The sequence below is a fragment of the Vicia villosa genome, linkage group LG2, assembly GCF_029867415.1.
Source record: "Vicia villosa cultivar HV-30 ecotype Madison, WI linkage group LG2, Vvil1.0, whole genome shotgun sequence".
Lineage (NCBI taxonomy): Eukaryota > Viridiplantae > Streptophyta > Magnoliopsida > Fabales > Fabaceae > Vicia > Vicia villosa.
The window spans coordinates 171,213,685-171,277,284 of NC_081181.1; the positions used below are offsets into that span (position 1 = coordinate 171,213,685).

The window sequence follows — 63,600 nt, forward strand, 5'->3', positions numbered from 1 at the left end:
CATTGATTCGGCCTAATTTTGCTTCTATGCTGAAACCCTAAATCGGAGCTTCAAGAAACCTAACAATGGTGTTTCACTATTCCGGCACTAAAACTTAAATCGAATAATCCAGAAACATTCGTTATACCATCACAAACATAAATATATAGTCAAGTCATGTTTATAATGCGTAAAATATTGAATTCGAGTTTGAGTTTGAAAAGTGCAAAACCGTGAATTACAGGGGGCGTTTCTGGAAGCCTGGAACGTTAGTGATGATGGGGATAGCTTCAAGGCTCGTCCGGGAACGTGTTGAGAAGCTTTAAATTGTTTGAATCGACTCCTAACTCTCAAACCGATTCCCACAATTCCTTGAGATTTTTTGAGTTTTTTACGTTTCCATTTGTCTGCCAATCCTTGTAATTTCGTCCCTGACCATCTGAGGAGTTTGTATATATATACTAGATGCAATTAGGTCACTAAATTTGGATCAAATCTCCTTGAATCCGAAATTGGCAATTGTTGGAAATTTGATTTGTAAACTTTCTAAAATATGCCAATTTCAATCCAATCTCCTTTAATTCTATTTTGCACGAAAATATATAATTTAGGAGATACTATTGATAATTGGATTGATTCAAATTGATCTTATAAACCAAATCTTTGATTTTCTATTGATTTACCTATTTTTAATCATTTTTAAATGAATAAAAATTTATAGTAAATCAAATAAATCACATAATTTCGTGGGCATTGGTTTATGGGCTCTCCATGTCATGAGGAACAAGTTTGGATCTTAAAAATATAGGCCCATTAGCAAGAAATTCAAAACTCCTTCACATTTTCCCCTCCAAAATAGTCCAACTTTGACAAGGTCTATCTCTCTCAATTTTTGAGGTCTGAATGTGTTCTAAGACATTTTGGAAACCTTCGAGAGTCCTCTAACCAGTGTCTTTGGTCTCATATCAAAATTATTTTCCATGCTTATTTTATACTCTTTTGAAAAAAGTGTCTTCTTGTTGTCTTTTGAAAGGGACCTATAATGTATGAAGCCATATCTCTTGAACCATTGATCTATGGGCTCTAATTCTTGGACCATTGGATAGAGGAATGAATTCTCTTCAAAATGAGCTTTGGTGGGAATTTTTCTGATGAAGTATGAATATTTGGTGAATTTTCAAAGTTTGGTTGACTTTTTCAGTTCATGCCCAAAATAGTAACTCTTGACTTTTGACTTTTCTGATCTTTCCTTGCATCATCATGATCAACCCTTGATCAAATGATGGTTTTAGGGTTATGAGGATGTTGTTGACCAAATATCTTGAGTTTTGACTGTATTTTGACTTGAAATGACTGTTTTGCCCTTGAGGGTTGACTGTTGACCTAATCAGGATTTGAGGGACCCAATTTGCTCTGTTTGACTTGAAACTTTGCATAGAGATTCTTTGGGATGTTGGTGACCCTATGGAGCCACCTTGAGCCATTGATTCCGTGATTTTCCTTTGAATGACCCAAACCCTAGTTCAGAGCCTTGTATAGGAGAATTTGTATAGGAGCTTTGTCTTTTGATTTGATTTTGTGTATGGAAAATGGCATGGGCAAATTTTGGGGTATGACAGCTGCCCCTGTTCAATTATCTTAAACCTGAAGATGTAGAGTGGTCTGCGCGCCAGTCGGTATCTGAAAGTGGAAGATGATTGAACATAAGAATACCAAGAAATTTGCCCTAGTTGAAGTAGGGACTTTTGTCGGAGATGGGCTTGTGGATGCCATCTGGTAGTTGAATTTTGAGAAGATGTTGTTTGCGCGTTGACCGTGTCATTACCGTTCGTGGTAGATGAATTAGATCCTTGGGAATTGATCGTGTCAGTATCGTTCGTGATACTTGAATTAGACCTTGGAAAGATGATCGTGTCTTCATCGTTCGTGATGATAGAATTAGATCTGAGGAGATAATCGTGTCTTCATCGTTCGTGATGATAGAATTAGATTCTCTTGTCGTGTCAGCACCGTTCGTAGTGACTGAATTAGACTGGGAAGGCCAGTGATCATGTCCACACCGTTCGTGATGATAGACTTAGACCTCTGAAATTTGATCGTGTCAGTACCGTTCGTAGTATCTGAATTAGATCTTCTGTCGTGTCAGTACCGTTCGTAGTAGCTGAATTAGACTTTGAAAGTGATCGTGTCATTACCGTTCGTGGTAAATGAATTAGATCTTCGAGCGTTGATCGTGTCAGTACCGTTCGTAGTAGCTGAATTAGATCTTGAAAATGATCGTGTCATTACCGTTCGTGGTAGATGAATTAGACCTCGGAAAGTTGGAGTTTTCGTTCGTTTGTCTGTACCTGTATTCTGCAAAAGGTAAGATTAAATTTATGCAATGTCATGATGCATGGATTACATAATGAGTCTCTCAAAATAAATGAGGAGCTTTGCATGTTATGTATGAATTTTATGAGGTAATGCATGCAATGTATGAATATGTTTATGACATATGATATGTGAATATGATTTATGTTGTCTTGATTAAGAAAGTAGATCTTTATGTCCTTGTAATTGTACTGTCTGATCTTGTCTTGAAGATGATCAGCTGGGAATTTATGATTTCTGCTTGGAGATGATCAGTGACTTGATGTTCCCTGATTGGCGATAAAGATAATGATAAATCATGTTGGAGGAGAGCGACAGTGTTGAAGATGTAAACTCTGTTGGGCAGCCATGTCTCTATCGGGAGCGTTTGAAGATATCTTCTTAATGATTACTCTGTGGGGATATGATCTTGTGAACCCGGCTTTGTGGGGAGACATGGGTGAAAGTTGCCCCCAGTATTATAGTAACTACTACTTGATTTAGGACACGTCACTTAAAATGTCAAACTGGACTTGTATAGATTTGCCCCCAGTTAGCAGGAACTTTGGAAAGATTCGCCTTGCGAGGCCTTTATAAGATGCGCACTTTAGGAGACATGCCCCTAGTAATCATATGCCCAATATGATGTCCTATGTTGGTTGAGAAGTAGCTTCAGATTTTCTTGGATGCGTGCCCCTGATTATTTTGGTATCCTTGAGAGGTTCTCGGAATCTTGACTTGATTGCCCCAGATTGTTTGGACAAATAGTTTGAAACCCACTTGAGGTGTATGCCTTTGATTGTTTGGCTTTTGAGAGATTCTTATAATCTTGACTGGATTGCCCCAGATTGGTTGAGCAAAGCATGCCATGCCCCTTGTATACGTAGGATACATTGCTTCTCGGCGTAATCTTGTCTGTCGGGATAACCTTCAGTCATTAGTTGTACCCTGTGCAAGTTCTTTCTGATGCTAACATTTGAAATTATGTAGCAGAATATGTTTAATAATGAATTCATGAGATGCAATGCATACGTTTGTCTTGAGTTTTTGAAAAACGTTAAAACAGGAGATGTGAAGGCGTGATATTTGTAAAAACATGATATTTGTAACAATGTGATGTTTGTAAAAACGTGATATCAACTCGGCATTTGTGGTAAACCTTAAGGAGTCAGGATACCTTTGTCGTGACAGTATGCTTTCGAACTAACCATGCTTCAGTTAGGACTTTCAAGGGTTGTAACGCGGCTTGGTTCACGGTTTAAGAAACAAAGGATAAAGGCTCAAAATTTGATTGTACCCACCCCTCTTCGTGATGATCTTCAGTCCTAAGCTCAGTTAATTCAACTTACGCATTCAGGTTCCAAGAGACTTTTGGATTTGCACCTTTGATAATGATGATGGTTCACAAGCAGAGAGAACTTTTGAGATGGCAGTCACTTCTTCCTTTTGGTAGTCATAACTTTGAGTTGTTCAAGAATTTATTGACTTCTTTTTTCATCTTTTTGATATCCCTAACTTTTGCCTGAACTGTCTCTTTTGAGCTTACAGTCAGTGGGACGCCTTGATTTTTGCCTAAGTCTTTTTTGACTTAGCAGGCTTTTCTTTGTATATATGTTTCTTCCATTTTTTTTTTTGAAAGATATTGACTGCCTTGCTTAATGATTGATGAACCATCATTGGCTTTTGATTGACATCTCCAACACTTCTTTGATGTGTACGGATGAACGCTTGTGATTGAAACCTTTGTTGAAAGGTGTACAGAGTGATTCTCTTAAAATAGAATGCACAGCCAAAATAACTGAGAACTACCCTGCCCCAGGTTATGATCAAGGTTTTTAATTAGTACCAGAAAGAAACTTCTACTTCTTAGGCTCAAAGGGGTTGACGAGGGATTAACATCCTTATATCTCCACTGTTTAGGAATTGAAACAATGCCTGTACATCGTCAGCATAGTCCGCTTAAAAGCATACTGTATGAGGTTGCGGTATCGTTTTCGTCATCCTCCCTCAAAAGGTATACAGCTTAGCAGGAGTTGAATAAACACAAAACATATGCAAAGTAAATACGTGATTTGAAATGAGTGGTAACGAAATAATTTATTCAAGACAAACATATGCAATGCACTGATGATGATTATTAAAACAAATAATGTCTATCATGATTCGAATGTTTGAACAAACAAAATAGAATTTGCGCATGAAAGTAAATCTAATGATTAAAAGTTCATCCATTTAGACATTAATCAGTCTTGTCGTGACTAGGCATAGGAGCGGTGATCACCACAGGAGTTCTCGGATGGTTGAATTCAATTTCTCCAGCATCGATCATGTCTTGAATCTTGTTTTTCAATGACCAACAGCTATTTGTATCATGACCAGGACTACCAGAGTGATATGCACACCTCACATTAGGATTATAGCTACGAGCAGAAGTACTAGGATTCTTAGGGGGGTCCTTTAAAGTGATCAATTCCGACTTCAGTAGGTGTTGTAATGCTTGAGCCAATGATATATTGATCTTTGTGAATTGGCACTTAGGTACATCTGGCTTGCGTCGTTGTTGTGGAACTGGTGTAGAGATCAAAATTGTCCCCACAGATTGGTTTTGTTCATTGCGACCTTTCCGGTTGTGCTCAGCATTAGTCAGGTGAGGTTCGATCATACATTTAGACCATATGTGATAGAGGAAGTCAGAGCAAATAGACCATATATATTGAGGGACATCAGAACTAGTCGTACATTTAGACCTTGTCTGTTGAAGGATGTCAGAACGAGTTACTCATTAAACCATATCTGCAGAGGAATGTCAGAACGAGTCATACATTGGACCATATCTGAGGAGGAATATCAGAATGATCCATACATTAGACCATATCTGAAGAGGATTAGCAGAACGAGTCGTACATTAGACCATATCTGTTGAGGAATAGCAGAACGAGTCATACATTAGACCATATCTGTTGGAATGTCAGAACGAGTCATACATTGGACCATATCTGAGGACGGATATCAGAACGAGTTTATTCATTAAACCATATCTGAAGGAGAATACCAGAACGAGTCATACATTAAACCATATCTGATGAATAATGCCAGAACGAGTCATACATTTAGACCATATCTGACTGGAAATACCGGAACGGGTCGTACATTAGACCATATCTGATAGATAATGCTTGCTTGTTAGAGTCGATGAGTTTTTTGACGAAGTTTTGGAATGTAGAAGGGCTTGTCAGAATGAATCTCCAGCTCGATTATATCTGAGAGGAATGATTGTCGAGACGGAACATTGGAAAGTGATTTGGTCGCATCTTTGTCTGAAGAAATCTGAACTTTGTCTTTGAACGTCTTTCTTTGAGAATCAAGCTCACCATATCGAGTGGGTCATCGCCTCTGATTCGAGATACTTCTGAATTTGAAAGTATATGGCTAGAGGAAAATAAATCCTCTTGCCCCTTGATAGGTAATGTGTCTCTGAATTGGAAGGTATGCGGCCAGAGGAAAATAAATCCTCTTGCCCCTTGATTTGAAATTCGGTCGTTGATAAGAGTACCTAAAATTGTGCGCCCTAAATCTCTAAGATCCTTGAAAGGGTTAGTTAAATCGTGTTATGCTTATGATGTCATGAATGTTATGCGGATGCAATTCATTAGGCATAGTGTGAGATAGTAAGGGCAAACACGTCCTTTTAACAAAACCTGCCAAGAACGAAGGTTAGTAGCAAACACAAACAAGTCACACAAGTCACACAATTTTTGGCTTAAGGCTTGCATGGAGTCTGATCAGGTGTCCTTCCCAAGGGTATTTCTATGGATAAGGAGATTTCAGCAACGGGTTCTACCAAGTGACTCAGAATTGTCAGCCCCCTCTAAAGCACCCTCGAACATGGTACATGCATACCACGCAATGATACTTTAGGAAGAAACCTATCTGAGCTGTAGTATCGGGTAGCGACCATAACTTGGCATGCACCAAGAATAGCCCCCCCACTACGTTCCTAAAAGTTAAGATGGGTTAAGGGTTACTAAAGGTCCTTGAGCTCCGACGCACCCAAAGATACATGCGTAAACCTCTCTCATGCAAAAGAGGTACACAATAACCAGTGGAGGCCTAACTCAAGTGCGAACTTCATTTTGACCAACCCCAAGCATGCACAAGGGGGGTCTCCATGACTATGCCGCTCCTAATCTTAAGTGTTCTTGAATCCGGGAATAGGATTCGTCCTTCAGTTTTCCCAAAACGCCCCTGAAAAATAAAACAAACAAAGCAAACAATAGAAAACATTTTATTGATTCCTAAACTTTTAAGGTAACCCCTCTTTTATCGAAAATCCCCAGCAGAGTCGCCAGTTCTGTAATACGGTGAACTGACTTTTATTTTAGTAAGCAACAATGTTGCGGTGAGCAAGAGTCGCCACCGACTTTTATTTTATCCAAACAGATTCGGAAAGGCAAAAAGAAACAGAAAAAAACCTTTTAAAAGAAATCTAAGTTCGGGGGGTAATTTATGCAAAGGGAAGGTGTAAGGCACCCTTTGCATCCATGGTTTTTCATGGGCTCTTAATTGCTTTGCTTGCTCGTTTGTTCAGAAAATGTAGATGAAAGAGATAGGGACTTTAGCTTGTGAATAAGCGTTGCCCTTTTGAAAAATTATGAGAAAGAATATAATAAAAAGGTTTGAGCATTGCAAGGCAATTAGGGGCAATTACCTTAAACTCAGATGATAGGTCTCTTTTTTGCCTTTCAGAATGAAAGGGTCTATCCTTGCCATAAGAGGGCAGGAAGCCTTTCGTTTGGAGGTTGAAGGGTCATCGAAGCATCCTTTGCCATAAGACTGTCCCATGCCATAGAAGGGCAGGTAGTCTGAGGCAAGGATCAGAATAAGCCATTTCGTAGGCAGCCAGAAGATACCTCAGCCTTTTCGTAGGCAACATCCGAGGGTCGAGGTCATTTGCGTATCGAAGGCAGCATCATTAGGGTCGTGACCTTTTTATCGAGGCAACATGGCTGAGGTATCCTCGAATTCGAGGGACGAGGCTTATTCTGCAAAAACACAAAGGCAACAGGCAACAAGGCAACAGGCAACAAGGCAACAGAGAGGGTTACCCAAAAAGCGTGCGTGTGTGCATCAATCACGTGATTCAATTCGGATATTTATCTTTTAATTAATTATTCTAAGTCAGTTTAAGGTTGCCACTCCCTATTTTACTAACCACGCAGTACATAATAATATAAAGCAATAAAGGGGGAGGGGACAATGAAACCAGCGGATCCCTAATAGGGTTTGACACAAGTAATAATAAAGCAGGAAAATATAAGGTTAGGGTTTAGGGTTACCAAACTCGTAGCTTTGGCGATCAACAACCCTGAAAATGCAAACCAAATAACAAATAGTGAGTGTATGGCTAATTCAAAGGCAAACAGGATTGACCCTAAAATAAAGAATAAACAAATATATAAAAAATATAATTAAATAGGTAAGGGTACTTAGCTCGGATTTGATCTGATATGGTTGATAGGGCGCCTTTAAGGTTAACCTTCGTATTTCGGATCAGGCGCGTAGTCGGGATTAATCATATTGCTAACCCTGAAAAGGCACAGAAGAAGAAGATTTTAGTGTAGAAAGATCCTCGTAAACCCTGATTAGGGCACAAGTTACTCATGGTTAATAGAATAAAAATCCAAATTAATTAATCATTGGTTTTCAACCTAATTAATAAAATCGATAAAATTAGGATTTGATTAAATTAGCTAGCCCTAATACGTATTTTAATTAAATAAAAAAAAACTTGATGATTATCAAATAATCAAACAATTAACTTATTTAAGCATTTAATCATTTAAATCGAATAAAAATTATTAATGATAACTAGAATAAATATTTTTATTTTTAATATTTTTTGTGAGAAAGAAAAAGGAAAAGAAATTAGAAAAAAAGGTTTTATGAAAAAAGAAAGTTTTAAAAGATTGTGAAAACAAAAATAAGATATAAATAAACAAAATCAAAAACAAAGAAAATTAGGAAAACTCAGCTTGGGTCCAGTGTGGGTGTCTTCTGCATGCCTATGATAGACCATCGGTTTATAGGGCGTAGATCTGAAGCTGTGAACATCCGATGGCTACTGGTCAGCGTCACATGGTGGTCCTCTTGGGATGTGGCACACACGATCAAGAGACATTGTATGTTAAAAAAACAATAGCTTGGGCGCCGGGTATCGAACCCTGGTTGTTGGTCTTGCAACACGCGCCCCTAACCACATATGCTGTGAAGGCTCCTTGATATTAATAGACAGCCAATATGTTATAAAAGAAAAGAAACCGAGGAAATTTAAATTAAAGAACCCTTCGCGCCGAGTCTTCTTCTTCTTCACGAAATACCCTGGGCTATAGCCACGGTTTTCAGTTGTAGCAACATCCTATACCCACGGTCCAACCGTAGCCATATCTCCTGCATACTCAAATCTCGTATGACAAGCAATATAAATCACTGAGAAAATCATAAATCACACAGAAAACACTATCCGAACATGAAGGTGCCATTGATTCGGCCTAATTTTGCTTCTATGCTGAAACCCTAAATCGGAGCTTCAAGAAACCTAACAATGGTGTTTCACTATTCCGGCACTAAAACTTAAATCGAATAATCCAGAAACATTCGTTATACCATCACAAACATAAATATATAGTCAAGTCATGTTTATAATGCGTAAAATATTGAATTCGAGTTTGAGTTTGAAAAGTGCAAAACCGTGAATTACAGGGGGCGTTTCTGGAAGCCTGGAACGTTAGTGATGATGGGGATAGCTTCAAGGCTCGTCCGGGAACGTGTTGAGAAGCTTTAAATTGTTTGAATCGACTCCTAACTCTCAAACCGATTCCCACAATTCCTTGAGATTTTTTGAGTTTTTTACGTTTCCATTTGTCTGCCAATCCTTGTAATTTCGTCCCTGACCATCTGAGGAGTTTGTATATATATACTAGATGCAATTAGGTCACTAAATTTGGATCAAATCTCCTTGAATCCGAAATTGGCAATTGTTGGAAATTTGATTTGTAAACTTTCTAAAATATGCCAATTTCAATCCAATCTCCTTTAATTCTATTTTGCACGAAAATATATAATTTAGGAGATACTATTGATAATTGGATTGATTCAAATTGATCTTATAAACCAAATCTTTGATTTTCTATTGATTTACCTATTTTTAATCATTTTTAAATGAATAAAAATTTATAGTAAATCAAATAAATCACATAATTTCGTGGGCATTGGTTTATGGGCTCTCCATGTCATGAGGAACAAGTTTGGATCTTAAAAATATAGGCCCATTAGCAAGAAATTCAAAACTCCTTCACATTTTCCCCTCCAAAATAGTCCAACTTTGACAAGGTCTATCTCTCTCAATTTTTGAGGTCTGAATGTGTTCTAAGACATTTTGGAAACCTTCGAGAGTCCTCTAACCAGTGTCTTTGGTCTCATATCAAAATTATTTTCCATGCTTATTTTATACTCTTTTGAAAAAAGTGTCTTCTTGTTGTCTTTTGAAAGGGACCTATAATGTATGAAGCCATATCTCTTGAACCATTGATCTATGGGCTCTAATTCTTGGACCATTGGATAGAGGAATGAATTCTCTTCAAAATGAGCTTTGGTGGGAATTTTTCTGATGAAGTATGAATATTTGGTGAATTTTCAAAGTTTGGTTGACTTTTTCAGTTCATGCCCAAAATAGTAACTCTTGACTTTTGACTTTTCTGATCTTTCCTTGCATCATCATGATCAACCCTTGATCAAATGATGGTTTTAGGGTTATGAGGATGTTGTTGACCAAATATCTTGAGTTTTGACTGTATTTTGACTTGAAATGACTGTTTTGCCCTTGAGGGTTGACTGTTGACCTAATCAGGATTTGAGGGACCCAATTTGCTCTGTTTGACTTGAAACTTTGCATAGAGATTCTTTGGGATGTTGGTGACCCTATGGAGCCACCTTGAGCCATTGATTCCGTGATTTTCCTTTGAATGACCCAAACCCTAGTTCAGAGCCTTGTATAGGAGAATTTGTATAGGAGCTTTGTCTTTTGATTTGATTTTGTGTATGGAAAATGGCATGGGCAAATTTTGGGGTATGACAGCATCCAACAGGCATTGGTTCTCCAAGAGAATGCCACCAGGAAGTGGACTTAAGGGGTCAAGCAAGTGTTGACTTCAAAGGGACCAACCAGGCATTGGCTTTTATAGTGTTCTGCATAATCATATTGATTGTGAGGATGCCAACAAGTATTGGACTTTCTGCTTCTAACTGCTGAGGATGATGACCCTGACGGTTTTTAAGTTCATAAGTTGTTTAGCTCACACCCGAACTTTAAACTGAGCACCTCCTGATGAGGAAAGAATGCCAATGCATAGTGCTTTGCCCCAGCCTGTAAGGACTTTGAAGAGATTGGTCTCGTAAGGACCTTCTGATATCTGTTCACATCAAACTGACTTGCCCCAGTATCGTGAACTTTGAAACCGTGCCCTGATTGATCAGTGTTGTAGTTAGCTTCAAATGTGCTTGGGTGAATGCCCCTGATTGCTTAGCACTTTGAGAGATTCTTTTAATCTTGACCTGATTGCCTCAGATTGATTGAAAACTTACTTGATAGAGTATTCAAATGCTTTTTGTGCCTCTGAGGGTGATCAGACTTTGAAATATTGCTGCCTCTGCTCAACGGAGTTCGGAAGACAACTTGTCCTTCGGGAGGATAAAACGTTTTCATATGAAGTTCATGATGGAAACTTTTTTGATGTCAAGCACTTGTTCATATGCAAAGAATGTTTATTATGAGAAATATAATTTTAATGCACAGAGTATGTTTGTCTTGAAGTTTAAAGAAACTTTTTGAAAGGATGTCGTAACATTGATTTTTTATGAAAGAAAGATGGTGTGATACCAACCCAAGCATTTAGCGGATCTCCTAGGAGTCAGCTTACCGTATTATCGTGTATTGTCTGCTTTTGAATTAACCCTGCTTCAATTAGGACTTTTAAGGGTTGTAACGTGGCCGGGTTCACGGTTTTTAGAAAAATGATTTTTAGGCTCAAATTATTTGGTGCTCACCCCCTTCGTGATGTTCTCCAGTCCTAAGTTCAGTTAACTTGACACGAGCATCCATCTTTCAAGAGGAGTTTGAGATGATCGAGGAGTCAAAGAGATCTTCTGGATATGACAGTCACTTTACCTTTCGTCTTTGGCGTCTGATCACACGACTTCGTTCTTTTAATAAGGATTCTTATTTTTGTAATCCTTGTTTTCGCTTTTGCTTTGCTTTTCTTTTTTCGTTTCCCTAACTTTTGCCTGGACAAATTCTTTTGAATTTTGATTTGAATGTCCAGCGGGATGCCCTAACTTTTGCCTAAGTCACTTATTTTCAAGATATTGACTTAGCGGGCTCTTTTTTTCATTTTTTTCTTTATTGATTCATTCTTTTCTTCTGAACAAGTCGTGTGATCTTGAATCTATGATTTGTTGGAAGTGCATAGTGACTGCCTGAGTCATTTATTGATGAAGAATTACCATTGTGGTATCGTCATTTTTTGACCTCCTGATGTGAGGTATAACCACCGCGACTTTGATGTTGGTCTCGACCTCCTGATGTGAGGGATAAATTTGATGTCTCGACCTCCTGAGGTGAGGGATAACCGTTGTGGATTTGACTTTCCTCAATCTGTTGAAGGATAACCATTGTTGTATCCTTAGATGTGTGCTCCTGATGAGTTCCGAACGCTCGACCAGGTCAACTGAACACTACCCTGCCCCTGGGTTAAATGTGGGGTTTTTTCATGAATAGAAAAGAAACTCCTACTTCGAAGGCTCAGAGGGGTTAACGAAGGTCTATCTCCCTTATATCTCCAGTGTTTGGGAATTTGAAACAATGCCTGTACATCATCAACAGGGTTTTACTCAAAAGCATACCATTTGGGTTTCTTGGTATTATGTTCATCATTCTCCCTACGGAGTTATCATGCTTTATTAACAAGAGTTGGATATCACAAAAAGCATAGAAAAACATATAAGAGCAAAAGCGAATGGATTTTTACAAGACAAACATATTCAATGCATTATGATTATAGTTCAAAAATAAACAAGTTTTGCATGCAACAGTATTGAACAAAACAAGAAAGCTTAAACATGAACATGCATGATGATTCAGGAATTGCCAATGTTGAGGAGATCCTCTCCGTACGGACTTATTGCTTCAGAAGATCCGCTAAGTCAAATGAGAACTTCAATTCTGGACTTCAAGTGCGAACGTGATAGCTTTTGAGCTAATCAGGTCTTGAACCTTGTCTTTGAATGACTGACAGCCTCCAATCAGATAACCAAGTGCCCCAGAGCGGAAAACACACCAAGCACTAGCATATTTCTTGTAGAACACTTCAAATTACTTCCTGGAGGAAAATTTCGGCAAAGTCATACAGAAGTTGCAAGTGTCCAGCTTTTAGGGATTTGAGTCAGGCCAGTGGTGCACAATCTCAAGATACAAGGTGTCTTGCTTATCCCTCGGTCGGGAGCCCCAAATATAGCTGCTGAAACAGAAATCGCCATACTGAATGGAGGAAACTTGTATTATCATCGATGAACAACAATAACCTCTGACGCTTGGCAATCAAAGTCGTTACTTGGAACACACAATAGCTGTTAGGAAGTAAGCCTTTGGAAGTACAGATTGCAAGTGATTATCATGAGTTACTCCTCGAGGAAGAACAAACATTCTACTTGCAGTAGATGAAATGGGATTGACCGGTAGAAACCAATATGAATAAACTCAAACATCTCTGCATTGAGCAAGTCTTGTACTTTTCGCACTTCAACACCTTATAAGGATTGACATTATGATCAGGTGCCCCAGCATGGAACACACCTAGTATTGTCATTGAAATCAGGAGAGCTATCTGTGGTGAGAAACACCCAAAGCACGAATCTTAACCAACTGAGATTCCAACAAGCAGTGATGCAATTGGACACAAGGCATGGAGACCTCGTCCGCTTGTTTCTTATATTCTTTCTGTCTCGGTTGACAAACAAAGGCTACGGAAAAGGAAACTCCAGGAGGAAGAGGTAACTCGGGATATGAAATAGAACCTTGAGAATGAGAGGTGCCTTTGCAGATCACTCTTATTCACGGTCTGGCAGAAAATTCTGGTGAAGTCACACGGAATTTGTAAGTGCTTTAGGGATTCGAATAATGCGAATGGTGCAATGCTCAAGATAGACAATGTCTTGCTTATCCCTCGTGCGGGAGCCCCAAGCAATTTCGAAGACTTGTAGATCTAACATCATAACCAGGTGCCCCAGAATAGAATTCACACCTAGTGTCATCATCATCAAGCAGAGAATATGTAGGCCTCCACGCAGTATGGAGCTTAACCAGTTGCAAATAAAGCAAGCATGGAAGCAAATGAGCATAGGACATGAAATCAAATAGACTTGTCTTTCGGTCCTCTTTTATCTTTGCTAAGAACATACCCCTTGAATTCATGAGAGAAAGGAGGATTAACCACTGACGAGGAGCTTCAGAAACCGCAAAATTATGGAAGAGATCCACGAAGTGCTCCATGAGTTTTTCTTACTAAGAGTCCTTAAGCACGAGTCATAACTTGCATGTCTTCATAAACAACCCGAACTGAGCTTTCATCTTGGTGACCTCACAAAGTTGTTTCATGACTGATCTTTGAGCACACAATAGGAACAAGTCAAATCTGAGTCTGGAGAGAATACCAAGTCTGGATAAGAGATCCCCGATCCTGAACACCTGTTATGCATGAAATGTATGGGATACATGATATGAGTGCAATGCCATGTTCATTCAATTTCCCAGAAATCCTCGTGTTTTGATTTTTTTTTTTAGCAAGCAAAAGATGGAACAGCTCGACACGAGGCTTAAAGACATGATTCTTTGGAAACGGAAGGAACATGTATGCTATTTATTTTTTGTACATCATTTTTCAAAAAAGTAAACATGCAATGATACAAAATAATGGAAACCACAATACTGGATATAGTTGCACTGCCGCAAGATCACACTGCATATATTAAAAGGTTTGGCGTAGTTTCAGATAAACGAGAACCAATTAACCGCTGATAGAACTGCTCATGCTATACCACGTCTGAATAGAACCAAAAGTAACAGGATCAAAGCTCCGCCATCGTTTCATAATACCAAAATATCGGGCACATGAGAACAGACCAAATAAAGGTCCGACCTCGAATCTGAAGAAGTAAATGGTAGTAGGAGCCAAGGTTTCCTGTCCCATCCCAAACCTCACAGGTAGGAAACCTAAACACACACAGGATGTCCCTAATGGTTGCCAGGAATTTCGAACAAACAATGAGAGCGCCTGCCTACGGCAATAAGCATGCCGGACAAGGATCGCCTCACCGAGTCCTCTCCTGGTTGTGGTATGCTATGCTAACTCTACGTGCCAGGCGCCACGAGAGCCAACATAACTATCCACGCTAATCTAAGTGTATACTTGGTCTGGGTAATGGACCTTTTACCTCACAATAACATCCCGCCCGCCAAGAAAAACAACCAGCCAGCACAGCAGTATATCCAGAATATGGAAAGCGGTAAACACATAGATGCAAATGCATGCAAGCAGTATATACAAGGATGCTAGCAATAAACACACAAACAACCACAGAAAAGAAAGCGGTAAACACATAAATGCAAATGCATGCAAGCAGTATATACAATGATGCTAGCAGTAAACACACAAACAACCACCGAAAGGAAATCAAGCAAGAACTAGGAACGACACTCGGATAGTCCCCAGTGAAGTCGCCAGCTGAAGCAACTGGAAAACTCATAGAAACAAATACAATGAAGTCGCCATCGAACATCTATTTATCCTATAATAAGGAATGGGAAATATCGAAGAAAACCAAAAAACAAGCAATGGTCTCAGAGAAAGGGTAAGGGTGTCTGTTACGTGAGGGGAAGGTATTAGCACCCCTCACGTCTGTGGTACTCCACAGGATCCATTCTTGCTAATTTTCTAATCTAAGGGTATGTGTGTGTGTATCATGCTATGTGTAAAAGGAAACATGCAATGGAAGATATACAAATAAGAGGAAACATACAAATAATAGGAAAGTAAGATAAGAAGAAAAGGCCGAACAAAATAAAGGAAAAGAGAAAAGATCGCTCGCTAGGGTGTTCGCACCCTGTGCCTACGTACCTCCAATGTGCAATGGAGAAATCAGAGCGCCGTAGTTCAGCTCAAAAGTTTCTGTTTCTATCTCGATTCGCGTCTCCTAGAGAAACGGAACCGAGCACCCTAAGGGAGCATGCAAACAAGGAGCGTCACAAAGATCCTAGCAAACATGGCATGTGAACAAGCATCACAAATAAGAACATACGAACAGGCATCGCAAAAAACAGACATGTAACAAGCATACACGAATGTGAGTGTGTGAACAGGCATCACAAGTGATAATGCGAACAGGCATCGCAAACAACATGTAACAGGCATACACGAATGTGAGTGTGTGATCAGGCATCACAGGTGATAATGCGAACTGGCATCGCAATCAACATGTAACAGGCATACATGTGCAAGTGTGAACAAACATCACAAGTAAAAATGCGAACAGGCATCGCAAACAACATGTAACAGGCATACATGTGCAAGTGTGTGAACAAGCATCACAAAGATATCACACTAACAAGCATAGCAGATACAAAGATAGTGAACAAGCATCACAAAGATATAGCATACAATCGAGCTTCGCTCGAGAAACAAACAAACTACCGAAGTAGTAAGCAATGCAAATGCAGCACACAAACGAGCTCAACTCGTAAAGCAAACAAATTATCGAAGTAGTGACCTGGGGACAGGGGAAGTGCTTTAGCTAGCGGGGAAAGCCACCCGAAGCTACTATCAACGGGGAAAGCCACCCGAGATAGATACACCAAAGACTCTTAGCTAACGGGGAAAGCCACCCGAAGCTACTATCAACGAGGAAAGCCACTCGAGATAAACACGCCACAATCTGTTAGCTAACGGGGAAAGCCGCCCGAAGCTACTGTCAACGGGGAATGCCACTCGAGACAGGGATACCACAGAATGTTAGCTAACGGGGAAAGCCACCCGAAGCTATTGTCAACGAGGAAAGCCACTCGAGACAGGCGGAAAGTAAAAAAGAAGCGAGGAATAATAAACAAGCAAAAACAGAGCCTCTTTCGAGGGCTTGGCCAGATGAATGCCTAGGTCCTACTTCTCATGGCAAATATGATGCTGCATGCCTACCCTACTTCTCATGGCAAGATATGGTGCGCAAAAGAGTAAAAGGGACAAAGGGGATACCGAGCGGATAGCAAATCCGCAGTGAGCTAGCAACGCAAGCAGGACTAAGAAACTTCACGTAATCTAGCATCCAGCAAAGCCAGGAGTCCAGCATAAGCGTCAAAGCGATGCGGTGTGAAAATAAATCACAGCCGCTATGTGGTGTGTATCAAACACAACCACACAAGCAATCTGCAAGAAATACAATCCAGACAATACAGGAATATACATCTCAATGGATGAGAGATCAGTAATAAGTTCGTGTCCCACAAATAAAGTGGAACACAACGCAATTGAATCTCAATCGAACTCTCTCAAAGTACCTTGCACAAGCTAGCACACTCATTAGAAATAACAAGGAACGGCGAACAAAGTTGCTTAATCGGATTATGAAACAAAATAGAGGTAAAATTCTAATTAAATCCTAAACAAAAATCTAACAAGATTAAATTGTTTTTTTGTGACATTTTTATCTAAAACAAAAGAACAAAACTATGTACAAAATATTAAATCTAACACGGAAAATAGTACATGTTTTTATTATTTTTTATCATGCAAAAGTCTAACAAAACAAAATCAAGATTAAATCTTAAATCTAACAAAGTTTATTGTGATTTTATGTTATTATTATCTAGAAAATAATAGGAGGAAACTATGTACAAAAATTTAATTCTAAACACCTAAAAAAACTTGAATCAGGGGGGTTTGAAAGCTGAAAATAGTGTGTAGGGAGTAAATCAGGCGCTGAGGGCCCAAGGGAGTGTGATGTGAGGCCCAACAGCTTGTTTTTGTACAATTTTCACTTAAAAAACGTGATTGGGCTTCCATGAGGGAGGTGTATACTGAAATTTCGGCCCAAGGGTTTGATCCAGATTCTCAGATTTTGGTTGACAATTGTTTTCAGATTATTGCTCAATTCGAAGTTCACTAACTAAATTTCTAGAATTTAATATCAATTAATCACATTAAGTCTATTAAATCTCAATTCAATTGCCAAATTGATTTCAATTAATCTCACTTAATCAAACATTAATCAAAAGAAAACTGAAAAGGGATTAGGGTTTTACGTGTGTGACTATCAGCCTTCTCTCTCTCGTTCTTCTTCCTCTCACACACAGACGGCGCGCGGCGGAGGCACAAGCCTTTCCATGAACTCGACGCCTCCGCAACTCACCTTTCATCTCTCTTCTTCGAGGATTCACACACATCCACCACAAGCCATTCACTCTCTCTCTGTTTCGTTTTTCATCTCCGATCAAACCTTCATCGTAACCGCTCTAGCCACCGCGAATTGAAACATACTCTCATGTCGCTCATCTCTCAAGCTCAAACTCTAATCCACGATGGAAACGAAATCCAATCGGAACCAAGGAGAAGTCCACCAAAGTTGAGGCTTATCTATCAGAGCAATTCCGGTCATCCTTCGAGTTTGGCGCAGAAGATCCAGAAATCCAGAGGTAATGATTCGCGCCTTCTTTTATTAATTCTTCTTTCTTCGTGTTTCTGCCATCGTGTCACTGAGGTTTTGCGGCGATGATAAAGCAAAGTTTTCCTGGATTTCGATTCTGCAGATTTTGCTCGCGTGATCTTGATGATGATGATGATCGTTATCGTTGAAGCTTTGTTTTGTAGTTTGAATAATGACGATGAACGTTGTAGTCACATGATGAGGATGCGTTGATTGAGTATTGTTGTGTTGAGTTACAGGTTATGGCGATGTAGAACTGTTGATGAAGAATGTTGAATCGATTGAAGAGAGACTTGAAGAATTGATGATGAGGTGATTGAAGATGGAGAGTTTGTCAAGTGAGAAAGATGAAGAATGATGAAGAGTTTTGCAGAATTTTTCTTGTGAGTTCTTGGAGAATCAAGGTGAAGATTGAAGAAGAGCCTTCTTGCGATTGAAGATTGAAGATTAGAGATGAAGTTTTCTGAGTTTTTTGTGTTGAATGGAGAGTGAAGGAAGAGTCAGAAGGTGATTCGAAGATGAAGATGGTTATGCGATGAAGGTTGTTACGTTTCGGTTAGAGGTTTTCTCACTTCTGTTTTTCAGTTTCCTCTCTTTTTCCCCTCTCTTTCTGTTGTGTGAACCTTTGATTGAACCGGTATCCAGTTGTGAAGTTGCAGGCCCCGGTTTTTCTTGAATGCAGGGGCGGTTTTGTTATTGCAGAGTCAGAAGCTTAGAAGCTTTGGTTTGGAGAATGAAAGACTGGAAACGTGGGAATTGAAGATTGGAATTTTTGTATTATAACTTAGACTTTTTGAATGTTTTTGTAATCTAAATCTGTTTGAGATAGACTTTGGTATCAATATAATGTGGGCTTTTTGAACTATTGTAATGGATGTTGATCCTTTTTTAATGAATGGAGACTCTTTTGTGTATTGATTTTGAATGGATTTTGTATGAACAATGAATTTGGATAGAAATTAAATGGGTCTTACTTTTATAATCGGGACTCCAAGCAATTCAATACCACCTTGATCCGACTAAACTTGCATTAAAAATGACAAACAAATGATTCGACCATAAGGAATTCACAACTTCATATTTCGCACCATGACAAAATTCTTCTTTAATTGACGTGCACAGCATGCCTCGATTCAAGGACCACAAAGGGATCATCATATGCAAATTCTCATTCATTAGTCCTTATCATAACTTGTACAAGTAATTGGAAAAGACCTTTGTACCGAACTGTCTTAAAAATAACGAAAACTCTTTATTATTTTCTCAATTTCTGCACGACGAAATAAACGTCTTTCAAAACTTATAGCACATATAAAGAGGGCAAATTTTGGGGTGCAACACATACACGATCCAACTTTAGACTCCCGCATGACGTACTCAGTGTCCCCTCAGGTGGGATTTTATCCAATAAATCACGCCTAAGAGGGACGACCTATATCAAGCCCTAGAGACTTGGTTTCCAATCCCTCTTGAGGGATCTACAGAAGTCCCTCCTTAAAGGTAAAATGCCTCGCATGAGGGACTCAGTGTCTCGTCATCCAGGCTATGTGTTGCATCGTCCGAAGAACTTAGGTTCTAGAGGCTAACTAGACTCTCGCCTAAGGAACTTCGTGTCTCCTCGGGCAGGATTATTTTCAATAAATCACGTCTAAAAGGCGCAACCTCCCAGAGACTTGGTTTCGAGTCTTGCTTGAGGGCTTAATAGAAGTCCCACTTGAAAGGGTAAAAAGCCCCACCTGAGAGACTCAGTGTCTCGTCAGCCAGACTATGTATTACAACATATGAGGAACTTAGGCTCCACAGACTAACTAGACTATCGTATATGGGACTTCATGTCCCCTCAGGCGAGATTATTTCCAATAAATCACGCCTAATAGGTGTAACCTATACCAAGTCCCAGATACTTGGTTTCCAATATTGCTTGAGGGCTCGACAGAAGTCCCTCCTGAAAGGGTAAAACGCCTCGCTTGAGTGACTAAATGTCTCGTCAACCAGGCTATGTATTACAGCGTCTGAGGAACTTAGATTCCACTAGCTAACTAGACTCTAGCCTTAGTGACTTCATGTCCCTTCGGGAGGGGTTATTTCTAATATATCACGCCTAAGAGGCACAACCTATCAAGCCATGAAGACTTGGTTTCTAGTCTTGCTTTAGGGCTCGACAGAAGTTCCGTCTGAAATAGTAAAGCACCTCATATGAGGAACTCGGTTTCTCATTAGCCATGCTACATATTACTTTGTCTAGAAAGTTTATACTCCTAAGGTCAACTAAAACCTCGTGAGGGAAGCTCCAATTCTCGGGATAGTCCCACTAGTCACAGGTGAAAATTACTTCGCCTTCTGTCGAGTGTCTCGTGCTTGAGGGACTATATAGTGTTATATTTGCAAAAGGCCTTTCCTAGAGCGAGGCGCTGGGACTGCCCCAGAAGAGGCGACGACGTAAGGTTGAGCAGAAGGAGGTATCGCCCCGCCTTATGGTCTTCTCTCGCCCACACGTGGAAAACGTGGGATAAGACAATCTTTGGGATAGGGAGAAAGTCAAGGTCATTAACTAACCCACGACTCCCCTTGGAAATAGAAATTCAACTGTCCACCTGTTTGGTTGGGTTCCATATTTAAAAAATGCTAAAAATCGAACCAAACCAAACCGATGAAGATATCATCGGTTTAGACTTCTTTTTTTATCAAAAATCAATCCAAACCAAAATGTGTTATATACCTACTAAAACCTCTTAGTCTTATTGCTTTTTGGAGGAAACACACGTACTTTTTTACCATTACATAAATCACTTTAAACATAATTACTTATAAATAAATAAAATACAAAAATTACAAAAGCATATATAGTAAAACAATATAAAAACGCTTTCTTATTTTTTAGTGGTCTTATTCAAGGTCATGCAGAGTTTGCCCTCCCGTAACAACTCGATCATGTAATTTTTGCAACTGAATTTTAGCTTCTTTCTGCATGATGACTAATTAAAAACAACACATAGGCATCAAATGCAAAGAGAAATAAATATAAAATAAATTATATAGGAGATAGAGAACAATTCTTCTATATTCCCTCTAAAAAGTTAACCATCACCAATTAATCACCCTTATGACCATCGATCTTATTAAATCCATCCACCTCATCTAAAATGAAAACAAATATTTATTTTCTTATAAGCATAGTTAGAGTAAAAAAACATCTTAATATTAAGAGAGTCACCTATTTAATTAATTATAAATTTAATTGATCAAATAGATTAGGGGCAAGTTTGGTTTAACTTTAAAAAATATGTTTTTCTTTATATTTTTTTTAAAATATTATAAGTTTTTATATTCATTTTATAAATTAAAAGATTAATTTTGACATCCTATAATATAAACATACATTATTAAAGATTAAAACATAGTCGTAATCGTAATTTTTTAAAAATATTGTATCTCAAAAATGATTTTTATGAAAAACTATTTAAAATTAAATAATTTTTTAAAATTTAATATTCAAAATATATTTTTATAAAATGATGAAATATCTAAAATAAAAATTTAAAAATAACTATTTAAAATAAATTTTCATTGAAAGTTTTTATAAAAAGTTTTTTTTTAATTTTTTTTAATACAAAATTATATTAAATTATTAAAAAAATAGTAAAAAAACCTGTAGAAACTCTTTCTTAAAAGAGGCAGGTTGGATAACACTTAAAAGAGATTTGCTATTATGACATATTTATTTAATATATATTTGTTGTGCACTTTTTTTTAAATCACAATTCTTAGTGTGTATCTCTCTTCAAAAGTTTACGTAAAAAAAGAAGAAAAAAATTTATTTTTTAATTTAAACAAGTAAATTAAAATTATACTAGTTTTTTCAAGCAGTAGATATTATTCTTCTCTTAATCTCAATTTGGTTTTTGAATGAGACGTGTCTCTTGTAATTTTGAAACGTTATTTTTGCCGCTTTTTAGACTTTCTAGAATGAAATGTGTATGGAAAGAGATTAGTTAAGTTCTTCAAATAAAATATTAATATGGATTTTTTTTAGTGTGAGTGAACTAGACTGTAGCTACTTTGAATATCAAAATATCTCAAAGTGAAATGGGAAAATTTGTAAATTCACTTATATAATTTCTAATATTTATTACATCACTTGTTTTTTTGTTATGGAGATTAAGATTCATATTTTCGCGATTCTCACTCAGTTATGAAAGTGAGAATGTTTTTTTCCAAAGTCAAGTCAATAGTTGGACTTTGATAAAAATGATTTAAATAGATGAAATATGGATTTAGTAAATTGATGTTTAAACAAAAATGGATATTTTATCAAGATGTTGTAACATTTTGCAAGTAATATATAATATTAGGAGTTTATTTGCATTTCAAAGAATTATGTCAGGATAGTAGGTTGTTTAGCTATTAATTGACTTTAACATAGAATTCCTTGTTGTTGGATATAACTCCCATTAATTGACTTTAACATAGAATTCCTTTTTAGGTTTATTGAATAATGAATGTATCTTGTCTTTTATGTAGATTAGATACATTCATTATTCAGTGAATCTAAAAAGAGAATTTTTACTTATAAATCAGGCCGGAGTAGTATAATGTTTAATTTTATTAATTCTTTGACCATGAATAAAAAGCGTAATTATGTCTATTAGAATTGTTCTGGGTCAATCATATACTAACTTAGGTCTTCAGTTTCAAATTCAATTTCAAATTCATTATTCTCCTTCACATACTAACTTGAGCGTTAAAGTGTTAATCTTGTAGGCCAGCTTCCTATCCATCGTATCAAAAGCAAAGATCCACCGTTATCTTTGATCCTTACTCCATGTCTGATTCCAATACAATACAATAGCAGTGTTTGTGGAAATTGACTTTTGATTCATGTGTTTTCCACGATCTCTCGTTCGCTTTTCGATTTGTCAGTTTGAAACCTTCTCAGACCATCAAATAAAGAGCACTCGAAATCGAACATGAAGATATGCCGCGTTCGATCCAATCAACTATCGTTTCAACTTTGATTTCCTAAATATTTAGGTCTCTGATTTTACCCTTCTAATTAATGGTTGGATCCAAAGCTTCTCGCTCCGCCACAACGTAAGAAGCTGACGGTGCCACCGCAACTCAAGAGGAGATCAATCAACCACCTACACCTCCTCCCCAAGGTGTTGAAATTCAAATATTAGAAGTTCTATTGCATCTAAATCTGGTCCAGGCTCCTCAAATGGTTGGGTTTGACCAAATACCTTCAATTGGACCTTCGATTCCACCTTCAGTTTTGCAACCTGGAGCATAATCTAGTTTCTAACTACTGCAAGCCAACCTTGGGTTGCAAGGCACTAAAGAGGTGTTGAATAATAACACGTAACACAATTTTGGCAACAAAATTCACAAACGATAGAGGAAATGTTGCTTCCCCTTAAAGACAACCTCCATAATGTTCATCCACGAGGAAACACCATTCAAGAATCTATGTCAAGAAGAACTCTGATCGTTGTCCCTGAACCCACCATGATGAAGAAATATGAAAATCCTAATTTGAAGAATCAGTAGAGGAGAAAGAAATGCCAAAGTCCTCCCCAAAGCCCAGAGGGAGATCGAGGCAGCCACGCTTCTCTCTCAGATCAGACAAAAAATTAGTCATCAAAGAATCACCAGAAGAATCCTCTATATACCTAAATTTTGGACCAAAAAAAAAATACCGAAATCCATGGAGAAACCCCTCAAGTTGGGAAAATATAACAAAAAGAAATATTCAGACGAGCGCGTACAACTTGTCAATGATTGGGTGAACTACTTCAATGTTGATGAGGTCTCTACCAACACCAACTCTAGCCGCCTGACTAGTAAGGAATCACATCGAAGAAATGACGAGTTTGATCGAGGAATTTAAAACCGACACGATAAGTACACACCCCTAAATGTATCGCGGGAGAAGATCTTCCAAGAATCTGCTAATAGAAAGTTCTAAAAAGGAAGGATTATAACCCCCTTTTTCCTCATCAGATAGTTGTCCTGAACTGACAAGTCGAAGTACTATTGCTTTCATAAAAGTCACTGCCACAACACTGACAATTGCATCCAATTGAAGGATGTCATTGAAGTGTTGATCAAGAGAGGATGAATGGCTGAATATGTTAAGGAAGGAGTCATCCTAGGGAAAATCTCCCTCTAAACCTTCTGAAGCGGGGACTAGTGGCGAGGATAAAGAGGCCAACAAAGGTAAGCGACAATATATTACTGCCATTACTGAAGGAACGCCCAAGCAAACTTCCCCTCCAAAGAGACCATGAAGAGGAAGTTCATTGAGGTGTTGGCCCTCCATAAAAAGGATGGTAATATATCAGTAAAAGCCCCTAACCGGCTTATGCTAGGGTTTCGGTACTCTAAGAAAGTTAGAGGAACTCCTAAATTTTTTTTCCTTGAGGTGATTATAGCTACAATGTGGTAGTTTGATGTCTCCTGAATCTTGATTGACTACATCAGCTCATGTGATATTATGTGTTTGGGGTTGTTTGAAAAGATTGGCCTGGAGGAAATTCGATGTTGCTGGATCTGACATTGGCGGTATGTGGTCGTTTACAGGAGGTCGATTGGAGCGGTTCAGTTCCAAATCTTCTTCATTTTTTTGTTTTTTTGTTTTTCCTGCAAAACAACCAAAAAAACCTTGTATATATTGTGTTAATATTGAAGATGTTTGAATCAAGAAAAGAATTATGGTTGTTAGATTGATTCCAGGATGTTGAATCGATTGTTTTTGGACTTGTTATTAATTCTTTTACAGGTGATAGTAAGGTTAATTTTGTTCGGCAGAAAGAGGGAGTATACGCATTAGAGAAGGAAGACGATAGGGAGTTACAATAGGCATGGCAACGGGGCGGGTCGGGGACGGTTTTTACCTCCCCCAAACCCAAACCCGAATTCCCAATCAATCCCCGTTACCCGCCCCAAACCCAAACGGGGATGTGGAATTAAAACCCAAACCCGTCTTTAACGGGTTCGGGTTGGGTTCGGGTATCCCCGCCCCGCCACCATGTATTTCGTAGAATCAATTTTTTAATAAAAATATTTACTTTTTCAAAAATCAAATTACATTATAAATAACAAAATAAAACAATCTCAAAAATTTCATACATATATTTCAAATATTTAAAATAATAAATACAAATCAAATTATTAAAACATTAGCCACATATTTAATAATATAAATTATGAAATATAAATAATAATGTACCTATTGAAATAAACGGGTCGAGTTCGGGGACGGGTTCAGGGTGGGTACTAGTGTCCCCATTACCCGACTCATCCCCATGTTTTCTAATCGGGGAAAACCCAAACCCGAACCCAAACCCAGTCAAAGCGGGTTTTCCCCGTCAACTTCGGGGCGAGTTCGGGTGGGTACCAGTGGGTCTGGGTTTTATTGCCATGTCTAAGTTACAAAGAGAACATATTCATCATCCCTTCAACCAATTTTCCTTGTATTCATTAAAATGTCTCTAGCCATATTATTCACAAAATAACGAAATATATTTTGAACCATAGGAATGTCAATAAATGAAATAACAATCTCCTTTTATTTACTTTATACATAAATTAAAACACCTTATTAATTGATTATTGATTATAATATAATGTGAACATTAATTATTTAATGACAATTTATATTCCGAGATCGAAAATATATCACAATATTCCATAATACCTTGCCAAAACAACCAGAACATTAATGTTAATTAAAAAAAATCAATTATGCTCCCAAAATTTAGAAATTAATCAATTAATTCCCTCTCCACACAGAGAATGCAATTACAGTTATTGGCGAGAAAGTATCATGATATATATATATATATACTAGTGTCTTTACCCGTGCGAGGCACGGGATAAAAGGGGAAAGAGGCGCTCAGAGTTCTAAAAGAATTTATTATTATTTTTTTAAAAGAAAAATAAAACCAAATCCAAAGCTATTACAGTATGATTTATTTATTTATTAATTAATAATTAAAATTTATTAATAAAATTAAATTAAATAAATACTAAATAAATAAATTAAAACAAAAACTATCCTACAAAAGTAGCCACATTCCTTCAAATCTTATTTTTTAAATATTTTAAACTAAACTTTTTAAAATTTTATTTAATAAAAACAACACATTTATATCAAAACATTTATATCGTGTTAGGATTTAAATTTTTAAAAGGGGGAAGGAGCGCCCAATTCCTTCAAGTCTTTAAATTTTTTTATATATTATTTTAAATAACTTTGTATTTTAAATTTAAAATAATTTTAAAATATAAATATTAGATACATAAATAATTAAAAAACAAAATATTTATATCGCGTTAGGATTAATACATTATTTTTATTTTTATTATTTTTAATTGTACAAAAAATATAATAACCGGTGTATTTGCACGAGAACTTGTGTGGTACGCACGTTTTTGTTTTCAAAATATAAATGAGAAAAAGAAAATTGTTTTACCAAAATAATCAATTATTTTTAAAAGAATGACATATTTTTAAAATAAAACTAAAATTGTTTTACATTAATAATTTTACATATATTATCTTAAAAAAATTTGTATCTTAAATTAAAAATAATTTCAAAATAAAAATATAAGATGCATAAATAATTAAAAAACAACACATTACCGTGCGTTTACACGGTATTTGTGGGTTACCCGTGTGTTTTTAAAAATAATTAACCCGTGTCTAAAAACTTATTAAATCTACAAATATTTTAATTTATAGTATATTTTTGTCTAGTACATAAATATTATTTTTATTTAAGCCATTTTTATAAATTTTAATTTTAAATTTATTTTTTGCAAATCTATTTTGGCCATGCCATGTTGTAGTGAATTGTTGATAAAAAAAAGTCACGATAAAAAATATAAATATAATTTAAGAAACATATATTTTTCTTAATTTTGACGCTAGGGACAATTTAAAAAAAATCAATATGCAATCAAATTCTAATAAAGGAATTATTTTTTGCTAAAGAAACAATAATAAACACAATCAAAATAGTTGTGATAATTAATATGATTGTTCGTCACAATCAATAGTGATAAAAGTTTTATTTTTGTTATTGATTTTTGTAAAAAAATGGTTATGACACACTATAATAGTCATGAACCTAAGTCATATTTTTAGAATTTTATTATTTTTATTGATTTGCACTTTGAATAATAATCTAAATTATCTAAATTAAAATTTAATTAAATTTAGCACAACTAAAAGAGTGTATATATGAAATGGGAGGTATGCATAGCATTGGAATGGGTTCAAGAGGCCGTCAAAAATAAACTCTAATTATTAAATAAATTAATTACCTAGTAATAATAATAGTAATGTAAAAAAAAAGAAAAACATGGCTATAGTAAGGGAAGGCGCTACACTTTGTAGTTGTCCATAAGAATCAGTAAAAACAGTTAACAACTTAACATTAAGGCTTTGTTTGAATTGATGGAATCGGATGGAGCTGGAGCGGAATGGAATAAAATGATATTCCGCTGTTTGGATAATTTAAAAACGGATGGAACGGAGCGGAAAGGAGTGGTATGGATTCCATTCCATTCCATCACTTACCACCATATTCCTTCCCCTCCAATTTGGGCGGAATCAATAATTTGTCTTATTCCGTTCTAAAATTTCCAAACAATGGAATGGTACATTCGTTCCGCTCCGTTCCACTCCGCTCCATTCCATTCCGCTCCGTTCATTTCGTGATATCCAAACATACCCTAAGATACAGTACAAAATCAAATCAAACTTAATTTTTTTTCAAATGGTTTTAAGTCTCACCAATTACAGCATAACACACAGCAATAACAAAATAATAAAACGAAAAAAAAAAGAAACCAAACAGACTCTTATTTCTCTCTAAGTGTTCTATTCTTCTTCTTACTATAAAATTTCTCTTCTTTATCCAAAAACTCACATGAATATAATGTTCTCAAACAACTAAATCAATCAATGAAATAAAAAATTAAGGAACAAAAACGGGTTACATATTGAAAGTACACACGAACGGCCAGAGGCAGGTGAGTCCGCGAGTGACGTCGGAGAGATCACGGAGGTCTGGGGCTGCAGGGCGGATAACCGCGGCGGATGTGAGTGGTTCTGATGGCATGTTGCGCAAAGTCGATGATGGTGTTGACGTCGGTGCGGATATGGGTTGAGCACGGTGGCTTCGTGTTGCCAGTGCGGTGGTTTGGCTGAGACACATCCATGGCTTTTCTATTCTCCTTCCATGTTCAATTTCATTTTCTCTGTTTCCTGTAAAAAGAAATTGTACAATTGAGAGTTTATGGTTTAAAATTGTTGTTACTACATGTTTATATTATGAATGATGATATAGGCTGTGGTATGATTTGATGCTACAGGAACCTAAAGCATTAGTTTATGAAGAAGAAGAAGACAACATATATCACCTTTAGATAAAAACTTTGGAAAGATGAAACTCATTGATATTGAAGGCAAGGGTATAGGGTTTTATAATGAACTGTGAGTATACAAAAGGTCAAGGATATGAATATGGGCAAAATTGAACAACCAACAGATATTATAATGATTCAAAGGTTGGGTTACGTGAGATTGAAAAATCAAAAGGCAAGGCTGCTGGTTGGAAAAAACAAAAAAATGACCCTAATAATTGTTTAAGATTCCTTATCAATTAATGTGATAATTAGTGGACTAAAATACTTTAAAAAAACTTGAACCGTTTTTTTTTTTTCAAAGCCCAATTTACTTATTATTATTAATGAAAAATATAGATAAAAGTGAATGAATTAAATAAATATTTAAAAGATAATTATAGAAAATTTTCTATTAATAGCAAATTTAAAAATAGTAAAGACTCTAAAAATGTGACACTTGGCAAGTTTGCCAAAATACTCATCTTGCTATATTATATTGTATGATTATATTGTATGATATATATATATATATATATATATATATATATATATATATATATATATATATATATATATATATATATATATATATATATATATATATATATAAGGGTTATATTTACTCTAGGAGTAAGTTATTATAACTTACTCCAAACCTAGACCAATGATTCTTCTCAATCTAATGGTTAAAAATAATAAGTAATAGTTTTCTCTCTCCACATTTAATTACTTATTATTTTTAACCACTTGGAGTAAGTTATAATAACTTATTCTTGGAGTAAATATAACCCTTCTTTTATATATAAAAGGAGTGCTAACAACACTCGCTTTTCAACACTCTCTCAAACACCCAATTTTTTATTGGCTGAAACATGTGTGAATTCCTCACTTTAAAAATAAGTCTCACATTAAGTGGTAAGACCCACACAAATTTTAAGCAATAAAAAGATAAGTGTTCGAGAGTGTCCATACAAAACCTTTAATATGGTATTTGGAGAGTAGTATGGAAAACAAATAATAATTATAGATAGAATATATCATTAACTCAAAAAAATATTATAATAATAATTATTTATAACTTACATAAACACAATGATCTTTTAATCAAATATTAATAATAATATACTACAATTTAAGAACATGTTAAAAAAAAAATACCAAAAACTTAATCTTTATATCAATTTTTTATCGACACAATCCTTTTTTATGACTTTTTAGATTAGATTCAACAAAATAGAATTCAATTCAGCCGCAATAACATATTCCAATTTAGGGGTGGCAAACGGGCATGCCCGCCCCATTTAGGCCCGTCCCGCAAAAGTCCGCAAAAAAACGGGGCGGGGCGGAGCGGGCTTTTTTAAGAGTGCGGGTCTAAAACCTTGCCCCGCCCCGCAAAAAAGTGAGGGCGGGGCGGGGAAAGCCCGCGGGCATTCGGCTTTTTAGGCCTAAAAATAGTAAAATTCTATGAAAAAACAAATGCCCGCAAAAGCCCACAAAAAAACGGGGCGGGGCGGGCACATTAAAGAGAACGGGTCTAAAACCTTGCCCCGCCCCGCGAAAAAGTGCGGGTAAAACGGGTTTTCCCCGCGGGCCAGGCCCGTTTTGCCACCCCTATTCCAATTGCATCATATATAACATAAAATATAAGACATAAAATTAATTATTAACACAATAACATATTCCAATTGCATCATGGATAACATAAAATATAAGGCATATAATTAATTATTAACACATATAAAACGAAGATTTATCCCAATATTTTACACATTGACATAAGAAATATAATACAGTAAATATCGTCATCCAAAAATTGTAGGATGAGTACTAGAAATGTGAATGATAATTCAAAAGAATAAATCAAATAGACAATAACTTAAAATAAAAACCAAAACCTAAAATTTAAAGGTTAAATTAGGGTGAACCTAAACTTAAAATAATTCTCAGTAGAGTTGCCAACTGTAATCATCGATTTAAAATTTGATAAAATAAAGTCGTCATCTTAATTTATTTTAAAGGGAAAATAAATGGAAAAGGTCATTTACGAGTGAAATTTAGGTCAGTATGTAAATTAGGAAAAAAAGAAGCTGTTAGACATCCTTTGCCTCCCTTGTACTCAAGGGGACCAATTTAGCCTTTAAATTTTAAAATGAGGTTTTAGGGTATTTAAAAAAAAAGAGGAAAAGACCTCATGTAACATCATTGGCCAAAAATAAAGTTTTGAAAAATTTAAAAGAGTAGCCTCACATGAAATCATCAAGAGCTGAGTATTCCATAAAATGTAACGTGTGAGATTTGAATTCATGACCTTATACATGGAAGTTTTTACTCCTTACCAATTATGCTATGCTTATATATTCAAAATAGGAAGCCAATTGAAAGTGTATAAGGAGGAGCAAGCATTATTTTAAAATATAAATAATTTTAAATAAACTATCATATTTTTAAATAGAGTTGAAAAAATAAATATTTATAAAATCCAAGATGTCATTTGTAAATAAAGCAAAGAAGAATTAAAAAAACCAAAATATTAGTGTAAAAAACTCAAAATGTAAATAAACCAAAGAATTTTATAAAACTCAATTTTAAGATTTTTTTTGAAAGGGGTGGACAAATTTCGGGTATGACACGGTTATCCAGGTTCACCTTAGAAAAGGCTAATTCTGTCCATCCGCCAAGGTGACTAATCTTGAAAGATTACAAACAATCTTTAAGAGTCTAGAAAAACACCTTAGCCTCTCAAGTATACAGACTAACAACCTAGTCACTTGAGGAATACAAATCTCAACAGATTTACAAAGATAATGTTTACAAGATATTGTTTTAAAAAAGCATATTGAAACATCAACAATTTAGCACAAATGATAATACAATCTAATGAACAACATCTCTTGTGTTCTTACAGATTCTTAGAAACTAGATTTCTTACAGATTCTAATGAACAATATCAGTAAGGAGAACATGCAGAAGAACCAAAATAACAAGAATAATAGACATACAATGACAAAAAACAACAATAGTCATACCTGGGAGAACACGAAAATTGGCGACAACTACCTAGAGCCAAAAAGACTATCTCTGTTCGGAGGCGACAAAAGCTCAGGCGATGCTTAATGCGATTATTAAGCACATGCAAGCCTAAAATTTCAAGGTTTGCACATCCTGTAACAATCTGGTCGGAAAAATTATAAAGTGGAGAGATGTCAAAGGGATAATGCAATGATGAAGGACGATTGGAAAAACCAAGGGAAAACGATGTAGATATAAGAAAACAATAAGTCACACTATGGAGTGATTGTGAACAACATCAGAGAAACTCCAAAGGGCACCAATACTTGGAAATGTAGATCAAATCAACAGGAAAAAATGCAGAAACCTACTACTTAGCCCAAAAAACTATTAATAACCAAAACCTTCTTGTAATTAATATTTGGCCCAATCCCAACAAGTACCACCAGTAAATTGTGGTTTTGGCTTTAAAAAAAAATCAAATCAAATCTTGTGACAAAAAGTTATAAATCAAATTTAACCAATTATTTTTATCAATTAATATTATTTTTCTTAGAAACTAAAGAAAATTAATTATTTACAATTTTTCTCGGTATCAATCAAACATTATCGGCATGCAATTACAAAAATTAAATCTTTAATTAAAAAATTAAATTAAATTAAAAAATATATTTATTATCTCATCCATTTCCTCTTAAATATCAGTTCTATTTCTAATCGCCAGTGTTTAAATTGTTGTGAGGATAGTTGGTACTAGGACAATTTAAAATTTGCGGGGGTGCGGTTGGCAGAGAAGGGAGTGTTATAGTGATGAAATTCACTTTTTCCATTGGTAGGGCCCAGTAACAAATAACCCAAAAATAAATTCAACTGAAAAAAAACTTGAGAAAAAAAAAACAGAACCCTTTTTGTAATAGCGAGAAAATGAAGAAATCAACGATGAATTTGTGATTTGAACCACAAATTCTTGTTTTGATTTGAATTGAAATCACAACACTCTTCACACTTCATCAGTCACACTCTGTTCTCACCGTTCCACAACAATGATGTCCCCAAATCATTTGTCAGATGATCGAGCCTCGCCTCCTCATCATCATTTCAGGTTAACAAACACAAAATATATCATTTTTCTCTTTTGTTGATGAATTTAGTCGTAGTTGATTCTGGGTATGGCATGTTTTTGGGCATTGGTTCAAATTATGGGAAAAAGGGAATTTTTTTGAATTGGGAAAGATCTATGAGCGGTTTTATTTGGAATATTTTGAAGCTGTATGTTTCTTTGTTTCAATTTTGAGTATTGTAAGGTGCATTGAAATGTGCTTAAGGTTTAAGGTGAAATTCATGTGGTTTAGTTGTTTAAGAACTTGGTGGTTGCTATTGTGTTAGTGTTTAGAGCTATTATAAGAGTTGTAGTTTACTTAAATGTTGAGATTCAATTCATCATTTGCTAATGATGTTGATTAAAGAGCATTCATTTTGTAGTATTAAATGCTTTCAATTACTTTATTTATTTAAATTAAGCGTAGCGGAGATAAAAATGTTGTATTGGATGTGTGGTAAGACTAGACAATGCATGGTTACGGACAACAACAATAGAGAGATAGGTAGGGTGACACATATCTCATAAAAAAGATGGTGGAAATTCGGGTTAGGTGGTTTGATCATGTAGAGAGAAGATTTCTAGATTATGTAGTAAGGAAATTACAACAAATGGAGGGTAGTCAAATCACTTGAGAGTTGAGAGGGATAAAGACCTTGAAAAATTATAAGAGAAACTATTATGAAAGACCTAGAGGTAAATGAGTTGGATAGAGATATGATATATGATATAACATTATAGTGTCATTTCATCCATGTAGCCGACCCTATTTAGTGGAATAAGATTTGGTTGTTGATGTAATTTGTAAATGCTTTCGATCGCTTTAAAAAAGAAACTATTGAATGGTTCTTGTGTTTTCTGTGTACAGTTTATTTGTTACGCTTTCAGTGGTTATTGTGTATAAGTATTTTCCAGTTTCTTGAAATTCTAGTTCTACTATGCCAAACTGATTATTGATTGATTATCCATATTATAATACTTTTGTAGAAGAGGGATTGTGTATTTGAAGTTTTGACTTGGTTTGTTCTTGTTGTTCTGGCTACATTTTTTTTCTTCCCTTTGTAGACACACACCCTTGCAGATAATTCATGTTGTTGCAAATTTCTTGAGGATATGGTCAATATACTCCATGTTCCGATACTTATCACAGACCGGAGCTTCAGTTGTTCTGTTTCTTTTTGCCTGTCTGGCTCCTGCAGCTATCCTTTTTTTGATTTTGCAAAAGCCTTGGAAGGGAAGGCCACTTTCTAATACACAGGTAAACTTAATTTCTACTTCGCTAGAGAATAGAAAGGAATAAGTGTTACATTTAAGTAAGTAATAAGTTTTTAACATGGTATGCATATTCCGTAACTAGTTCCATTTTTTTTTTCAGGTTGTGCCTTCGATAATAAATGGTTTTATAACAGCACTGTATCTGGTCTTATGGGGCAAGGGACTGAAATCATGTGGCCCTGTTAGGTTGGTGTTTTATGCTCAAAGAAAATTTCAGTTGTCAACTTAAATGTGTCACATTTCTTAGAACCTGTTTGAATTGGCTTATTTGAATTTATGTACTTGCATAGGAACTTCTGAGACTGTTTGAGAGAGCTTATGAAAACTGATTATGACCTATTCATAAGCTATCTTCAGCATATTTCTATAAGCTCTCTAGGATAGCTTATGAAACAACTTTCACTTTATTTCAGCTTTTCTTATAGAAATAACTTATACATAAGCACTCATATGATAAACGTTTATGTTATAATTAAGTTGTTTATCGAAACAGCGCGTTAGTCTAACTATGTAATAGCTTTTGATTGATACAACATTCAGTCACATAGATCACCAATTTCCAGTTTTTCATCATTCAATTGAATCATTGATGTCATGCACCACCATTATATAGCTTTTTCATGATCATGTTTGTATTTAGTTATAATAACTAGTTCTTGATTTGATGAGTAATTTATTTTTTTCACTGGTATATAAACTCATTGCTGTTATTGTTTTTCTTATTAATTCAGAGCGATATTGGGTGAGTATTCTGGCGCTGTTCTTGGAGTACTTTCTGGAGTGTTGTATGGGAGGAGAAGCAATTTGTGGAAAAAGGTAATACTTTCATATACTTCCTTTCACTGGTTGTGTTATATAAACGATACCACGAATTATGAAACCGTATAGTCCTATTTAATTTTGATACTTATCCTCCAAGATTTAAATTTTTCGACAAAATGTTTCTCCTTCTTAATTTGTATTGATTAATACTTTTGGAATCTGTAACTGTTTCCTTAATTGTTTCACGATGTCTCATGAAGATTTTGTTTTTCTCTATCCTTTCTTTAGGGTTATCCAATTATATTGTTTGTTTAGTTTATTCATGTTTCCTGTAATATATTTAAATCTGTTTGATTGACTTATTTCAGCTTGTCTACTTGCATAAGCACTTGTTAAGCTGTTTGAGAGAGTTTATGGAAACATCTTATGACATGTTCATAAGTTGTTTTTAGCTTATTTTCATAAGCTCTCTAGGATAGCTTATGAAAACAACTTATAGCTTATATAAAAACCGTCTGGCTTTATTTTTATTTTTTGCTATAGAATTTGAAATGACTTATACATGAGCACTTATATGTTATATAGATGATGTTATGTGCCGTCCTGGTTGTGATTAACATGTTTAAAAGAAGTTTAGGATCTTCTTTAATCTGGTAGTTATACTTTCTTATTTTTTGAACCAGATAGGTGGCCTAGTTGCCATGTGTGCATCATTTTACCTGCTATCTGAAGGATGGGCTACAGCAACATATTCTCCGTTCTATATCCTTACTCATTTTGTTATTATTTTCTTTCTTAAATTCAATGTATTAAAAACCGAACAAGACATCGAACCGGCCATACCTCTAGGTCATGGTTCAACCTCCTTAAATCAAGATAAATTTGCGATCAAACCCCTAAAATAACCAAACCGCAGTGAAGTCCTGTTCGGTTTTTAAAACACTGCTTAAATGACTAATTTTACTATGAAATCTATCATCATTTTTTATCTTTTCCGAAAGTGTTGTAAACTTAACTAGAATATACCTTGGGAAGATAGAGAGGAATCTGAGGCTCAGAAAGAACACGTTTTGGGTTTGAAGCATATGTTAATTCCTATTATTGCTGGTATCCTATCAGCACTTAGGAGAGTGATCGCAAGGCGCGTTTCAATCAAGGTACTAACATTCATGTAATTTGCAATTAGCTTTTTCTTTGGTTTCAGGTGCTTTACGTGTGCCCTAATATCTAAACCGGAATATCTTTTGTTTTTAGAATCAACTTAAAAGGCGGCTCCATGCTTTAACTATTGCTTCTGCGACGTGTTTTATGTTTCCAATTGCCATGTGGGACGTAATCATAGTAAGTTCTACGATGGTGTTTTCTATTCCATGTCTGAATTAGGAGAGGCTTATCTCTTTATAGAATTGTGTTGTTTTGACTTGATTGACAATATATGACGATTTCTTTAATCCTCTTCATCTTGCTCCTTTGACTCCTTCAGGGATCACCTTCCGAAAGCAATGGGAAACTTCCATTCTCGGCCTGGGCCTTCTTCAGCACAATTCTCTTTGGAAATATTGTGATATTCTATGCTGACAGTATTGCAGAGGAGAGGTATACCATGATATTAGGCTTCTTCAGTGTGGTTAAATAAGGGCTATAGTAGCGCTCTAGCACTATAGAATAGCAGAATTTGAACGAACCGTTATTGTTCCGCTATACGATATTCACTACGAAAAATGTCAAATAGCTGTTATAGTAGTATCGCACTAATGCATAGCAGAATTTGAACAGACTGCTATTTTCCGCAAACCACAATTGACAACACTAGGCTTCTTATTCTCATTAGATGAGTTTTTGGTGATTCAAAACACATTGTGGTTGACGACACTGAAATTTATACTTTTCATTGTAGATTGCACATGGTCTTCTCCTCACCGAGGCATTTGATGGCGGCTAGTGCATGCATCATTGTCATGGAGTTTGTGTACAAGATGGATTTTTCTCTTACAGGCTTCGTGGTTTGCAGCTTAATATTGGGTTTTGGTATGTTTTGAAGATTTATTATTCTCTTCAAATTTATATTTCAATATGCATTGTTCTCAGCTTTCTCGTATTTTTTGTCTTTTAAAAGTTAATGTTACATGTTCTTTGCAATGGAATTATGTAGGGATATATGAAGCAACTTCATTGGAGCGAAATAAAAAAGATTCTACCCGAAAATCAGATTTATTGAATGGAGAATTCGATAATCCAATGGAGATGTCATCGCTACCTACTTGAAGTACTTGTATTCTCAACTCCTCATTGTGAAATATGACTTTGTTTTCAATTGTTTACATTGCTTTTATGTGTCTTTGCATTTCTACCCGGAGCCTCTGTTTTAATTATTCATCGAAATTGGAAAGATTTGTTAACTTGATTGCTTCCTTTAAGTGATTCTTTGTAAAATAAGTGATTATCTGAAGGATTCTCAAGTTTGTTTGTCTACTTTTTGACAGGCTGTTTGGAAGCATCGAATGGATTCTATCGACACATATGTCCCTTTGTTATATCATGAGTAACACTTGATCTCTGGAAAATTCATTTTGTGCACTACTAGTTGCAACAATGCCGTTATCCGCGACTTCCGGGGACTTACAGTGGCAAAAAACTTATCGGCTCAAACTCTTGCTCTGATTAATCCGATTTTTAGGGAGGTTGAACTGCACTTTTAGCTTACAAAGTTCATCGTTTTTGTCTTGTACAGGATCATTAATTAATCTAGGAATTCCTTGTGTAGTTTAGAAGAAATTATCAGTTTAAAAAAGATAACACCATTATTCATCATGATAAGCTGACTATACATTTTTATGAAAATATTGAATGCCAAACAGTTGGTTATTCTTTGTAGGGTTAATGAACTTTTTCGTCCCTTTAAATATTTCAAATTTCGTTTTTAATCCCTCCAAAATTTTCCTTCAAGAAATCGTCCCTTCAAAATTTTTCTTCTGAACTATTGGTCCCTAACGTCAAATTTCGTAGCTAATCGGCGGCTAAAGTCGTAGCTAATCTCTAGCAAATTTGACGTTAGGGACCAATAGTTTGGACGAAAAATTTTGAAGGGACGATTTCTTAAAGGAAAATTTTGGAGGGACTAAAAACAAAATCTGCAATATTTAGAGGGACCTAAAAGTTCATTAACCCTTCTTTGTATTGTGTTTGATATTTTAGTTTCCTTTCTATCTTTTTTATATTTACTATCATAAAAACATATGATAGTATGCTCCGTTAAGCTAACTGAGTTGGTGACTATGCAATTCTGGCCATCAAACTATTAGAAGTATGCTATTCGTTTATATATTAAATCGACATCAATCAAGTTACGATTCCATGCATGAGGACAATGGTGTTTGTAAACTTCTACTTTTAGAAAGTTAGGTTTGTCATGATTGAAATTTCAAGTGATTTTTAAGTAACAAAAGATTTGTGATAGAACCAACAACTTATAATGTAACATTTTGATAGAGTAAAAAAGAACTTCCAAGGACATTTAGGACTAGTAAGTAGTAATTTCCACTCATACATGAATTTATGATATTCTAAAACTTGAAATAAAATTCTCATTTGGCTCCATAGAAGCTCAACCATGAAACCTCTATAAACCCTATTTGTTTTCTTTGGTAGTTTCAGTCATTGCTTTGGTTATGGCATGAGAAAGAATTCCAATAGGGCAAAAGAACAAGCAAAGAGAAACTGAATGCCTTGTCTCAATTTCATTCTCTTGTCCATCTAGAAACACCTGCCTGCATTTATATCCACAAAAATATAATCGCAATAAGCTCTAAATTTGTTATTAATCCCATAACCACTCTCGTTTTGATTTGCGTAACACCGACACTTATCATTAAAGACATGTTTCATGTCTGACACCAACACGACAGTGATTCATATTCATTTAATATTTCATTTTCTCAAATTGTTTTCAATGTCATGTCTGGTGTATGTGTCAATGTTTCGTAGAGTCGACGATCGATAAAGTAATATGATTGGAGGAGAGTCAGAAAAGAGGCAAAACCTTGCGGCAAAGAGGTCAATAACAAGCAGGTGAATCCAGGCAGAGGCTAAAGTCATCTCACTAGAGAACATTTTTCCTATACTAGTTAGCTGCACATAAAAAAAATAAAGTTATCAAAATGATATATAATGATAACTATTTTTCAAAAGAAAAGTTTAATTTTATTGTATAATACACACCTCTGGTAGTAAGTATTTACTTGCAAATATCAGTTCAACTGTCTCAGGAGTCCATGAAAGATACAATAAATATGCATATAATATTCCAAGTATTGCATATGGGACATTACTTTGCATAGATTTTTTTGTCTGCATTTTTGAATTCATAGAAAATGAATTAGGCATGATAAACTAGGAAAATAAAAATATCAAAAAATTGAACAAGGACTTTAGCAATGTTTTGAAAATTGAATGGTTCAACTGGTTGAACCGTAAAACAACAGTTTACAGCTCAGTTATTTGATCGGTTCAAGCATAGTTTTGTCATGACTCGAAGAACCAAGAATCATAGGTTTCACCGGTTCAACGTCTAATTTGATTTTTACTATATTGAAAAATATGAGGAAGTGAAAAAATTGAAGATTTTCTGAAATAAGCAAGAAACATACTAGGTCAGAATTTGGAGCTAGAACCATGAGAGTGTAAAATGGAAGTACTGCTGTTGTTCCTATTGTAAAGGCAGAGCTAGCAATTTGTGATCCAGATAACACTGCAACATGAAGATAGAGAAAAATCCGAAAAAAATATCTAAAATTAAACAAGACTCATAAAGATATTTTACATTGTCAATGTTAATATATCGTGAAAAAGGATTACATGAAGCATATACTGGACTTGTTTTTCTATAAGATGACAATCTCATAGCTTTTTGTTTCCCAAGAATTCTTGATCCTCTTATGAAACTCCAATCTTTCATTATGTTGATTCTATTTCTCACAATGAGTTTATGACAAAGCTCAGCACCATTCCAAACTGTTTTCTTCCCTAAGTGATCAATCTTTAAGAAACAAAAACATTCATCAATTGAAGATACAAAACATGTTATGCAAATATTATGATCGAAAACATAACATGGTCTCTTTGTAACACCGACACTTTTGATGAAATGTGTGTTTGGTGTCTAGCAAGTATCTCTGTCGTATCAATCTCTGAGACTGACACGAGATTGATACATATTATTATGTTCAATTAATTTATTTCTTTGAATTTTTACCAGTGTCGACGTGTCTGTGTCATTGGTAAATAAGTAAGATTAAGATCATATGAAACACAAAATAAGTGTACCTTGGAATGGCAAAAGCAGGAAGAAGAGAAAGCCATGGTTGAAGAAAAACAAGGGAACAATATTGAATTATAAGCAGCAATAGCAGCTACATGGATGAATAATATAATGCAAAACAGATAGTAATTAGCTAGTGATTGACAGGAGTTTCCACTTGATGAGAAAACAAAGTAGTATTGAATGTCAGAGCCCAAAAAAAGAGGAAGAGAAAAAGGTTAAGTAAATGTCCACTAACTGAATAAAGAGAGTTTGAGTTTTATGGAAAACAGGTAAATGCACTAAATAACAAAAAAAGTTTGATAAATAACATGACAACAACGTTATCTCCCTTCAACTTGCATCTTATTTTATATTTATTGTTTGGAAACACTTACTATTCCATAAATTTAGAATATATATTTTTTTATTATAATAGAGATTCCGCAAATCATATCTTAACTGATGAAATACTGGTACTGTGTATTTGAGTTTTTAGCGATTATAATTTTTAGTTTATAGATTAAAAAAAACAATAGAGGAATACTGTAAATTGTTTAGTTTATAGATTAAAAAAAAAACAAGGGGGTAATACTGTAACTAATAAAACTGCTTAATTGTTGAGACTTATACTCAGGTGAATAATAATATGATTTTTGTTAGAAAGAGTATGATAGAGAATATACAGCATTTTTTCTTATCCAAGTGTATATTTGTTGGTCTAATAATTCAGTTCAAGTTTGTTTGAGTTGACTCGTGGAAAAAAGCAGAGAAGCAATTCATCACTAGAGAGGGGCGGGCCACTTTAGTGTTTCATGTCCTTTTACTTTGGAGTTGACTGGTGCACTTTTTAGAGTGGAGGATTATGATTTTGAAGATAAATTACTTATTCATTATTATTATTATTATTATTATTATTATTATTATTATTATTATTATTATTATTATTATTATTATTATTATTATTATTATTATTATTATTATTATATTGTATTTTGTACTATGAATTAAAATACAAAAATAAATTTTATATACCTTGAAGAAATTATGAAAGTAAGCTAAAAAAACCTTATGGACAATGCGATAAGTTATTTTCATACACTCTCTTAAACAAATAAAATCACCAAACTTATGTTACAAAGTCAATTCAAATTTCAAATAAGTCAATGCAAACAAAGATTTAGTCTCATTGATCTTTTAATTTATTAGTCTATTTAAACATTAGTTGAATTAGGGGTGATCGTATCCGAACCAATCCAAAAGCAAAACCGCAAATCGAACCAATCCAAACCGAAACCGCAAAAAACCGCGTTTGGTTTGGATGATTTTGGATGGTTTTTGGACTGAACCGCACGGTTTGGTTTGGTTTGCGGTTTTTATTTCACGAAACCGAACGGAACCGAATCAAACCGCATATTTAACTTAAGTTTTAAATTTTTATAATTAATTTATTATCTTTCCAAATTCAATTGAACACAGCCACATCTAACATTTTGAATTTTAATAATTAATTTATTAACTTAAGTTTTGGCATAATCCACTTAGTTTTTGTATTTTATATATATATATATATATATATATATATATATATATATATATATATATATATATATATATATATATATATATATATATATATATATATATATATATATATAATTCTCTACTGTCTAATATATGTATTTCATTTATAATGTATTTTTAGTTCTCTATTATTCTTGTGATATAATTTCTTTTGTATGGTATAATATCATATATTATATTGACATTGAATTACTTTTCTTTTTCCTTTTATTTCAGTACATTTTTATTTTATAGTGTAAACTGCAGTCAACCGAACTGATCCTAACCGCATTGGTTTGGTTTGGTTTGGTTTGGATGACTTTTTAAAAATCAACCGAACCAAACCGAACCGCATGCATTTTTATCTCGCGGTTAGGATGGCTTTTATGCTCAAAACCGAACCAAACCGAACCGCGAACACCCCTAAGTTGAATTGCCTATTTACAAACGTTCAAATGAAATATATTTTTAAGTAGGTTAATCAGTCATTCAAAAAGATTAGGTTCAGCCATAAAAATAAGTCTATAATATAGGCTACAAACCAGACTTAGACTTTGAATTTTTTAACAGACTTGACTCAAGTTTGGAAAAGCCTAGTTCGACTCAACCAATTCCCACACCCCTGCTTTCTTGACACTAGAAAGTCCCCCCCCCCCCCCCCCTACCTAGAGTATATCTACTACACTTGGCACATCTATCAGTTGGAAAGCAAGCCTACAAAGGTAGAGTATATTGCACCAACATAGATTGTAATGGGAGTTATTTGGCTGAGAGGAATAGCTCGAGAGTTCAAGCCTCAAGATCAGATTACCACATTACATTGTGATAATTATAGTGCATTGCACCAACATAGATTGTAATGGGAGTTATTTGGCTGAGAGGAATAGCTCGAGAGTTCAAGCCTCAAGATCAGATTACCACATTACATTGTGATAATTATAGTGCAATACACTTGACCAAAAATCAAGTCTATCATAAGAGAACTAAACATGTGGACACCGTACTACATTTTGTTAGAGAAATATCCACAAAATGAGTTGTAATTGTTTAGAAAGTTACTACTGAAGATAAGCCATCTCACGATACCAGTAAAGTTATACCAATCAATATGTTCTATTATTGTTTGAACTTGATTCAGCTTAAGTGATCCTAAGTCCACCGTGTGACTAAACCTGTCACTATTGATCTTTCATTGTCATAGTTAGTGGATCAAGTGAAAATTTGTAAGAATTAGTTCATCCAATTATTATGACGTTCATTTTTTTTAACAACTTAACTGTTACGATTCTTATTAAGGTTAAATGACATATACTTTGTATATGTTCTTTAATGTTGATCACGTTGTATTAGCTTTGTAATCTTGAGTACAAAACTATATATAGTGTTTCAAAATTGTAATGTGGAAGATATAACAAAAATGTGGCTATTTCATTCAAATATCTCTTTTTTTCTCTATTCGGTTTTTTAAGTATTTATTGTTAAAGTTCTATCTACTTTAATCTTAAAGTGTTTGATTAATTGTACTCTGATCAAAGATTCATAACAGATCAAATCATTGTAGGTTGTACTGATTTTTATGTTTTTGTAATTTTTCTTTTTTATTAATTTATATGTCATCCAATTAAATCGAAAATGAATGGATTAAACTATGATATAAATGTCTTATTAGTTTGATTTCAAAAAAAATTGTTTGAAGACTCCCAAACTCTCAATATCAAGCTTGTCTAAGGCCAAGCAACGCATACACATTTTGTAATTTGAAATAATTTAAGTAACTAAAAAAATCTATATAGACGAAACAGTAAAGACTAATCTCACAAATTAAATAAGATTATAATGAGTGGCAAAATTAAAATCCACAACTTCAATAATTAATCATTAATAAGTAAATTTTTTTATTATTCAGAAAATAAAATTCTCCATCTTCATACAAGAAAGATGCATCTCACTCTCACAAGTTTAGAAAGTAAATCCCAAAAAACCGATAATTGAAATCAACAACATAGGGTGAGGAGCAGCCACATGAACACTGCTAGAAATATTAGAACTATTGGCTATTTTTACCAAGCTGCAATCAAGACCTTTTTGCCCTTCTCTGCACTCATGGGCAAATAATCCAGGTGGATATTTTCCATTGGCCTTTATGTAACTAAACATAATTGTAGCACAATTAGTTGTCAAGTCATTAATCTCATCAGCAAATGGACAAGCAAATTCTTTGAATGCCTCACAGCAAGCTCTTCGAGGGTATCTTGGACCTTTACATTGGCTTATTATGATTGTGTAGTTCTGGTGTTCAAAATCAACTTCACAAGCTGCAAAATTTGTAAAAATAAAATTATTTAATTATTGGCATTAACATAATGAATATATTTAGTGAAAACAATAAATATTAGAAAATAATAAAATATTATTTATATGAGGAATTATATAAAATAATATTAAAAGTAAAAGTTTTAATTTGGAGAATTATATGAACAATTTTATGGAGAATTATATAAAATAAAAAATTGTTAATTACCTTTCATAGTTTGTAGTAGGGCGCGGCCAGTGAAAGTATTAGACTCAAATATGTCATCTATGCCAAAAAAAAATTAAAACTATATTAAATTAATTTTAAAGATTTTTAATGTCTAAATATTTATATCATAGAAGAAATTCATTAAAAAAGTAAATTAACATACCTGATAGGAATGGAGAAGAGGTTGCCAATGTCATTAGGAGGAAAAAATAGAGAAAAGAAGAGAAGAAGGCATAAGCAACCTTCACCATTTGAGAGATACAAAAATGTTAGTGATACATTAGAATAGATAACACATAAATAAATAATCTTAATAAAATAAAAAAATAAAAAATCATGAATTAAATAAATATTCAATTATAAATATAGATTATGGAAGTTTAAAACTTAACACGAAACCATGAACAAAAAAATAAAATGCGTAGATAGAAAAAAAAAACATTAAGATCATATAAAAATAAATAAATTGTACCTTGAAATAGCAAAAGCAAGTTGAGAAAGCCATGGTTGAAGAAAAAAGAGAACCTAATATATTGGAATGAGCAACAATAGGCACTTCATGAATGAATAATATAATGCAAAACAGATAGTAACTAGCTAGTGACAGATTTTTCCACTTTGCTACAAAGACAAAATATATTTAATGTAGACCTAAGAAAAAAATAAGAAAAAATGGTAAGTAAGTGTCCGTTAACTGAAAAAAGAGTTTAAGTTTTATGGAAGACAGATGAATGCACTTAACAACAAAAAGTTTTCTAAAATAGCATTAATAATTGAATTAGATGATAGGAAGAATAATTTATACGAAATCAAGGCGGTGTGCGGGGAAAGTGATAGCCCTCATAGCTATCATGATGGTGTGATTATCAAGAGGGCAAAAAGGCAGGCTAAAGCCCACCCCTATCTAAGGCCCATAAGTTTGAGGGGAATTCTTTCCTTCTTGGGAGCAGCACTGCTCCATTAACTCTTGAGGAGGAGGGAATCTAAAAGTTCTATGGTGGAGATGTTACGCCTCCCAAGTCTTCCTTGTGGAATGATCCGGGTTTTGATGTTGTCAAGTTTATCAGATACCACCTCTTTTTCTTCGAAGAGTTTCCAAACGACTATAAGGTTCTCAACACCAAGTTGTCCCTCAAGCTATCTGACATGAAGGAGAATTATTTTTTAAGGAGTTTGATGATGGAACATGTCAATAGGGAAAGGCGAGATCATGATAAGAATGAACTAAGAAGAAAGCTCAATCATTATGAGGAGAGTTATGCCAAGGGCTAAGAGCTGCTTGAGTCCTTGCAACTTGAGAAAGAATATTCATGGGTGACTAACTTGGGTGAGACAAAGCTTGAAGCCAGCAAATTGCATGCTTCGGAGGATACTTTGAAGTTATCATAGAAATATTCCCTTCGCTCAAATAAGTATCAGAGGGCGAGGTATCAAAGCTCAAGGATAGATGGTGGCGAACTCTGATACATATTTCAGTCGTATGAAAAAACAAGTGTCCTTCTTCTATCCTATGCTTGATATGAGCTTTTTTATGATATATTCAAGGTTAGTCATGATATCTGAGTGGATTATGAGGAGGTGTCCCTTTCACGACTACAAAAAGATGGCTCGAACTATGCTAAACTATCTCATGTTTTAGTGTCAAATATTATTAACATATCAAGTATTACTTTTCCTTCATTAAACTTTAAGAATCCCTAACAAGAAAGTAACGTTGAAACAACAACCGATGGCTAACAGACCTCACTCCCTGATTCACCAACAAGAAAATAAATTCCACATAAGAATAATATTTTACCCTCATTCTTAAGAATAAAGCCTAAGAATGGTATCCCTAGGTTCGAGAACATCTCTATTGGGGAATACCAAAGAAAGTCGCTAATCGAAAGAGGTGCAATTTCTATGAATCAAGAACACCAATGAGGCTAAATTAATAGAGAAAGTCGATACTAATTGAAAATATGCCAAAATAGGCACAATTTCAATGGGCCAAGAACACCTCAAGGACAAATTAATAGAGAAAGACAATACTAACTAGAAAGATGCCAAAAGATACGCATTAACAGAAAAAGTTTGTATCGACTGAGAAAATAATTCTAAGAGACAGAAATCCAAAAAATACAAGAGAGAATTATCGCATATGAGATGCTACAGAATCATACACACCAAGTGTTAACCAATTACAAGAAGACACAATAAATGACCCCCTAAATTACTTACAAACTAACACACCCTCATTCAATCTGGCCTTCATACACTGTCTAATTAGGGTCCAGACCCAAGGTTAATAAGGTAATAAAAGGGTTTTAAAAAGAGAAATTGAGTTGTCACATCATTAAAACCTCGTGCATTTTCACAAGTGGCTGCCACTTAAAAGTCTAAAAATTATATACCAAGTCGAAGAACTTTTGAGCTAAAATCAAATATTCTCCTTTCAAAACAAAGACATGCCTCAATAAGATATTTCCTCAGCTCTACATTATCCAAGGACAAAAAAACAATTTTCTCTCTTGGACCCACAAATTTATGCTAGCCATAATGTCTTTTTAGAATCTCGTTCTTGTGATGAATGGAAGATGCATTTCTCTTTGATTCAATAAGTTGTGCCTCTATTATCATTTTTATCTTCTATAAATATTTCCACTAGGAAATCATATTGATTCTTATCTTTATCTAAGAACTATATTTTCTCCATGAGTTAACCCTTAGTCAACCGATGCTCATAAATAAACCTTTTTTCATATTTTTTCAGAAATGACAAAGATCTTTCTCATGTTTCATCCTTAAATCATAAAGCCGAGTTCAAACACAGCGTTATCGTGTCCCTATCCACCCGAGCTTCAAATCCAGTTTATTCCAAATTAGCGAGAAAGTGTTCCTATCTTAGCGTCTGAGTGCCACCATAAACAAGGAAAGGACAAATAAAGTCATCAATTTGGCTATAAATGGGATACATTTTGGTAATACAAGCTAGTAACCATTGGGCCCCAAATCGACAACCCATGAGGATTCGAATTTAGGGATCAGAGTGTGTATGGCATATGGATCTGAAGGAAGGGTTGTGTTAAATGAGGAATCCATTTCATTGGAAAATGATTAGCAAAACAATCTTCAAACAAATGTACACTTATATAGTATACACATGCTACTTCTCTTATTTATATCACAACATTGAGTAGTTCCATAGCTGGCATGCAAATTATGTCATTAGGGTTTTCATCATTTTATGGATTTGAGCCACTTGATCTGCTATTGCTATTGTTTCACTCACTACATGCACTAAAACTGATCTTTTGGTAGGAGCGAGTGTAGCTCTTATGGTTGGCCACTAGTAGGTATAAGGGATCAATATGAGTCTGAAAGCATCATTCATGATCCAAATAAATTTGAATTTACTTTCCAGATCCAAAACTTTCTAAGGTGCAAGTGAGAACTATTTGTTATACCACTCGATAATATCCCAACAACATGTAGCATCTAAAACATCATGGGTTTGAATTTGAACTCTGCAACATTATTCTCAAGTATAATAATTATGGTCTTCATGACATTAAGATAAAAGATAGAATAATCATTAATACTCTCTGCCTTATCATTTTCAATGCCATTGCCATATTTATTTTCCATAACTCTTTCTTTCTCTTCTTGATCTTATAGTTCCTCTTCAATTTGATTTTTTTCTTCAAAATATAGGGTTCTTGAAACAAATTATGCTCTATTCGAAATCTTTTAAGAACTCCCAATGTTCTTCTTGGCTCAGGGCCAGCTCTGTATTAAGGTGAAATCAACTTATGTATATAGGATCGCTGATGCAACTTGTTATTTTATAGAGATAGAAAAATAACTTAAATGCTCTAATGAGTTATCTGACTATACCAAATGAATAAATGGAAGTTTAATCATACAATCCTGAAAAACGAAGCCAAAAATTTGTTGTGGATAAAACATGTATAAGTACAAATAGTGAAATCATAGAAAGTGATAAGAAAGATATTGATCTTACGAGGATTGTGTTTTAAAATATCATAAGTCATTTGATACAAATAAAGTAATTCACGAGCTAAAAAGATAATATTATTATGTATCATGCAACAATTGTATAAAATAGTAGAACATAAAAGTGATTCCAAGTCATATATTGCAAAGATGTTGGACAATAATTCATTCCCTGATTTCATCTCATGTATGTGGTATCAAGTCATATATGACCCGAGCTAATCCTTGTAATGTTTATCAACAACATAAAAATATAAAATAGTTTGCTAAGATTATCATATGTCTAAATCATCATTAGCACCATTACACATCAAGTAAAACTTGATCTATTTACCACTATGACTTTAACCCTTTATTTCTAAAGTGATTAAGTAAGCAATTTATATTAATGTTCTATTTAATCATATTAGTTTATGAAATCCATTTACTAAATAATATAGGGTGAGGCATGATGAATGCATCTTTAGATCTATTCTCTTATCAAATTTTCTACATATTCCTCCAAGTTTCTCTTAAATATTTGTACCTTGATGTAATTTTTTTCTTTATTTTTATAATTCTACATTTTGCTACTTGGGTTCACTTCTTGTTATCCAAATAACATAGTTCCAAAAATAAGGAATATTTCTTCTTTGAGGTTGTATTAGGATATTACAGTTTCATGTGCTTGACAACTTTCATTTTTCCAAGTAGATTGTAGTCCTTATCCATTCACATCATCTTAGCATATAACCTCGACATCTAGAAACTTCTTATGTTTCATATTTATTTATGGTGTCACCACTCCAACCAACTTCTTTTGACACTTAAGTCTTCTAGAACAAATTGAGTGAAATAAATCCAATACACATTTTAGGATGAATTCAATTATTTTAGGACTCAATTATTTTGAAATAATTAATCACATTCTTTGACACCTAAGTAACAAGTGAGGAATTCAATTATTTTGGGACTCAAATAAATCACATAATTGGAGTTATCACCTAATACACATTTTCAACATCAATGAAGTTTGTAAATCCACTAAAACTTATGTTTAAGGGTATTTCTTCCAGGACTCGAAAGTCACATTGATCAGGAATCTAGTTGTCTTCCCAAATTCTAGCCGTTTTTCATTCTATATACTCCAAAAACAACCTATGAGAAACTCATATTGATTAGGAATCCAATTGTCTCAATATGTAACTAGGATTCCTACCAAACTTAGCCTTTATGAGGTTTTTCTTTAGGGAAATACTTAATGTTGAGGCACTTAGCTATCAAAGAATCGAGATTCATGAGGGGATTCCATTCCTACTTAACTAACATGGCCAAATTAAAATCGCTTAAGGTCTGAACGCAACCATCATTGAATTTTGGGTGCCGGGTCTTATTTAAGTTATTCTAGTAAGTTTTTTCCAAAGACTTTATTCACCCGACATAAATTACACTACATTTTCTCCATATGACTACCAAAAGGCCATAGTATGAAGGAATATACTCATAATGTCAGTTAGCATGGTCTAAGCCATTGTCTTGATGAGTGTAGCTCTCCAAGAAAAAGAATGAGATTTATATTGATCCACATAGGTAAAGATCCCCAAATATTTGGTTTTATTGTCATTGATAGCATGTTTGAAAAGCTCTTTCAAATAGTTGATGAAAACTTCATGAATGATGTCTTCCTTAAAACTCAACCTGCCATTAACCTTAGTATAAAAGTTATTCCACTATGTTTTTTCTTCTTTTTAAAGATTTTTTGCTGGAAATTTTTACTATTTTGATCTCATTCATTTTGCTAGTGAGTCTTTGTCGGCTGATCCCCCAAGTTTTATCACAAAGATAATTCACCAGTCGAGCTCTTGTGGGTAGGTTCTAATTAAATCATTTGGGATCTTCTATTAAAACTTAAGGATATTTCCCTTCATCTAGCAAAATTACCAAATTGATTCACTCCACAGTAATGAAGAGCATTAAGGTTATCTTCCAATTTATTCTTGGTAATATCCTTGTTATTATTCCAAGTCTTCTAACCACATGTCCTCAAGTTTCTTTGGTCTACTTTACAAAAGTTTGTGCACACTTTTGAACATATTAGAAATAAATATCGGTAAAATAGGACAATGGTCATATTTATGTCTAGTAATGCCAGTAAAATAGGACAATGGTCATATTTATGTCTAGTAATATGAGATTTTAAGCCTGCTCAACTATTGTTAAATTTGAGCTAAAAAAGATATTTTGGCATATCAAATATATGTCAGGAATGTTTTATATGATATTGACACTACACCGAATAGTACTTTTAATGACCAGGGTCGGCCCAAGACATGTTGAGGCCTAAGGTAAAATTAAAATTTAAAAATTTATAAAATATTAAAATTAAATTATTATATTTTATTTTAAACAAATAAACTATGTTTTTATTTATCCAATAAACAAATAAAATTATTGAACGTGTCGTTTATCAATTAGTGGTTTTTTATTCTAGGATAAAAATCAAATGGAAAAACAATTAAAATTGACACAAAACACCGTAAAAACCATACAACAATAAGCAATGTAATTGTTTATGGAATGCATACATATCAGGTTTTAATAACAGACATAATACTAAAAGTACTTATAGCATAGATATTCATCAGGCCTTGTAATGAAAGAAAAATTAGAGGCCCTAGGAAACCGCCTTTGTCGCCTTGCCTTATGACCGGGCCTGTTTATGACGAAGCTTTCATCTCCAACATGCTAAAAAACTGAGAGGATATGTTATGGGAGCGCAATGTTTTATTTTTTTAATAAAATAAACAATATGTTACGTCGGTGTTATACAAAACCGAGGTAACACCACTATAAGTTAGTGTCTTTATTTATTCATAAAAAAATTAATAAACCTGTTACCTTGCTTCGAATCCCCGTTTCTGTATTTAAAACTTTGTTATCAATAAACAAGAATAGTAAATAATAGAAAAACAAATATTTCATTGATAATAATAAACAATAACACAACAAAGAAAACTACTTAACAAATTCAAACTTCTGAGTCCCCTCAACTTCAATATTACTCCTAACTATCCCTAACTTATGGAAAAGTTCAGAAAGAAATTTTCCATAAGGTATAAGGAAAGTCGTTTCCTCCCGAGAAGTATTTATCATTTTCTTCAAGAAGTTGAAAATGGTAAGAGGAAGATTAACTCTCATGTTGTAGATGAGGAATAACAAGAGATGCTTGTCATACCAAGTAAGCGTTTTGAGGTCTTTCTCTCTTAGGCAGAGATTTGCCACTAGAAGTTGAAACCAAAATTTTGCAACAGGGAGTAGAGAAGCAGGATTGGAAATGTTATTTTGTTTTGCATACATTCGGTGAAGTTGGGTTGAATAAACATTGTTATTTTCAAAGTGTTAAACACAACTACCTGTCTCTTGACAATTGATTGTTATTGCAATCAGTGATGGAGTAATGAAGAAATGAGAGTCATTGATATAGGACTGGATGATTTCATCATGACCAGCTAGCACAATGGAGGCATTCATCCAGAACTCTTTAACGAGATTAGTGTATATGAGGCCATGAAGAATTTGAAAGTAATCATTCAACCCCTGTTTGTTAACAACTTTCCTTATTTTAAAACGATCGAAATCATTGAAATCTACATACTTCTCATTGATAATGAACAACAGATTTGCATCCATTTTTGAAATAATAGGACTTTGAAACAAGGAAACAATAAACAAAAAGTTGGTAATGAGACGTTAAAAATATGAAAATATTTTGAAACAATGTTTAAGATCACAACGAGACGTTTAAATAGCTCAAAAGCCTCCTTGATAATCCAAAAGAGACGTTACGAATAGAATATAACTGATCATTGCTATTCTAGTGATATGATTCCAAACCATGCGCGCTACGTCGGTGTTCTAACCTCTCTTTTAATTGTAAATAAATGTTCAAACCCGTAGGTTTTACAAAAAAATAGAGGGAACATTGGAACCACTTTTTTTAATTGTATTTTTTATTAGTAAATAAATGTTCTAACCCGTTGATTTTCCAAAAAAACGAGGGAACATTGGAACCTCTATTTTGATTGTATTTTTAATTTGTAAATAAATGTTTTAATTCGTCCGTAATCAAATCCTTGTCGTCCATTCCATGACTATCAACGCTCAAGACATTACCATTAGTGATTCGCATGAAACAAAAATAACTTCCTTTATAAAAGCATTCTGAAACATCATAAAGCCTTTGAAACTATACTCCACTTTAAGATTTGCAACATCATTTTATTTATTTATCTAACCTTTTTTTTGTTCCCCGTAATATTATGCACCCATCGTTTTATATTCCCCAAAATATCAAGGATTTGAAGATCCAATATCATGAAGAGTTTAAGGTTTGCAAGAGTGTTTGCCATGAATAGTTATCTGCGATGGATTGCTAGAGCAGGAGATTATTTGGGTATAAGGTTTGTGTTCTTATTTGAGCAGAAAATTATTTATTTGTCTAGCCTTTTTTTGTCTAACCCTTTTTTTTATTTATATAAGAAACATATGCAAGCAAAAGCCATAGAGAATCATTTTATTTGTTTGGAGAATATCAAAGGATTGAAGATCCAACATATGATTTTCATGGACAATTAATTTTTTTAATCTGGGTAAACACTGTAGTTTGTAAACGGTGTAACGAGATTTATTAAAAAAAACTAATGACCCCTCGATTTTTATAATAGACCGAGATAAAAAAGGCGCTAGTTTTTGTAAATAATAAAAGTGCAAAAGATGGGGTTCGAACCCATGCCATAATCAACCCTTTACCTCGGTGATTTAAAAACTGAGGTGTTAAGTCATTAATTTTCATGACGCCCTTCGTTATCTTGATTCTTTTGCTGAAGTAAGATGCATTTCGCGTCCGGCGTTAGAATCACTTTCTGTAATAGTGTGGCATGGAATGTCAAATTTATAAAATTAAATTGATTAAGAAATATTAGGATTAAAAATGTTAAAGAACTAGGATTCAAACTTTTATAAATAAAAAAATACTAATATATTAAAATTATATAAAAATATTAAATAAGACTTACTCAGCTGGTGGAACTTATCCTTTGGTGGAAAATAAGAATTTTGTTAGAGTATAACGAATAATGTACAACATTTATTTTTTTGTTTAATTTTATGTATTTTTTTAGCTATTGTTAAAATTTTAATAAAATAAATAATTCTTTTATTTGTAGGAAAATATAATACGATAAAAAAGAACTAAAACTCATGGATGTAGATCCTCTGCTGCTCTTTCTCTGCAGCTATGGTTCAGCACTAATAATAGCCATTAGAACATGCTATGTTTCTCACTTTTTCAATTAACATATTTTGTTTATTTTTCTCAACCACTAGATTTAGAGCAGAATACATGGCTGCATGCTTTAGGTTGGAGATGATCCATATGCAAAACTCATACGCACAAAACTTCAGGCGTGTTTAAATTTTATTTATTATTTAATAATGGTGATAATTTTAAATTTCATATTTAATCGATGTGGACAACTTTTTAAAAATGAATCATGATAATATTGATAAAATTAATTCTTTTCACAATGAATTATGTGTACAGTATAACAACACAAATTTATCACTTGATGTATATCAAGAATGTGTTTATTCATATAATCATACTATTTATTGTAAAATTGAAATATTAGAAGCGACATGTTTGTTAAGTGATAAAAATATATCTTTTTTAAATTAAGAGATCAAAATGAATTACAAAATTAACATGCAAAATTAAAAAAAAATTATTAATGAAACATTGTAAACTATTCATAAGAATTAGATAACTACGATCTTTCTACAATCAATGTTTGATTTTAGGGAATCCATTTTCTGAATCCACACCTTGTACTTTGTAACATAATCATTACACATAAAAACAAAAACATGAACAACTATAAGAATTAATAATTAATATAGTTTTCTTACTTGGTCTTAAAATAACTTCTCCACCATCACACATGAAAGGTGCATCTCACTCATACTCTTACAAACAAGTCTTTTCTTTCTTCACATTTTTTGTCTTCAAAACAAATGGAAAATAAATCCAATAAAACCAACAAATGAAACCATCACCATAGAGTTAGGAGCAGGCACAAGAACACTACTAGAAGTACTATTGTTAACATCTGAACATTCAAGACCTAATTCACCTTCTTTACATTCATTAGCAAATAATCCAGGTGGATATTTTCCATAGAGATTTATGTAACTAAACATAACTTCAGCACAATTAGTTGTCAAATCATTGATGTTATCAACAAATGGACAAGCAAATTGTTTTAATGCATCACAACAAATCTTTGGACGGTATTGTGGTCCTTTACATTGACTTGTTAGGATTGTGAAGTTCTTGCTCTCAAAATCAACAGTGCAAGCTACACAATTAAAACAATGTTATGTTATATTTGGTTAATGAACTGAATCGTGTTGCACAAATAGTTCTAGAATCAAATCAAATAACAAATCAACCGAACCCAAATTGAAGGGAAAAAATGAAAAATGGTACATACAAGTTTAAATTTTTTATTAAAAAAATTTGAAAAAAAAATATAATGGTTCGGCTATTTAACAAATAGTTTGATTTGGAAAAAAATCAAAGAAAAATATAATAGTTCGGTTGAAACATTCAAAAAAGTATAATGGTTCAGTCATTTAACAAATGGTTTGGTACGACTCAGAATTCCTAACCGATATATAAAACCATGTGTTGGTTTGATTTGATTCTAGGTAAATTGAAATGCTTATGTTCGGTTAGAATGATCTTTTACTATGGTTCGATTCAGTTTTCTAACTAAATTATATTATAAACAACATTATGATATATTTACAATTCAATCATTGAGAAGGTTGAGTATAACACAAATAAAGTGTTACTTTCCTAAATATTTTCTTAAGTATATGTTTAATATCATTGTGAATTTGATGAAATCAAAATGTTCCTATGGTTTTGTTAAAAATTTTAAAGTTTAGTTTCTGTTTTCAAAATCATGGTGGTACAGTGATATCACCAAATTCATCGTCATGAAAATAAATACCAAGTTATAATCATATTACTAATGAAATGAGATTATCATATTTTAATTAGTAAAAAACCCCAAATTATGATCAATAGAACCAATATAATTTAGGGTACTTTGTTAATCTTTTATTTTGACATTTGAATTAAAAGAAACTCATATTGAAGATGAATGAAAACCACAAACTACTATCTAGTAACCTATATAAGATAAAACTAGAAATAAAATTAAAAAGAGGCATGATAACAAGTAATTTTACCTTTCTTAGCTTGTAAGAGGGAACGACCAGTGGATGCACCAGAATCAAATATGTCATCTATGTAAAAAAGTCAAAACCAAATTAAACAAATCTTAACAAATTTCATTATCTATATATTTATAATTTATCAAATGCCACATTATTTCTATGATTGAAAAATGATTTAACATGAAAGAAATTAATGTACTTGATATGTATGAAGAAGATGTGACCAATGTAGCTAGGAGAAAAAAATAGAGAATGGAAGAGAAGAAGGTATATGAACCCATTTTCTCTTTCACTCTCACAACTTTTTGTTATTAAATTTTCTTTATTCCTTTGAAGAGGTGTTTTTTTTCCTTTTTGTTTTTCTTGGTTTTGGAGAGAAGAAAGGAAAATCGGTGACATTGCAAGAATTGTGGTGGAAATGAAATTGGATTGTTTGTTATATTTGACAATGTTTCAATGGCTCTCCGCATGTTACATTAGCATTAGTAGTTATTAGTTTTGATAATGTAACAACCACAAAAATATATTGATGTTCCCTCTTTTAAAATAAAAATATATGTAGTATTTTTTTGGATAAAAATATAACTATAATGGAAGTTATTCATAAGTAAATAAAAATATATTAAAACATTTAATATAATTATTTACTTGCTAATGAGTAATGTTATTAAGGATTACAGTTGAGAAAAAACATGTATGGTTGAGGATTTTATAAAGTTCCTTATCTAAAACTAAGAGTAGATAGAGATTATAAGTAATTAGATGAAGTAACTTATTAGATTATTTCATGTGGTGGCCATACTATATTAAACCCACCAACTTCATTATTTCATCTCTTTATGTCATCATTTCTTCCTTCCCTCTTTGTCCGGTTTATCCCTTGTAGAAAAATTAAAAAATCATAAACATATTTGGTTTGTCTAGATTACTTTGTTTGTGCTAAAATCATGACACAACATGTTGTATTACCTTTTTTATATGGGTTAATAGTAATTCACCCCTCTGTAATGTTAGCGAATTTTTCTTTTCCCCTTTCCCTACCTTTTGGCAACGGTTTTTTCAAAAAAATTGTTGCCAAAACCTGTCTTTGGCAACCGTGGGGGGAGTAAACCGAAACACGCTCATATTACAAGGGGTAAAATACTATTAACCCTTTTTATATTGACTTTTATACACACATGGCATATATTATGGGTGTAACATACAAATGAATTTTAAGACTATGAATTGTAAAATGAACTAAAACATAAACATGATCACCTCCATTTTTGTCTCTCTATTTTACATTTCAAACCCTAACAAAGAAAATAATTGAAAATCAATGAAAACCAATTAAGTAGAAGAAGGAAAAGAATTGTGAAAAAAGTTTTGAACTTAAACGAATCATATTGTGTGAGAATCTTAGTCAATTTTAGGTTTCACAGTTTAGTGTTGCTCAGTTCATCTTGCTTCCATTTTCTAGTTTTAGCAACTGTGAAGGATAAGGTAAACATCCCTTAAATATTTATACTTATAGAAGTGAGGGTGATGTTAAATAAGTAATGTTTGATGATACTAAATAAGAGAGAATCATTCAAGTTAAATATGGATTTGGAGTAATGGAAGTGAATCCATCACCTAATGGACCTAATAGAGTTGAAACCAATGAAAAATTCTTTAGAATAAAGATATATGGTTCTAGGTCTAATGAAGAAAATAATTTCAAAAATGAAAGTGAAAGTAATTGTTCCTATTAGAGCTACTAGTATAAGTATCCAATGAAGGAAAAAGTCCAAAAAAAAAGATTAATATGGTTTTTATTTGAGTGAAGGTAGCTCATACCCAAATGACTCTAATGAGGAAAAAGCTCATAAGTATGAGAAGTTTAGGAAATAATAACTAAGTAGGAAATATGAGTTCATGATGGGTATTGCATTTAATTCTCTTGCAAAATTTAAAGATAGTATCATTGAGTGATCAATATTAAATGAAAGTGATGTTTATGTTACCAAATGTGATTTTTTGATAATAACATTTTAAAATATTTTAATGCCACAATTTTAAATTATATGGGTTAAACCTATCTAGACAATGTGCAAGTGGGCTAGAAATTATTTAATGACTAACATGATATTTTCTAAGAAAAAACATGAGAAATAAAACCATAATAATATGCTTATGCATTGGAAAAAGAGTATATAAAGAAGTATTTTTTTAGTGGTTAGTGAACACCATCTTGTTCTCTGGCGATAAAGAGTGGCAGGTTACACATTCATTTGATAAACATTCGTTTATAGTTGATGTTAGAAAATTAATACTATTTCTAATTTCTAAGATTTCATATGCATCTCTTGTAGGCATGTTATTGCATCATTAAACTATAGAACATAAAACTATGGGTTGTATGTATACCAATATTAGCAACTCAAACATATGCATTATTCTATAGATATTAAATGAGTCCAATGGTTGGTGTGGGTATGTGGCCTAGAGTGAAGGTTGTTGAACTTTACCACCTCTATACAAGAAGGGCCCTAGTAGGACTAAGAAAATTTGAATATGGTAAAAATTTGAGGGTGGATCTAGAATGAGGTGATATGATGTGCAATACAGACGCACAAAATGTGATAGATTTGGAGACATTTCAAGAAAGTGTAAGAACACAACTCAAGATCCAAACGCATTGAATATAAATGTACATACATTTTTATTGTGTGTTTATAATGTCATTATCTTGTTACTTTTGTCCTCATTGTTACTTACCAATGATTTATAGAGGAAAGAATCAAGGAAATCAATTAAGACAATTGATGATGATGGTGACACTGCAAATGATATAACTAATGAAAATGTAATTGATAACATTGGCGTCACTACAAATTTGATAACAATACCACTACAAATATAATAAATGACGTCACTGCAACTAATGTCATTGATGTTACTACTCAGGCTCGGCCCTGTGCCTGTGCAACCTGCTCCACAACACCGGGCCTCACAATCACGAGGGTCTCATAATTTAAGTATACTATGGTTAATAAGGCACTAGATAATGATATATTTTTTAGGAAGAATATATCCTTCTCATGAAAGATTACCACTTTAATCTATTGTAAAAAAAATTATAAAGGTTACCACTTTTTATGTATTAACATATTAAATAGTAAATTAATTTATTTTAAATTAAATAATTATGATTACATTTATAATAAATGAACAAATTAAGTTATTAACAACTTGTTTTAGTATAATTTAATATAGTATTTATAATATTTTATAATCTTTCCTACTAATTCAATTTTCTCGTTTAAATCCTAATAAAAATTTTATATAATTTTTTAAAAAAAATATTAATATATGTTTTGTATAAAAGATTTATATTTGTAAATTGTACACATCACTTCACAATTCTTATGATGTATCTAAATTTTGATGACTTCATAAATGTAAAAATTTTAAAATTTAAATTTGTGAATGTTCATATTTTGTATAAATATGAATTGAAACAATGATTTAATGTCTAAAAGATGATACTGATAAAAAATATGTAAATCACATTTATATATATATATATATATATATATATATATATATATATATATATATATATATATATATATATATTAAATTTCTACAAAAATGTTCTTTTTAAATATATTATTTTATCTAATTTTTAATATTATTTATAATTTAAATATATAATGATTTAAAATAATAATTTTTTATTAGAGGACCTATTTAAAAAAATATAACAAGGTCTCTATATTGTTTGGGCCGGCCCTGTTACTACTGCATCATATACAAATGCAATTGCAACAAATGTATCACATATCAATAGATAATTGTTGGATGATTTAGATGATAATATGTTTAGCTAATAAAAAGTGAAGAAAAATCCAATAGTTGGTAGTGTCGTGACTAAATTGGATCATTCGTTGAATCAATAGTTGCTTCTTTTTAACACATTTGAATTTTATTCACTTTAAATGTATTTTTGGGTACACCGGTGTTTTCCATTTTAATTGAATTTTTTAAAATAAATAAAACATTATGGAAATATATGCAATATACATTGTCTCAAATGATATGTTCACAATTATACATTGTGGCACATTACAAAAAATAGAACTATAATGAAAAATGAGATAAATATAAGTGATTTAAAAGGAAGGGGGAATCTTAATCACTCGCCCTATTGTTTCAACATCTCTAAAATTTTCATTTTGGGTTTTCAATTGTATTTAAAACAAACATCCTCATTACTTGTTCACATCAATATGTAGGCAAATTTCTTCCACTTGAATTACCGACATATGATGTTTTACTTCCCCCATTTAGAATAAATATGATTTGATTTGAATATAAAAAATATGAGGATTCAGAACACCTGAACATAACACATAGCAGAAAAACATGAGCTTTGATGGTTTCCATTGTGTTTTTTAAGACCGAATGAAGTAAAAATAAGGAGAAAGAAAAGTGGAGGAATATATGATTTATAATACCACATGTATGTCACACCCATTAAAATTGTCATATTTGTAAACAAAATATAACATATCATATCATAATTTTTGGATAATAAGATGCCATAAAAGAATAAAAAACAAAATAATCTTAAATTTTAAAAATTTATTAAAAGGCACATTATGTTAAACTATAACTCAAAGAGGATAAATCCCTTATATATATATATATATATATATATATATATATATATATATATATATATATATATATATATATAGCATATCAAGTGAGAGCATTTTTAAATGAGAGATGAGAGGAAGAAATATCAACCATTGGATTCATCAAGAAAGAGAAATTAATAGCCTCATTAATGTAGTATATCGTGCCCCAAGAAGTTGTAGCTTACGTAAAAATGAGGAAGGCCAACATGGGGCCAAAAGGGGGGTACCCAACGAAGCTATCAACCATTTGAAAGGGGCCATAAAGCTGTCTGAGTGACAGCCCTTTTGGTTGGACTTTTTTCACCCGAACTCTTTTCCACTTGCCTAGTAGATAGGGAGAATGTGCCCCATTATAACGGGCTAAATGAGCATGTCAAAGAAGGAATAAATCATTTATCCTAATGAACTAGTACTTGAGGGGAAATAAATTCCCCCAACTCATGCCTATATGCCTCTATAAATACCTCAGTCTTAGAGTTAAAGAGATAGATCATAACTTACCCAGCACAATGCATAAACACAAATCCTCTCAACTCATGTGAATTGTCACTCTCTTACCACCATAAACATCACCAAACAAGATCTATCATCACTATGACCAAGCCCTAACCACCGTTAACTACAAAGGCCTCTAGTTATCCCTTATCCGCGCAGAGATATCACATACTCCTATACATTTTGACAAGTATAGTGACATTTACCATGGGACCCGATAAAACTAACTGGTCGTAACAGATCTTATTAACAATCTTGTTCTACTCACTTTGATTGACAATGGTAGTATTGGCTCCGTTTAATTTAATAAAGTTTTAGTTTTTTTCCTATTATATGTTGTCTTATGTGTTTCACATGTCAATGTTTTCAATGTCAACAAAATTGTATCTTTATAAGAGAATCACACTTCCTAGGAAATATAAAGGATAATGGCGCCGCAAAAGGGGTCACTAAACAAAGTGGCCTAGTTGTAATGGAAAAAAATAGTAAAAAAATGTGTAAACCTATATGCGGCGACAAGAAAGGACAAGGAGAATTGTTCTAAAATAGAAATCTCGCCGATGTTCATGCACTTGGGATTTAGGTAATGTCAGATCTCCTATCGCTGGATAAGAGAGCTACGTCATTGCCACTCTTAAGTCGCTAGGGAGATCCAAGGGCCTCTAGCAAAGTCCAAAGTCCTTGAAGAGATATATATACTACTAGTAAATTCTAAAACTCAATTGAAGGGTTGTACGCAACTCTGCTGCCTCAGTTAAACGATGAATGATTCTCTCTCAGCTATGTTGCCACCATCGAAAGATAAGGCTTGTAACAATTATAATTTATAATAATTATGAACATATGTGTGTTCCAAAATGACAAGAAAATGTTAAAGTGAATATTATTTTGAATTCAAAAATAGGCAACACTTGTGAAGTGTTGCAGTAAGAAATTTGTATTTTTAATTTGGAAATAGGCAACTCTTCGTGAAGTTTGTATTTTGGATTCAAAAATAGGAAACACTTTGCGAAGTGTTGTAGAATGTAATTTGAAAACTGTTGTTGTAGGCGAAACAATGCAAAGATTGAAAAGTGTTGTTCTAGACAAAACAATGCAACATTTAGCAAAAATGTTACTGAAAGTGTGTGTTTCTTCAAGGGTCGTAACCTTATGAAGCAACACCAGTTTGGCATATAAATTGAGCATTCTGGATTCAAAAAAACATATTAGAAAAGATTATCCTCTTCACACAAAATTCTAAATTTCATCTTATCTACATTTGAGTTTTCATTGGTCTTGTACAAACTCGAGTATAGGCTGAACTATCATGGGTATTCCTTGGTACAAACTCTTGCACAATTTGAGAGTGTTTGAAATACTATAAAGAAAATGATTCATTCACGATTCTAGCCTCAATCCATTTAATTTTCAAGTAATTTTCTAACAATCTTATAACATTTACTTAATGACAACCGAGACTTTTATTTCAAGCATCAAATGATGAATTGTTGTATCATGGACACATTCTGAACACACGAAGAAACTATTATAAATTCGGGTACGTATTTATCATTTCTCATATAAATTAGAGCATTGGAAAATCGTAATATTAAGATCCTAAATAAAATTTACCTAACAGTTATTATCAAAACGGGTTACTGATATTATGATTTTTGAATAATGATTAATAGATATGAACCGTAATTTAAATTAAATATCGTTCATGTACAAAATTCATGCTCCAGATAGTAACTTTTTAAAGTTCCCTGATAATAATTTTAGTGTATATTATATCTTATCATCTAATATTTCCGTACTGGATTTTGCTTTCATTTATAAGGCTCAGGCTACGGTGAGAGACCTTAATATGTCTCTTACGTAAGTGAATGTTGTTTTTTTTCTTCAAATTTTAAACAATCTATAACGGCGGTTAGTAACCCCCAATAAAGAAAACCTCCACTAAATAACTCCAAAACATGATGAACAATAATGAACCGTAAATATAAAAACATTGAAATAGTGAGGGTTTTTTAATCCCACAAAACAACCCCTGCTAAAATAATTACAGTATATTTTTTAATTGCTACAGGACATTTAAGTTTTGGAATAGCGGGAGTTTTAAACCCCGACAACATACTGAAAAGTAAACAAAAAAGAGGATTTCACGTGATAGCAATAATGTATAGACGACGCCCATTTATAATAGCAATAACGTATATTATAACTTGTTATTTATAGTATTTGATTTATTTTGGCTTTATATAAATGTTGTATGGCTCCGCATTAGGCCTAATAGGCCGCCTATCGTGAGCATTGTACTCAGAAGGTATGTAGGCCCAGGATGTTACGTCTTGCCGAACATAATTTTAAAATAAACAAACTTTTTTCTTTTGCACATAATTTCTTTTAACAACACAGATTTTCAAAAAAGTTCATGTGGAGTACCACAGATGTAGGGGTGTTAATACCTTCCCCTTACATAATCAACACCCGTATCTAGAATCTCTTTTTGTTGTTTTTGTTAAAAAAAAATCTTTGGGTTTATTTCACTCTTTTCCCATTTCCTTTAGAAACAATAAAGCACAGTGGCGACTTTCACTAAAATAATGAGTCAAGTCAATCCATAGTTTTGATCTCAATTTTCTCCCGCTACAGTTAGTGGAAAGGTAAATTGATTTTGATTGATTAATGGAAAGGTGAAAAAACAAATGTTGATTGATTAATGGTATATGAGTCCCGAAAAAATTGATGTTGATTGATTGAAGGCAAAGAAGAAAGTAAACTTAGAAAAATAGTCATGTGGATTAATTAGATGATTAATTGATTACTCTTTTAGCCTTTTATAGGGTGTAATTTTGAAATTGAAAAGGAGTTTATATCTATTCATTGGTAGTGGATTGATAGTTGATATCCACACTAGATTAGACACAACAAATTTTTGTACTTATAATTCACATTTAACATTGACTACAATTTATCTTCTCATGCATATCTTATCTTTATCCATTATTTGCTTCTCATTACTTGTAGTCATCATTTATTAAACTTGTGTCATACTTTAATTTTGTCTAGACATTTTATGTTCATCTTCTTTTACTACTTT

At 33.5% G+C, this 63,600-nt stretch overlaps 4 protein-coding genes across 5 annotated transcripts; 1 reads left to right on the forward strand and 3 right to left on the reverse strand.

Annotated features, from left to right (window-relative positions):
• The first annotated feature begins 32,434 nt into the window (after window positions 1-32,434).
• Window positions 32,435-37,564, forward strand: LOC131652965 (uncharacterized). 2 transcript variants are annotated; one of them, XM_058922967.1, is made up of 11 exons: window positions 32,435-32,656; window positions 33,719-33,911; window positions 34,029-34,114; window positions 34,660-34,744; window positions 35,374-35,452; window positions 35,717-35,847; window positions 35,945-36,031; window positions 36,174-36,286; window positions 36,588-36,718; window positions 36,843-36,962; window positions 37,174-37,564. In XM_058922967.1, the coding sequence occupies exons 1-10, from the start codon at window positions 32,598-32,600 to the stop codon at window positions 36,953-36,955; spliced, it is 1,077 nt and encodes a 358-aa protein (XP_058778950.1). In that variant the 5' UTR covers window positions 32,435-32,597; the 3' UTR covers window positions 36,956-36,962; window positions 37,174-37,564. The 2 variants fall into 2 exon arrangements, with proteins under 2 accessions (XP_058778950.1, XP_058778949.1); XM_058922966.1 differs by having other exon boundaries at window positions 36,843-36,956.
• Window positions 37,565-38,138: 574 nt separating this feature from the next.
• Window positions 38,139-40,200, reverse strand: LOC131652967 (protein ABA DEFICIENT 4, chloroplastic-like). Its single transcript, XM_058922968.1, has 6 exons — window positions 40,013-40,200; window positions 39,545-39,725; window positions 39,337-39,437; window positions 38,909-39,037; window positions 38,730-38,818; window positions 38,139-38,457 (listed from the first exon to the last, which is right to left on the reverse strand). The coding sequence occupies exons 1-6, from the start codon at window positions 40,046-40,048 to the stop codon at window positions 38,319-38,321; spliced, it is 675 nt and encodes a 224-aa protein (XP_058778951.1). The 5' UTR covers window positions 40,049-40,200; the 3' UTR covers window positions 38,139-38,318.
• Window positions 40,201-43,420: 3,220 nt separating this feature from the next.
• LOC131647435 (GPI-anchored protein LLG1-like) lies at window positions 43,421-44,678 on the reverse strand. The gene is made up of 4 exons (XM_058917323.1): window positions 44,543-44,678; window positions 44,234-44,312; window positions 44,071-44,127; window positions 43,421-43,864 (listed from the first exon to the last, which is right to left on the reverse strand). Exons 1-4 carry the CDS (start codon window positions 44,573-44,575, stop codon window positions 43,509-43,511), a joined length of 525 nt encoding a protein of 174 aa, XP_058773306.1. The 5' UTR covers window positions 44,576-44,678; the 3' UTR covers window positions 43,421-43,508.
• A 9,279-nt stretch (window positions 44,679-53,957) lies between these two features.
• On the reverse strand, window positions 53,958-55,730 carry LOC131647436 (GPI-anchored protein LLG3-like). The gene is made up of 3 exons (XM_058917324.1): window positions 55,550-55,730; window positions 55,363-55,419; window positions 53,958-54,461 (listed from the first exon to the last, which is right to left on the reverse strand). The coding sequence occupies exons 1-3, from the start codon at window positions 55,629-55,631 to the stop codon at window positions 54,109-54,111; spliced, it is 492 nt and encodes a 163-aa protein (XP_058773307.1). The 5' UTR covers window positions 55,632-55,730; the 3' UTR covers window positions 53,958-54,108.
• Window positions 55,731-63,600: the final 7,870 nt, after the last annotated feature.

What these genes read in the sequence shown, in the direction of transcription:
- LOC131652965 (XM_058922967.1), top strand. Translation starts at nt 32,598, where the DNA reads ATGATGTCCCCAAATCATTTGTCAGATGATCGAGCCTCGCCTCCTCAT. An exon ending in GGCCACTTTCTAATACACAG is followed by an intron (nt 33,912 to 34,028) that starts GTAAACTTAATT and finishes TTTTTTTTTCAG; the next exon opens with GTTGTGCCTTCGATAATAAA. An exon ending in CAAGGCGCGTTTCAATCAAG is followed by an intron (nt 35,848 to 35,944) that starts GTACTAACATTC and finishes TTTTGTTTTTAG; the next exon opens with AATCAACTTAAAAGGCGGCT.
- LOC131652967 (XM_058922968.1), bottom strand. Translation starts at nt 40,048, where the DNA reads ATGGCTTTCTCTTCTTCCTGCTTTTGCCATTCCAAG. An exon ending in GTAAATACTTACTACCAGAG is followed by an intron (nt 38,819 to 38,908) that starts GTGTGTATTATA and finishes TTTTATGTGCAG; the next exon opens with CTAACTAGTATAGGAAAAAT. An exon ending in ATTGACCTCTTTGCCGCAAG is followed by an intron (nt 38,458 to 38,729) that starts GTTTTGCCTCTT and finishes ATATAAATGCAG; the next exon opens with GCAGGTGTTTCTAGATGGAC.
- LOC131647435 (XM_058917323.1), bottom strand. Translation starts at nt 44,575, where the DNA reads ATGGCTTTCTCAACTTGCTTTTGCTATTTCAAG. An exon ending in CTTGCTTTTGCTATTTCAAG is followed by an intron (nt 44,313 to 44,542) that starts GTACAATTTATT and finishes CAAATGGTGAAG; the next exon opens with GTTGCTTATGCCTTCTTCTC. An exon ending in CTCTTCTCCATTCCTATCAG is followed by an intron (nt 44,128 to 44,233) that starts GTATGTTAATTT and finishes TTTTTGGCATAG; the next exon opens with ATGACATATTTGAGTCTAAT.
- LOC131647436 (XM_058917324.1), bottom strand. Translation starts at nt 55,631, where the DNA reads ATGGGTTCATATACCTTCTTCTCTTCCATTCTCTATTTTTTTCTCCTA. An exon ending in ATCTTCTTCATACATATCAA is followed by an intron (nt 55,420 to 55,549) that starts GTACATTAATTT and finishes TTTTTTACATAG; the next exon opens with ATGACATATTTGATTCTGGT. An exon ending in CCTCTTACAAGCTAAGAAAG is followed by an intron (nt 54,462 to 55,362) that starts GTAAAATTACTT and finishes TTAATTGTGTAG; the next exon opens with CTTGCACTGTTGATTTTGAG.